This window comes from Lactuca saligna, chromosome 5 (genome assembly GCF_052625555.1).
Source record: "Lactuca saligna cultivar CGN05327 chromosome 5, ASM5262555v1, whole genome shotgun sequence".
Taxonomy (NCBI): domain Eukaryota; kingdom Viridiplantae; phylum Streptophyta; class Magnoliopsida; order Asterales; family Asteraceae; genus Lactuca; species Lactuca saligna.
The window spans coordinates 126,335,140-126,407,228 of record NC_136421.1 but is presented as its reverse complement, the minus strand read 5'-3'; the positions used below and the strand labels follow the sequence as shown (position 1 = coordinate 126,407,228).

Here is a 72,089-nt window from a genome sequence, read left to right as displayed (position 1 = left end):
ACTATAGTTGAACACGGGTTATATATATATATATATATATATATATATATATATATATATATATATATATATATATATATATATATATATATATATATATATATATATATATATATATATATATATATATATATATATATATAACCAAATCAACTCTATTTTTCTAAATGTTGACTTCTGTTTAATATTGATTTTATCAAACTTATTATGTTCACCTTTTTATTATTATTGTTTCACTTTAAAACTTCTAAATTCATTATTTATCTTTTATTTTATTTATTTTATTATTTTGCTTTATTTTTAATCAACTTTCCTTCACAAATAAATTTATTTAAAACCTAAAATTCTAGTCCTAAAAAACGGGTGTCATACATAATATATAATGGTGACGTTAAATTTTTCTTAATTTGGTAAATATAATTAATATAATGCCAGATGTTTGGAATGTCCAAACATAAAATTTGGTGCTTATATGTTTATATTAAAGTCGTTTATATATATATATATATATATATATATATATATATATATATATATATATATATATATATATATATATATATATATATATATATATATATATATATATATATATATATATATATATATATATATATATATATATATAGACATTTACATATTTGAAAGTAGGTTATAAATTCGTATACCACACGGTTGGCAAATCACAATAACTTATAAAATAGCAAAAGTATACTCATTAATTATCAATTTATATACACTACTTTATATATAACATTAGATATTCTTTTTGAAACTCTACTATCCTTACCTAAATCAATGTTTTTAACCATTTTATAATTTTAAATGTAGATAAGACGACACACAAGTTACCATGAGCGAAACATAAAGGAAACATGTATCAAGTCTGTGGAAAATTAAAAAGATCATAAGTGGCAGTTACAAATGTTTTTAGAAAATGTAAGCATAATTTATGCCAAAGTTAATCCTTTTGATTTAGAACGATGGAAGCAATATGAATTCATGACAGTAATAAACATAAACTCGCAGTTAAAATCATCGAAGCATTTTTCTTGAGTTCTGAACCGCTCTCGAATCCCATTCTAGTTGCTAATTCCATTAAAAAAAATATTATAACAAAAATAAATTAACTATTATAAAATAAAAGCTCTCCAAGAGTACATGACATCATTATGCTTAAAAAAATAATATATATTAGTAGAGTTAGGGGTCGTTTGATAGTTGTTAACCGGGTTAGAGCTGACTGAGTTAAAAGCTGACTGAGTTAGATGTTCTGACTGAGTTAACTTCTGAATGAAACTTGATGTTTGATTTTGCATCTGATTGACTGTGCAAAATGACTATATTACCCTCAAACAACATTTTTTTTTATAATAATTCCTTTATGATTAACCATTTAATTTATAACATTGTCGTGTAATTTACAAAGTGATGTAATTTATAACCATTCAAAACAAAATTGCATATAAAAATATAACACAATGACAAAATGATGCAATTTACAATTATTCTACAAAAATATAACACTAGGATCATAAACAAATGACGTTATTTCACCTCTTTACTACATCTTCTAGTCAATCTAATGCCAACTTTCTGTAATTATATGTTAATAATACCAGATCCTTATAAGGTACAGTGGCACTTCGTTTATGATGGAAAGGTCTTGGATTAACATCACTTATTTCTTGTTCTTGATCAATGCTTTTACTTATGCATTTTCAAACATGTGTGCTACATGAGTTAGGTAAAACATGAATCTTTTTCAAGAAAAAATAAACATAAAACTACAACTGTTTCAATTTGAAATTGCCTCTCCATAGAATCAACAATGTATTCCAATGAATCAATACGGGACACCAAAAATATGAGTTTTTTGTCATCACAAATCAAAATCTCTTGCAAAAAGAGTGAAACATAGGTCTTTACGTCAACTGTGAAATTAGAATAGCCAAGAATTAAAAAATCATTACCCTCTAAAAGTAGATTTAAAGAAAAAAACGAACCTATATGATTGTCCTTAATTTCATCAACAGAGCATTAATTTCCAATTAAACCTTATGGGATTCAATATCAATAATATGGTTATCTCAATGATACAAAATAGAAGAAATCGTTCGAATTGACACAAAAATGAAATCGAGGGTTGAAGAAGAAAGCCCTCATTCGAAAAAATTAAAGGAAACAATTAATTAGCATCAGAGGGATGTTAGGAGTTCATGGCTCTGTGATTGAAATCAAGGGTTGAAGAAGATAGTCCTCATACGAGGAAGACGACGACACAACGGAGGAAGACGACGGTGCGGCGGAGGAAGGCGTCGGCACCGACGAAGGAAGGAAACGACAAAGGAAGGAGGTTGTAGGCAAGGGTCGATGAAGGAATGAAGTGTATGTGATGTCGTTCAACGATGGGGCGTTAAAAGCTTCAGGGCAAAGTGGGGAAATTTTCTAGTCAGTCTCTTTTTTACACAGGACCGAATCAGACCATTTTACATGACCGAGTCAGTGCATTGGACCGGATCAGAAGCGTTTAGCCCTTTATCAAACGGGCTGACTGGACCGAATCAGCCAAAACAGCTGACCGGACCCAGTTAGCTAGATATCAAACAGGGCCTTAGTAGTGACATGAACATATACCATATAAAAAGTGTAAAAATTGTGAGATAAGGTTATTAATTAAATATGAAAAGAAAATATAAGTTTATCAATCGGAAATGATTTGCATATAACAATTTTTCTTTCAATGTAACAATTAAGTTTTATAAAATATTTTATATGAAAAAAAATACTACCTCGGAAATTACTTTGTTAGAAAAACTTGTTAAAAGATTTTTTTTAAGTGTGAAGATCTAAAAATCACAAGAACCTTTATGCTATGGGTACTTATAAGTTATAGATAGGCCAATGGGGTACCTAAAAGAACATTATGCAATAAGCCTATTTTTCTATCATAGTACCTTGACCTATCGTCAAGGTAGCTTTACCTGCTTACTTCGTATATTCCTTTTTGGCATCCTTAAAAGTTTAAATTTGACTCTTTTTACTATTGAATACGTCATCTTGTTAGATTATAATGAATTTTATCAAAGGATACCATCCAAAATTAACAAAATTTATCTATCAGTTATTGTATATAGCATACATGTATTTACCTACCATTAATTCGGAATGAGATATTCTGAAATTATTAGGTATATGTAACACCTGTGTTTTTGGGCTAAAAACATTAATAAAGTTGTAATAATCTAGGTCAACCTTTGTAACTCATTTTGAAGTAAGAAAAAGGAATTATGTGAATATTATGTGAATTATATGCTGATTTGCTTAATTATTGTGATTTAATTAATTAATAATAAAAATAATCATTTAAAATAAATATTATAAAAAGCCGATATCTTTTAAGAATGTTGTAGTGGCCGAAACAAGGATTCCGGAGATATAAAGAACATCGAAATCCGAGTTATAACGAAGAAGTTATTACCTGTCGAAGTTTCACGACAAAACCGGCACGACACCAGGAAGCATAAAAAGTGGATATTACGATAAAGTGTTTTTTTAGCCTTAACAATCTAAACTAAAGTCGTAGTATTCGTTAAACCGAGAAGTTCGATAAAAAGAACGCCCAAATCTGACTTCGTATGAGGAAGTTATGATTTTTCTAAGTTTTAGCTTAGCAGTAGACAGCTAAATACTCGAATTTAAGATCGAGCGAAATTTAGCCGACACAACCTAAACGAGAATCGAAGGTCTCGTCAATAGTAGTACAACGGTAAAAAGACTGACGAAAACGGACGTCGGATAAAGAAGTTATGAATTTTTAACGGATTTTCCTGTCCCGGTTTGTTAAAAATAACAATATTAAAATTAAATTCAAAATTAGCCGACAAAGTCTAAATGAAAGTTGTAGAGCATGATTTTAGCTATGTGTGCATATAAAGAACGTCAAAAACTGAGCTCGTATGCGAAAGTTATGGATTTTAGAAGTTCGGGGCTCAAAATTCGGAAATTTTCGCATGAACAGTAATCGGACACGTCATCGAGGCCGAAGCTACTGCGTCGCCGAGTCGTGGCCGAATCCGAGACCGACGCGTGCTAGCCTCTGATAGGTCGAAGCCGAGGTCCAGCCGGAATCAAACGCGTGTCGCCTCCGTGGAAGAATCCGAAGCAGCCACGTCTCGCCTTCGCATCCTCCGACGCGCCATTCGCATCCGAGCCTCGCTGGCCTTCGTTGCATCCGACGCGTGTTGCTTCCGGATTCGACCGGCCTCGCGACCTATCCTCTTCCGACGCGCCTCGCCTCCGTGCCTCGCTCCCTCGCAGCCACCTCCTCCCTTCGTGACCGAGCCTCGCAAGTAGCTACGTGGAGTTTCCCTAGCCAATCACCCCTCGGACTCGCACCCTATAAATAAGAGGGATGCGAGATTTGCCGACTAGAATTGCAAAGTTGTCATTTTACACCCCTAAACTTATATTTTGACTATTTTAACTTCCCCCGAAGCCCCGGTATCATTTTTAAAGCCCGGAATACGTCCCGAAGTGCCTGAAAACCCGGAAAATTTTATCTTTTCGGTTTTGAAGCTCCAACTCTCGCAGAGCCCGGTTTCTTAATAAAACTCCCGGCTTTATAAGAAACGATCATTTTAAGGAACGAATTGCTGCCCGATTATCATCAAATCAAGTGAGTGTATAGTCACTTTCATCTTACACATGGATATGAAGTATTTTCTATAAAATACGTGTTATGTGTAATTATATTGATTGTTTATTTAAGATGATTGTTGAATACAATGTTTTATACAAGTTATAAACTGTATATGTATTTTATCTACAAATATGTTGGGTAGAACATGGGTAGACAAAATAGTTGATTTGTGTTAAAATGATGAGAGGCCTCGATGTTGTTGTTGTTCCAGTCATCTAGCAGAGTATGGATGACGACCACGGACTCTTCTAGACAGTCCAGTGGAACACTAGCAGGCTCGCAACCTGTAGGTGTTGTGAACGATGTGTTCACCGGTGTACTCCATCCCCCTCATGGTTGCCTTTAGGACATTTATTGTTGAGGAACCCCCTTAGCAGTAGTGTCCATCCCGATGATTAAATCCTTAGACTAGGTCCCTTGTATAGGTGTTTAGGGACGTATAGTGAGGATAACGGGAATGGGTAATCAGGGTTATTGTTGGTTGATGAAATTAATAAATTTATTGTTGATCGATGAAATTAATAAATTTATTATTATTTGTGGGTTGAAAAACCTATATGCTCACCAGACTCCCAAGCCTGACCCATTCAGCTTTCTGTTTTATAGGTAGTGGACTCAGAGCATAATTATGATGATGATGAGGAACTTTTGAATTATAGGCCATTAGTTGTAAATAACTGTTTTAAGGCTTATAATGTACTGTTTATACTTATGTACTGTATCGAACATGACATCCCAAGTCTTTTAATGAAATACATTTCTAAGGAAATGCTTTTGATAAATCTTTATCATATTATTGTTTTGGGACAAATTCCGCAATATTTTTTTTATTAAAAGGTTACTCTGATTTTGAAACAAAGTATAAACAAAACCGGTCTTTTCTGGCTGTGAAATTGGGGATGTCATAGTATAAAAATCAGCTTTTTTTCCTTAAAATGGAAAACATTTACTTATGTTTGTCAATGTATATTTAACTTTTCACTTGGTTAATGTTCAATAAAATTCATTTCGAACTTGTTAATTAACGGGATTCAGATAATAAGAATAAATGTAAATTTTATAGCAAGTGATTCGTACAAAATAATTTTTATCTATACATAACAATTTATGTTTTTTGAAGTTGTATGATACAATACTTTAATGCACAAATTGTTGTGTATGGAAAAATTTATAGTATACAAATAAGTTTCATTTTTTATTAGGGTTTTGGGTACATATTTATAGGAATAGCACATCATATCTACGTGATTATCTGATTATATGAACCGGAGACCCATCAAAAATAAATGTATCCGCTCTCAGTATCCTTCACTACAAACCTAGACTCTAATAATTTGATTATATGCATAGAATCATTTACAATAATAAAATTCTAGATTGGGATGCATCAACCTTTATATCTATGTAAAGATCATAATAAGCCATTGAATTCATTTGTTTATAATTTCATTTTGGAATGAAGGACATTTCATACATACGACATTCAGTTCAGATTGTACGCAGAGTTAGTATGAAATAGAACCTCATGTGACATGTCAGGAAACATTTATGTCATGTCTCACAAATACTTCTGATAATCCAAAACGAAATTGAAAACTACATAAACTTTAGGTAAATCTCAATAATAAGCCTTTTATCAATGATCTTATATACATTATATAAGTCTGGAATAAATCATTAAAAATCAAAAGATGACTTTATTCATTTCATGTTAGATATGTTGTTCGGGATTGAAGAATATAATTACATAAACATTATTAGAAAAAAATAAAGTTTGTTTTTTCTAGTTTGGTTTTTATGAAGATTTAACCAAAACTCTATCTCATTTTAAAAAAAAAATGAGTTATCATATTAAATTTATTGTTATATATATTACCATTTTAAACAACTAAAATTACTTTCTATAATGCTTTACACAAATAAATTTTATTTATTTTATTTATATTTATGGAAATTTCATTAATTTTAAATAGACTAAACTGCAAACTCAATCCCTATGGTTAAAAATAAATATTGATAGAGTCCAAAAAATTTCCAACTTGCACCTATGAAGCAATCGATAGCACGATTCTTCATTTTGCTACAAATCGAACTTGTTATTTCAAGATTTGAGAGTTTGAGAGCATTGGAAACTTTGTCAACTCTCCAAGAAATTCATGTCGACGTCGCCATAGATTTGTCAAAAGTAGAGAGATGGGAACACTAAATCACAGATATGCCGTGCTCCATCCATTACTACCGGTCCCGGTTCAAGCTTTACATCCTATCAACATTCGGATCTAAGATTTCTTCTTGGTGTCTTGGGTGCACCGAAGGCGGCGGTGGCTCCAACAAACTGTGGTGGATTTCATCTCTGACTTTAACGATTTCTCTCCGAAGAGAAGGCGGAGGGTCAACGTTAACTTGCCGGTAGAAAACAAGAGAATGAAGAACAATTGAACAAGAGATTCAAATGAATTAAGGAGTGAGGGTGGTGTTGAGAAGGTTAGGTGGGATGCGTTTTGTTCAGTTTTTAAATAAAAATAATAATAATAACATGGATTTTAAAAAAATGAAACACAAATGAAATAGGAAAAAGAGTCGACTCAAATTGTTCATAGACCAGTGGTGCAAGTTTGAAATTTTTTTGAACTCTATCTACACTTTTTTTTGCTAACCTCGAGGACCAAAATTGCAGTTTGGTCTTTAAATTAAAAGTATATAACATTAAGTTAAAAAGCTAAGAAACATAACAATAAAGATAAAAATTAGTAATTAAATACAATCCGTTTTGGAATTTTTAACAACATTTCAAAACTCTAAATATTCAAAAGGTTTTCTCTTTTCTGGCTTGGAAAATTTGAAGAATTTGGTTTAATTAATTGCATCATTTTCACCATTATTTTAATCACATTGTCAATTGTGTTTCAAGTTATCAAACAAAGCATTAAACTCTCTTATCACTATGTCATGCTCCTCCACTTAGTGTAGGCATTATCTTTCTTTCAATAGTCATCTTGATGCATTTTGTTGAGGAAACATATAGTAACTTTACTCCAAAAAGTTGCCCCATTGTTGTCGATTGAAGAGTCATCCTATACATCAACTCATGTACGTACCAAAGTTGTATCTTCTATTGAGGCCCAAGTTACAATCAAGGACTTCCGTATGTTAGTAGAATCAGATTGAGAGTTTGAAGAAGATATTTTACAAACATAGAATTGAGAGAGGTAAGATGAGTGTTGAAGGTTTTGAGAGTGGTATTATTGATTTTAGTTGTTGGTAATTCTTATAGGGAAAAAGTTGGTAAAAATTTGAATTTTGTGGTTAGTAGATAGTCAAAAAAGTAATAAAGAGGAAAGATAAGTAGCAAATTTATGCCGATTTGGAGACCCAAACTCAACACGTCAAAGCTATCAGACAGTATTTATCGAGCCAACTCATGTCTGGTGAACTCTATATCAAGTCCATTCTCTCCCATCTTAATATTCTAGTTATATTAGCTTCGATTTTGATCATTAAAGTTATCATATTTGAATGAAAAGGATCATCATGCATGTAAATTGTAATCAAATTTAACCTTTAACATCTAAAATATGAGAGTTACATTCCATTTAGGAAATAGAACACATAGTCTTACAATTTAACATTATCTACACCAAAACCTTAGTGACAAATCTCCAATAATAAAAGAAGGTTTTTTTTGCCACATGTCATTTTCTCCTTCATTTGGATACATGGTATTTTCTAGATTTTTTAAATTTTCTATTTTCCACTTGTCATTTTATTGTATTTTTCATTTTATTAAATTAAAAAATTCCACATTTAATATGTAAGGTAATATATATATGTAAAGTATTTATTAGAAATAGTTTTTATATATATATATATATATATATATATATATATATATATATATATATATATATATATATATATATATATACTAGTTTATAACCCGTGATAACCACGGTTATAAAATTAATTAAATTTTCGTATTAAAAAATTACAATCATTAATAAATTATTTTAAATAAATTATTACTTAAAGAGATATTTTTTTGGTTATATAAAATTATAATCGTTGATTTAAATAAATATGTGGAATTATATCATTTTATAATTTATATTAATTTTATTTTAGTTTTTAATCTAATGTTATTAATCTCCCTATTCTAATAACATTAGATTAAAAACTAAAATAAAATTAATATAAATTATAAAATGATATAACTCTACATATTAATTTAATATAATTAAAAGGAGAAATTTTAAATTTTGAAATTTAAAATGAAGAATGAATTATTAATTTAATAAAATTAGAGTGAGGAATTTAAAATTTGAAATTTGAAATGAATAATTAATAGGTGGATAAGTGGCATGATAAATGATATATAACATTAATGAGGGGTTCTAATTGCATTACACTTGTCAATATGAAATTAAACTTATTCTTTTATTAGAATAGGAATATATATATATATATATATATATATATATATATATATATATATATATATATATATATATATATATATATATATACATAATGTATTCAATACATTAAAGCCTTATTAATTTTAATAATTTAAAATTTTTCTCATTTTTCTTACAAATTCAAACCTTTCAAATTGTTAAAATTTCATATTTAATTTTTTTTAAATAAACTCATGTAATATATAGATCTTACACCTAATAACTTTTATAAATAACTTCAAAACTTTAGTTGATTATCAACGAATGTGAATATTTTAACAACTATTTATGTCAACAATTCGCCACCATTAATGGGTAATCAACAGTTATAGTGAAGTTTGGAAGTGTGATTGATGTCTTTATAGCATGAAGAGGGCATTCACATTGCAAGACCTTGTTTATATAACAAAAAGAGAATGGACGACATGAGAATGCTTTCAAGTTAGACTCTGAGGGATTTCATTGGGGATGAAAATTTTGAATTATTCTAGGGATGTTAACAAGTTTTCAACTCCAAATTTACAAAAAAAATCATTCTTGCATTATATCTAACATCTTGCTAGGTTTTTAATCAAATTATGTTACAAAATAAATAAATAAATTTCTACAATGCTATAAATAAAGGATCTATATTGTCGTGCATATTGACATGACTTAATATAACATGTGATTTTTATTCGATTGGTCGTCTTATAAAATATACCCCTACAAGAAATTAAATGATGCTTGGAATGTGAGACACTAATAAATTTGTAGTTTAGTGCATTTTACATCATCTAATTTTGAGTTGATTGATTCGGCTTTATATCAAATAAGTAAAATTATGAAATTAATTAAAAAAGAAAAGAGTGAAAAATAGAGGTGGGCATCGAGTCAACCCAAAACCGCCTGAACAAAGCCCAATGGGTCCAACCGGGTTATCGGGTTTTGAAATTTGAAATAGTATGACAATTTGTTTTGTATAAATAGAAAAATTCAATTTTGTTTCTTTTTGTATTTAATAATCAAATAAATAAATATTTATTTGATTGGAGTAAACTAACTGTTATCGATCTTAGTAAATAAAAACAAAAATAGCGTGTAACTGCAATAATATAGTTTTCCTATGATTATATTTGACGAAAAATATAAAACAACTAAGAGACTTACTCAGAAAATAAAAAACCTTTATTTGTTGTTTTAGATGTAATGAAGTGTATAAATCGGTGTTTCATAAACATTTGAAATAGTTCGTTAGACAAATGTAGTATTATGAACTATTTTAACGCTATCATTTTAGCTTATCAAGATAAATATAAATAAATAATTTCTTTTTAAAATTTAACTTTTCAACTATTCTACCAAATACAACCTAAAATTCTCTAATCCCCATAAGAACACATCAAATTTGATGTTACACTCTTTATATTGAACCAAATCTCCAGTCTTGGTTTTATGCATGTTATCAAATAATTAACATAAAATTTAAGATTAGTTTACATAAATATCACTACAAAATTTTATCAGACCTTGATATTGAATCCGATATAGATTTTTATTTGTCACTTTTATAAATATTTATAAAACATTAAGTATTATTAGAAATAAAACGATCCTTAATTAAAACATAACAAGTGTTATGTGATAATAAAATAGTCTAATAGTAAAAAAAATTGTTTTATTATTAAAATATTAAACTTAGTAACTTACTTGTAGTGTTAGGTTGGAGATTTTAAAACATAAATCTTCTCATTTATTTATATAACATTAGATAATTATTTTAGTAATAATAATTAATCAAAGTAGAGAGATCCTTAATACACCTTTCCTCATTTCGCATTAATCCCTTGTTAATTCGAACTTTCATTTCCTTCTGTCAATTGTTTAATCATCTAATCATATATGGTTATAATCATAATATCATATGAACGAATTCTTCTGTTAATTTGAATAAAAAACTAGTATCAGTAAATAGCATATAAACCACAAATAGTTGAATTACCTTTTTACCCCTAGTTTCTCTTCCCAGTAAGTTTTTTCCTGAAAAACATAAAGGAGCTTCGTATATTACAGGCATATGAGAACAAGTTTGCAACAACAAAATAAAAAGGACTTTTAAGTCATTTTGCCAATAAAATGAGGAAGTATGTGTACAATGTCTAGTACTAGGTTACTCACCTAAGTATTTTTTAAGTTAATGCTATGTCTATGAGGAAGTTGATGCAGCTCCATAATGGCTCCTTAATGCTTCAATGGCTTTCTCCACAGATTGTGAAAGTCCAGGGATGCTTGTTTTGCATACTGAAATTTTAAGAATTGAAAAGAGTTTAATCAAGTTGGAATAAGCTTTGAGTGTTTAGAAGAAAACATGCTTCTTAGTTCAAGTTATAACAAAAAATGTAATAGAAACATACAACGAGTTGCTCGGGCTTGTGCTTCTGCTATGAGATCTGTATATGATGCCTGAAACAAACATCTTGTGAGAGATGTAAATGTGTAATGATAATGGAGAGCTTTGAGAAGTTATTGTGTTGGGAAATGAGTGGAAAACCAACCTCCATTGCATCATGAGTTTGAGTCATGTGGTCAATCATCTTCTTGAAATCCTTTTCAACTTCAGTCATTGTTTGTTCACATGCTTGATTTTGGACCTTATGAAATAACAACAGGGGAGAGAGGTTTCATGATGAATAGGTGGTAGATGATGGAAGCTACTTGAAATTTTTCGACAGATAGTGATAGAATTATGTAATTGTATAGCTGTACACAAGGTTTTGAATGTTATTCAGATGAAAAGACATGATCAAAGAAGCTATCAAACATTATCTGTGGTTGCATATGTATAAAATTACATAAAACATGACCCCAGGTTTCTTACGGATATAAAATTACATTGATGAGCTGAGGATTATATAGATGAACGCATTAAGAAATTTGAAATGAATTCAACGTATCTTATTCAAGGAAGAAGACATTGCGATCTCTAATTGCATATAAACATAGTATTCAAGTAATGATTATGGAAATAGGAGATGCGCATCACTAATCAGGAATGAAATTGCATACGTGAGAAAATCTACAAGCAAAATCTACATGTTCTACATCTAATTTCATCAACGTAATTTGTTCGATGTGAAAATATAAATCGATCATCAGAGATGAACCTTCCTAAAGCTGATGTACAATTGGTTAGCAGATAATTAACTTTTACACAGCTAAGATCGATATGAGAGAACGATCTACAATCAACAACTTCCATTCAGCCTGATAACTTCATACAAGCACTAAGAACGATAGATATTCACTGACCTTATATCGTTTCTGTAGACGAGAGTGAGAAACTTCCATATCCTTGAGTATATCGGAATAAGAGCGATCAATTTGACGCTTGATTGAATTAATGCGCGACGATGTCATTTTCTTCAGATCGGCGATATTGTTACCTGTTTTACTCAGTGAAGAGAGAGACTGCATCGGAGAAGTTGCGTTACGCGGTTCTGCAGCATGCATTTTTCGGTTGTTGTCGTTGCTTCTGCGATCCTCATTGAGAGATGAGGTTGAATTCGTAGGTGTAGTGAAGCAGCTTGAACTGGATTTGATAATCTCGGGAGATTCACTTGGTGATCGGTTTACAGGCGCCACCAACGGCGGCGGCGTCATGAGAAAATTCGCCGCCGGTGACTTTCTCGTTGACCTCCTTTTCATCTCCTCCTTACAACGGATGTTAATCTGCAGTGATTTGAATCACCAAATTTGGGTTCATATGTTGGCGGGAATTTTAATATTTGAACCAAAAACATTTAATATGATTCTTTTATTTAAATCAAATTCCAACAAACTAATCAAAGTAGAAACTTTGAATTTGAATATTGTAATTGAATGTATAAAATATAAAATTATTTGTATATGTTTTTACAACTTTTATATATAAAAAATTAATTTGTTGAACATGAAAACTTTTATAATAAATACAAGTATAAAATTGAAATATAAAATAAGTTGTAAAAATATATTTTATTATTTTCAAAAAGACAAACTTTTAAAAATATATAAAAACAAAGTTTGGAAAAAGATTTGTGGGGGGTGTAAAATAAGGTGTGAAAAATAATTTTATAAAGTAACTATATAAACAAAAAAAATTGTACAAAATTTTTTTTTTTAAGAAAATTAAGTTTTAAAGACTTATTAGTATTAAAAAATAATAATATATTAAAAAAACCTATAAAGTTGATAAAAGTAGGGATAATTGATTATTTATATTTATGCAACAATTGCAATTATTAGAGATGTTTAAAAAAAGTCCAATTTATACAAATTTATAACCTTGCTACCATTAAATTTTTAGTAATTGATATTATCTTTCAATTTTAGAGCCATGTAATCAATTATATGGACAATCTCCGTGTCACTCCTCTTCCAAACAATCAAAATCTATCATTCAAGATATTTGAATTGGGATTTAGTTTTGAGATTAATATGTTATAATCATCTTTTGAAGGATACTGTAACGCCCGTAGATTATGTATAGTCAATTTGGATATGATAAGCATCAAAAATGAATTTTTGATAAAAGATTATTTAGAATTAATAATCTTAACTAAGTTATAGTATATGTTATAAGGATTTCGTACATATAAAGAACGCCGAAATCCGAGTTATAACGAACAAGTTATGACATGTTGAAGTTTCGCAACAGAACCGACACGACGCTGAATGACGTAAAAAGTGAATTTACGTTAGAGGGATATTTAGCCTTAGCGGTCTAAGCGAAAGTCGTAGAGTTCGTTAAACCGTGAGCGTGCATAAAATGAACATCCAAATCTGACTTCGTATGAGTAGTTATGATTTTTCTAAGTTTCGACTTAGCGGTATGCAGCCCGAATACTCGATTTGAGATCGAGTGGTTTTTATCCGATACAATATAAACGAGAATCGAAGATCTTGTTGATAGTAGTGCAACGGTAAAAAGACAGACGAAAACGGACGTCGGATGAAGAAGTTATGAATTTATAACAGAGTTTTCTTGTCCCAGTCTACTAAAAACAAATAATAAAAATAAATTCAAAATTAGCTGACAGAGTCTAAACAAAAGTTGTAGAGTGTACTCTCACCTACGGGTGGATATAAAGAACGTCGAAAACGCAGTTTGTATGAGGAAGATATGAATTTTTGAAGTTTATTAAATAATTAAAATATTCAATTTAATTATAAATTTCGACATTATCCAAATGGGGGGGGGGGGTGTCAGCGACCTTATCCAGGTTACGCCTAGCGTAAATCGAGGATCCAGACTCCTATAAAAGGAAGTCAAGGCTGCTAAGTTTATTTGCTAGTTTTCTCTTCTCTCTCTCTCTCTCTCTCCCGTTTTACCTCGTTTTTCGTGCAATAAATATCCCGCAGCCCCGGTATCATTCCCGAGATCCGAAGCAAGTCCCGAAGCCAGAAGATCCCGAGAAAAATAGTTTTCGAGCTGAAGCTCTACCCGCGTGAAGCCCGGTTTTGGAGAAAACATCTCGGTTTCGTCGTAAAAGAATATTTAAAGAGACGAGGTGTTGTCGGATCATCGTCTAATCAAGTAAGTGTGTAGTTACTTTCTTCTAACACGTAAGTATTAAGTATTTGCGATGAAATACGTGTTATGTGTTAATAAGTTGTTTGTTTATCTGAGATGAGTGTTGAATACGAAGTATTAACTATAAAATATGTGATATGTGTTAATAAGTTGTTTGTTTATTTGAGATTGGTGTTGAATGCAATGTTTGATACAGGTTTTAAATAAGTTAAACTGTATATGTGTTTTATATCTACTATTATATTGGGGAAAACATGGGTAGATAAATGATGAGGTGCGAAAAATGATTAAGAATAATATTGGCAAATGCACCGATAGTGAATGTAATAATACTAGCAGATGCGCTTAGGAATAATTTTGGCAAATGTACCAAATGGAGAATGTCATAATACTAGCAGATGCACTTAAGGATAATATTGGCAGATGCGCCTAATAGTGAATGTCGTAATCTTGGCAAATGCGCTTAAAGGATAATGTCGACAAATGTACCTAAAATAGTATGTCATAATGTCGGCAGATACGTCTAATAGTGTATGTTGTAATCCGAGCAGAGGCGCTTAAAGGATAACCTTGGCAGATGTGCCTTATGTAGCGATGGATTTTGTGTCAATTCCTTAGGTCAATCCTTAGGAATAAATGATTGAAGAATAGTTGATTCTTAGGGTAAAACATTAACAATTAAAGAAGATAATTGGGATGGGTAATTGGGTTGATTGTTTGATGATTAAGTATAATAATTATATTATTGTGGGTTAAAAACGTTGTATGCTCACCAGGCTCCCAAGCCTGACCCTCTCAGTTTTCTTTGTATCATAGGTATCAATACAAAGACTTATTTTACTAAGAGATTAAAGGAGATGTAAATTATTAGTGTAATTATATGTAAGTTCTGTTTATGCTTATGTGTCTGTATCGGAACATGACATCCCGAGATTTTGTTATATAATGAAAATACATTTCTTTAAGAAATGCTTTTGATAAATTCTTATCATATTTTGTTTTGAGAACAAATTCCGCAATTTTTTTCTTTAAAAAGATTACTCTGATTTTAAAAACAAAGCATAAACAAATCGGTCTTTTCTGGCCGTGAAATTGGGGATGTCACAGTTGGTATCAGAGCATTAGTTTAAGCGAACTAGGAATTTGTAGGATTTCTAGACTTAAACTTAGAATGCTAAGTAAATATCGTGAGAGTGTGTCTAGAATATGTTAAGTAATACACCTGAATTGACACAAGCACTAGTTTATTGTAAGAATGATGCCTAAAATGCTTTTATGTGCTAAATGTTTTGTGTGATAGCTATATCGATGCTATTATTTGTTTGGATCCATGGTATGTTGCCGACCAGATCTGGAAACCTTATGTGTTTAGGATTCTAAGCGTACGACTACGGTATTGGAACTAGCATGTAAACATTTCAGAGTTATAAAGATGATTTAATTATCTATCGTGATTGAGGATCTGAATTCACCATATTCGGTGTGTAGATCAAAAATGGTAAGAACCAGAAGTGGAGTTGTAAACGTGAACGAAGAAAGGAATCAACCACCTGTGATTGAGCGAGTACCTATTGTAGCGGCAACACCTGAGCCAATAACAATGGCTGGTGTACAATTAATGATTCAGACGATGTTGGATCGTCAAATAGATGAAACTAGACGTCTGCTTCGGCAGAATCGTGAGGAACTTTCAATGCCGATTGAACAGCCCGAGTTGAATGAAGGGCATTCGGAATGAGGTGACTTCAGTAGGATTGTTGGTCAAGCCAACCCACCATTGGTCAGACAAAACAAACAAGAGGGAGGAATTGATGGACTTAGATGCAAGTACAAAGGCTTTTTGACTTGCAAACCATCGACCTTCACTGGAAAAGAGGATCCGATCAGAGTGATGGATTGGATCTCAGAAATGGATCTAGCCTTCATGACGTGTGGTTGTAGAGGCAAGTTTACAGACCATGTTCACAGTACGTCAGTTCATAGGTGGCGTTGTTCGTTGGTGGAATGCTCTGGGGAAGACCTTAAGCCCTAATGATCCACTACAACTGACTTGGGCAGAGTTTTTGGTGCAATTTAAGCGCAAGTACTGCTCGGACCAAAATCTGCTTGAGCTAGAGAACCAATTTCTGACATTGAAGAAGGGTAGTGTGTCCATCGATAAATACACCAATAACTTCACAGAAAAAATGGAGTTTGTTTTGCGTATTATCCAAGATGAGCTGAAGAAAATCGATAGGTACGCAAAGGGAATTCCATGGGAGTATGCGGTGCCAGTGCGTCAGGCACTTACTCTGGAGGCAGCTATCTAGGCTGCCAAGTCTGTTGAAGATATGATTACGGGAAGAGCCACCAGCAAGGTTGAAGTTGGCGAGAAGAGGAAGTTAGAAGGAACTTCATGGTATAATGAGAAAAGAAAATTCTCGAAGTCTGGAGGGGGAGGAAGAGATGAAGCAAGATGGTACGATAAGTGCAAGAAGAAGCACTCGGGAAAATGTGGCACGGAGGTGACATGTTTCAAAGGTGGAAAGAATGGGCACTACACTGATGAATGTATATTCAACAAAAAGGTATGTTACGAATGTAACGAAGAAGGGCACTTCAAGCAAGACTACCCAAAGAAAAATCAAGCAGCAAGGCTAGAGGCACCACCAAAGCCAAAGGCATTCCACATGATCCTCGACGAAGCAGAAAACAACGCGAGGAATCAAGAATGAAGACTTTGTATCAATATATAAAGTATGTATCAGGAAGCGTAGCCTGTTAGAGTCATAGTATAGGGTGAACTTGAATTTTGGTGTAATCGTTTCGAGAATTAATATAAACCCTGGTTTTCTTATCTGATGTGTTAAATGATTTTATGATTGTTGTATGGTGACTTGGTCGATTGCGGGACAATACTTAGGACGAGTATGAGTAGGTGTGAATAGTAGTAGAGATCTATACTATTGGAAGCACAGGACTCACGCTTGGATCAAGGAAAGTCACAAGGTTACCAAGAAGCTAGTGATTGGTCTCGTTTTATTCAAGTATGTTGTTACCATCGTTTCGGTAATGACTAGTGAGATGATTGTTATTCTGACCCTAGTGGTCATATCAAATTGAGTCCAACTACGATGAGTTTGTTACATGGTTCAGAGAACCAAGTTCAATGTAGCATCTGACTGAGGTCAGAAGATTGAAATCAATGCTACCGATAGCATCGCGCTCGTTGTTAAAGAAGTTAGTAGCTAGAAATGCTACATGCTAAAATGTGATTATATCACATTAGAATACGAATGAAGGTATATTCCATTCTGAAATTTGACTCTAAGAGACTTGAGTCTAAGTGTTGCATCATACGATGAGAGGTCATTAGAACATGACTCATCGTTATGTTACAATAGATAAGGGAAAGTACTTATCCTAAGAAGAAGAAGAAGGAGTCCTCACTAAGGACTTATTTGGTAACTCAAAGATTAAGATTGAAAGTACAACATGGTAAGAAAAGCAGATGCAAGATTGAGCATCGTCTGCAGTCAAGAAGTGCTAGAGTTAAATACTCTTTCGAGGAGACATAAAAGTTACGATTAATACTTAGGATGAAGAGATAACTTATGGAATCATTATACAAGCCCTATTTCGTTGATAATTCCGGGACGTAATCATCCTAAGGGGGAGATAATTGTAACGCCTGTAGATTAGGGCTAGTCAATTTAGAAACGATAATCATCAAACATGAATTTTTGATGAAAGATTATTTAGAATGAATAATCTTAACTAAGTTATATTATATGTTACAAGGGTTCTGTACATATAAAGAACGCCGAAATCCGAGTTATAACGAACAAGTTATGACCTGTCGAAGTTTCGCGACAGAACCGACACGACGCTGAATGACGTAAAAAGTGAATTTACGTTAGAGTGATATTTAGCCTTAGCAATCTAAACGAAAATTGTAGAGTTCGTTAAACCGTGAGTGTGCATAAAAAGAACATCCAAATCTGACTTCGTATGAGGAAGTTATGATCTTTCTAAGTTTCGACTTAGCCCTATGCAGCCCGAATACTCGATTTGAGATCGAGTGGTTTTTAGTAGAAACAATCTAAACGAGAATCAAAGATCTTATTGATAGTAGTGCAACGGTAAAAAGACAGACGAAAACGAACGTCGGATGAAGAAGTTATGAATTTATAACAGAGTTTTCTTGTCCCGGTCTACTAAAAACAAATAATAAAAATAAATTCAAAGTTAGCCGACGGAGTCTAAACGAAAGTTGTAGAACGTTGTCTCACCTACGAGTGGATATAAAGAACATCGAAAACGGAGTTTGTATGAGGAAGATATTAATTTTTGAAGTTTATTAAATAATTAAAATATTCAATTTAATTATAAATTTCGATATTATCCGAAGGGGGGGGGGGGGGGGGGGAGTCAGCGACCTTATCCAGGTTACGCCCAGCGTAAACTTTAATTACGCCCAGCGTAAATCAAGGATCCAGCCTCCTATAAAAGGAAGTCGAGGCTGCCGAGTTTCTTTGCTCATTTTCTCTTCTCTCTCTCTCTCTCCCGTTTTACCTCGTTTTTCTTGCAATAAATATCCCGAAGCCCCAATATCATTCCTGAGACCCGAAGCAAGTCCCGAAGTCCGAAGATCTCGAGAAAAATAGTTTTTGAGTCGAAGCTCTGCCCGCGTGAAGCCCGGTTTTGAAGAAAACATCCTGGTTTCGTCGTAAAAGAATATTTAAAGAGACGAGGAAACATCCTCGACACCTGAAGCAATTCCTGACGCACTGAAGACCTGAGAAAATAATCTTTTCAAGTTGAAACTTTGCCCGCATAAGGCCCGGTTTTCAACTAACATCCCTAGTTTCGTCATAGAAAGTCATTTTAGAGACGAAGTGCTGCCCAAATTATCATTTTATTTATCGAATATTTCACGGTGAGTTCAATATAGGGACAATTGTATGTTATGTGTTATATGTGTAATGTGCTTTCCCATGTTATTGTGATAATGAGCTATACCTTTGACCATGAAGTGAATGACTAAGCATCACTTTGGTATTGGTATGTAGCCTTTTTCCATGAAGTTAACGAGTAAGCATCACTTTGGCATTGGCCTATAAATACTAGCCAAATGATAATTCATAAATCGTTTAGTTTCTGTGCCACTTGGGCGGGAGTCTTATTGATGTATATTATGTTGAAATTTTTGTATCTCATTGATTGTAAATCTTTGAATCAGATCATTTGTTGATATGGAAAGCCTGTCATATGATACACATATGCCTTTGTTGTTCTTATCCCTCCTTACTTCTATCATATTGATATGTATATGGAATAACGTTATATTGTAACTGTTACTGAACTCACTAAGCATCACCCGCTTATCCCTCTCAATGTTTAAACTATTGCAGGTGATAAGCATCCAGCATAGTCATGTACTGGTAGAAGATGTAGAATATATAACATTATAGCTTTTGTATTAAGTGTATAATTTCCTGGGAAATTATGTAATATATAAAACATTGTAAAAATCTTAATAGTCGGTTTGTATCCAGTCTTTTATAATAGGACCATATATGTAAAATTATGTAATATATAAAACATTGTAAAAATCTTAATAGTCGGTTTGTATCCAGTCTTTTATAATAGGACCATATATGTAAAATATGTTTATGAATATGCATGTAGCATGCTTTGAGTAATAATAATGTTAAATATGAAAGGGGTCTTTCACAATATGAATCCAAAAGTCCAACTTTTAAATCCTTAATCCATTAAGCCTTGAACCCTAACTTTCTATGGGTCTTATAACTCCATTATAAACTGGAAAGTTGATGCTTTTGAGACATATATGTCAGATACATTTCTAGATCTCATTTTGGTCAAAAGTTAAAGAAAAAACATTCAACTTTCATGCAAGGTTCCAAAACTCAACCATTCACTAGATCTGAACTCCATATCACTCTTAAAACCCTAATAACTTATAATTTGCCAAATTTATGGTTTCCATTCATCAACTTGCACAACCAAGAGGAAAAACGGGACAAAGCCTAGATCTGTCCTAATAAAACAATAAAGGAAGAATTTTTTATACTCACAATGGTCCAAAAACAATGTAGGATGATGATGATGAAGATTCATTGCAAGCATCAACACAATAACACCTTCTTCTTTTTCTTCTTCTCTCCTTCTTCCAAACCAATAAAAGCTCCAAAATGACTAAAAATCAAGCAAGGATGAAGGCTAGGGTTTTTCTGAGGTAAAAGAGGTTTGGGGCTAATAAGAAACCCTAAAATGAGTTTAGAGATGCTTAAATACAAAATAAACCCTAAAATGATCATGGGCTTGGGCTACATCAACTCTCATGTCATGAGCTCCATGTCTCATGTCGTGAGACCAGTCCCAAGCAAATGTTTTCATGTAGCCCATTCTCACGTCGTAAGGCTCCTTTCTTCCAAAATCCAACCTTTTGACTCCCTGAAACCATAAATCGATTCATCCAGGAAAACAGGCATTACACAACCGTGGGATAGCTTATGAAGGGGTGTATTGATTATCGACAACATGCCACAATTATGGTAGAGAATGACACTTTGCGAAGGATTGTCGCCAATAAGCTTCGCCACTGAACACCAGGATTTGTTACCATTGTGATTAGGAGGTCCATGTGAAGACCCAATACCCTTTCTTGTAGCTAGACACGTGTAGGCACCTGCTACCTCTACTATGAGGATCACAGATAGACGTCAGGGTAAGGTGGATCCACCAAGGGCACGATATCATGCTTTTTAGGTCACAACGGAGGAGGCCAGGGCGGTGGCGAATGTCATTACTGGTATGTTTTCATTTATGATTCTATCAAGATGTTTTTTTGTATTCTTATGATTGTATTCCTATTAGGTACCTTCTTAGTGAACTCCTTTCCTGCTCTTGTGCGTTTTGACTTGTGTGCGAGTCGGTCCTTTGTGTCTCATTCATTCAATAGGAGTTTTGACATGTCTCTTGGAGAGTTGGATTCCTCATTGAGAGTTTCCATCGCTAAAGAACATTGGGTTTCTGTATCAATCTTTTTTTTGGGGTTGTACTTTGGAGATTTTTGGGGTGTCTTACCCTATCGATTTGATCCCTATCCCTATGGGGGATGTGTGCATGGAGTAGGGAAAGGGTAGTTAAGTAGGCTTGGGGAAATGATTGACTGTGAGGGTCAGCAGGTGGTAGTTCGAACCCTAAGTGGGGGGGAACTAATTATTTATGGAGAGGGTACTAGAGTTGGTTCAACTTTCTATTCAGCCGCCAGGGCACGACAATATCTTCAAAATGGGTGGTTGGGTTATCTAGCGTATGTGATTGACACTCCGGTGGAAAACGGGGTTTCAGTTTCAGATGTGCCTGTAGTCATAGAATTTCCAGATGTGTTCCTGGAGGAATTACTCCGTGTGCCTCTTACGAGGCAAGTGGAGTTTAGGATCGATCTGATCCCTTGTGTTGCACCAATTGCTAAGGCGTCATACCGTTTAGCACCACCAGAGTAAGTTTTCCTCTCAACTTCGGGATCTGTTGGGAAATTAGCTTATCTTACTTAGTAATTTATCTTGGGGATCACCGATTTTGTTTATGAAGAAGAAGGATGGTTCACACCGCATGTGTATTGATTATCAGGAGTTAAACAAGCTAACAGTGAATAACCGTTACCCACTTCCATAGATTGATGATCTATTTGATCATCTACAAGGTGCATCTTGGTTTTCCAAGATCAATGTGAGGTCAGGTTATCATCAGATGAGAGTTAGGGAGGAGTATATGGATAAGACAGTGTTCCGAACTCGTTATGGTCATTATGATTTCATGAAGATGCCTTTTGGTCTCACCAATGTGTTAGTGGTATTTATGGATTTAATGAATCAGGTGTGCAGAACAATGCTTGATCGTTCGGTTATAGTTTTTATCGATGATATCCTGGTCTATTCCAAAACTAGGGAGTATCTTGAGGAGCACCTTCGAGAGCTGTTAGGAGTATTGAGGAGGGAGAGGCTTTATGACAAGTTCTCGAAGTGTGAGTTTTGGTTGCGGGAGTTCTAGTTCTTAGGATACCTCGTCAACCAGAATGAGATCTTGGTCAACCCGTCCAAGATCGAAGCCGTTATGCAGTGGGAGGTCCTAGAGTCTCCTTCCGAGATCAAGAGTTTTTTAGGTCTAGTAGGGTATTATCGGAGGTTTATTCAGGAGTTCTCCAAATTTGTTGTACCTCTCACTCGTTTGACGAGGAAGAACGTGGATTTTTGTTAGGGGATTGAGCAGCCGGCTGCATTTGAGACACTGTGACAACCCGATATTTCAACTATATGTAAACGACCTAAAAAGTCAAGTATTGTAACCACGTTCGTTATAATAAAATTAATTTTGAAAATAAAATATCCAAGAATCACTAATTAAATTACCTATTATGTTAGATGTCATTAAACCGTGATCGTACGTAAAAAGAACGCCCAAATCCGACATTGTATAAGAAAGTTAGAAAATTTTCAAGTTCGGCTTAACGACAGACGGCTAAAAACTCGAATCGGAGATCGAGCGACTTTTGGCCGTAATGACCTAAACAAGAATCGAAGGTCTCGACAATGGTATTTCAGCGGTAAAAAGTTTGGCAAAAACTGACATCAGATAAAGAAGTTATGAATTTCTAAAGAAATTTTCTTATCGCGACCTTTTAAAAATAAAAAATAAAAATAATTTCAAAATTTGCCAACGGGATCTAAACGAAAGTTGTAGAGTATGGTCTCACCTACGCGTGGATATAAAGAACGTCGAAAACGGAGTTAGTATGAAGAAGATATGAATTTTGGAAGTTTATTAAATAATAAATATATTTTTTTTATTGAAATTTTCGGTATTATCCGAAGGCTGAGTCATGCGAGTACGCCCAGCGTACACGGTTACGCCCAACGTACTCGAGGCCTTGGCTTCGGATCGTCCACGTCGCGCCCTATGCGAGGCTATGCCCCGTCCCATCCGAGCTCCGAGGCAGTCGAGGATTCGGTCATGCGTACACGCGTACGCCCAGCGTACCGAGGCGGTTCCCAGCCCCTATAAAAGGGATGTGAGGGTTCCGAATAAAGGGCACCATTTCTCTCATTTCTCTTGCGTTCTTGCCTCGTTTTTCTTGCCCGTGCTACCCTGAAGCCCCGATCACTTTGCTCAAGTCCCGAAGGTCGTTTGTGCTCCCGAGATTCCCGAGAAAATCCGCTTTCTCGAGTCGAAATTCTGTCCGGTTTTCATCCCGCCTCCTCCGATCTTTCAAGTGAGTTCATACCCCTATAATACACACTTTTAAATGTTTTATGGGTACTTTTATATGCTTTTAAGGGGGGAATACAAGTAAAACACTCGATTATTATTGTGTGTTATATAAACTTTCACTATACACGTTTTATCAAAAATATCATATGTGATTTATAACTATTATAGGGAAACTTTCATATGCAAATTATACCACGACAACATTTTATCTTTTGAAATGAGAAATGATTTATGTATTTATATAAATCAGACACTCTGCTTATACTATATTTATGTGTGTCGGTTTTGGCACTACAAAAACTATATTTTTCATAACAAGTGAGCATTTTCACTAAGGGGTTATTATACAAACGAAACACACTTTTAGGAAACTATAATAGGTATAGTTTTACGAGAATACTACGAACTTTTACATACATGGAAATACTATTTAAAGAAGCTACTTTCATATACAATAACAAACGAACATTTTCACATGTAATCTGTTTTATACTAAGTTTTGTGAGACATTAAACTTCACGTACGTACGAGTACACATTTCAAGTCCCGTATTATATACCAGAATCCCTTGGAGGGGGAGCATGGTGTTTGTGTATAGATCTATACGGGCTTGACAACCCCGCGCCCTGACTGTTAGCTACAGTACACCATTTGGGGTGACAAACGTCAGAACATTCCAATGCCTGAAGAACGTTGTGTATAGGCATTCCTTGTCAATAGTATGGTTATAAAACTCACATAGAGTATTAAAAACACATTGATTTACGGGGGTTTTCAGATATAATGGAGGTTTTATACTTACATAAGTTCATTTATTTTATGCATGAAAAACCCAATTGTGATATAATTTTGGAACTTCTAACCACTACTCATAGATGGAAAAACATCAACTTTTTAACATATATTGGTCTTGATTTAAGGGTACATTTATACCAGTAGGAAATATGGGATTTTCTAGAGACTAACGAACAAAAACGAACCATTTCATTTTCATACAAATACTATCATTAAATGCTTATGAAACTCACCAGCTTAAATGCTGATCTACTCTTTCAAAACTACTTGTATGTCCCAGGGACTCAGTAATTACAGGTACTAAACAGCTTTTGAAGAAGGAACGCTGCGACACTAGTTCAATTTCATATTTTGACATCTTATTGTAATTGGTTTTAAACATGTACTCTTTTAAACAATGTAAACTTTCAATTATATATATGATGGTTGTATTGCTTTCTTTACTATGTATTCATTTGTTACGTTACCACATGAAGTCATCCGCCCCCGAACGTTTCCGTCGTTCCGGTTTGGGGGTGTGACAGACACTGAGATAGAAGTTATGTGAGACCCTGGTCTTAACCCTCCCAGAGGGTGTGGAGGATTTTGTCGTTTATTATGATGCTTCTATCACTAGCTTGGGGGCAGTACTCATGCAACGAGGGAGGGTTATTACGTATGCTTCTAGGTAGCTGAAGCCACATGAGGTTCGGTATCCGACACATGATATGGAGTTTGGGGTAGTGGTGTTTTGCCTCAAGATTTGGCGAAATTATCATTATAGGTTCTGATGTACTATCTACAAGGATCACAAGTGTTTGAGGTATCTCATGGATCAGCGAAATCTAAATATGTGGCAGCATAGATGGCTTGATGTGGTCAAGGATTATGACTGTGAGATTCTTTACCACCTGGGAAAATCGAATGTGGCCGTGATGCTTTGAGCCTCAAATCAGCTAGTTCTTTTGTTGGGAGCTTATATATGAAGGTATTTATTAACTCGCCGCTTTTGGATATGACCAGGAAGGCTCAGGCTTAGGGAGTCAAGAAGGAAAATTGGAAGCAGGACATAATTAGGGGTGAGATTGATAGGTTTTCTACCGATAGTAATGGATTGTTAACCCCGTGTCGTCGGGTTTGGGTACCATATTTTGGCGGGATCAGACAGATTGTGCTAGAGGATGCACATAAGAGTAGATTTTCGATACACTTCGAGCCACCAAGATGTATTGAAATTTGAGACTCAATTACTGGTGGCCGTGCATGAAGAAGGGGACAGCCTGGTACGTTGAGAGGTGCTTGACCTATCGAATGGTCAAGCTCGAGCATTAGAAACCGCACAATAAGCTTCAGACTTTGTAGGTTCCCACATAGAAATGGGAATAGATCACCATGGATTTCATAATTAAATTATCTTGGACGGCCAAGGGCTTTGATGCGATATGGGTTATAGTAGATAGTCTGACCAAGACTGACCACTTTCTAGCTATTTGGGAGAGCTCCTCGGCCAATAATTTGTCTGTTGTGTATGTGCGTGAGATCGTTGTTGGTCATGGTGTTCAAGTTTCCATTATATCTGATCGAGATGTTGGGCTCACTTCTCGATTTTGGTAGAGGTTCCACGAGGAATTGGCTACAAGATTGCACTTTAGCACTGCCTACCATCCGCAGATTGACAGTCAATGTAAGCGGACCATCCAGATGCTCTAGGATATTGATGTGTGTAAAACCAACTAGTTTTATCCCTACTTTTTATTAATAAATTGAGCACACAAAGGCAGTGAACCTGTCTTTAAGTGGTATAGATTGATAAGTAAGGTATCGAACTCAGGGAAAGGAAAATTAAACTAATAACTAATTTTAACTAAAACAAATAATAAAAGTAAAGGTTTTTTCTCTAGTTTTGCAAGACTAGAAACTTAGACAAACTAAATTAACTAATTAACTAAAGCAAAAACTATTCACCAAATTTGATAAAAATGTTTCCATTTAGGTTCAACCAATTCACTCCTATGGTTATTTAAGTTTAAGATAGATTAATTGCTATTGGTTACCAATTATAATAGTTAGGTTCATATTCATTACTCCTAACCCTTAGACAATTAACTAATTTAAGCGTTGATCAAGTGTTTAAACTAATTAATTCCATAGATTAATTATTTGGATTAAATAAGATTTGTAATTGTCAATTAAGTTATTAATTCAATTAACCTCTTGTTGATGGTTTCTCAAACAAGCTCACACATTAATCTTCCTATTTTCTTATTAATCTTAGTTTCATAATCATTACTTCTAAGCATATGCTTTAGCATTCACATAGACATATGAGGTTAACAATTAAATGATGTTCATGCAACCTAATTGCCTTCCAATTAACAGAAAATAGTAGTGATTAATACATAAGGTTCTTTAACAAACTTAATTTAATAAATCACCAAAAGACAATTAATCAATAATCAATAATCAAACCATAGGAGTTCTTTGGTATTCCCCAAACAGAAACAAAAACGAATTTAGCTCATAATTGTAGTAGAAACAAACATAAAAACAAAGTTTACTAAAGCAAACATGTTCAATTCCTAAGTCTAAGTGGTAGAATTAACCTAATTGCTTGAATTCTTCCAAATAGTGAAGCCTAGGGTTCCTTAGCGCCTTCTAAATCTCTTAGTCGCAGCTAAACCTTCAAAAATCGCCAGGGGGTCCTTCCTATGAGATAAGGATTCGTGTTTTATAGATATCCCAAAACAGGGTGTACTCGGCGAGTAGTAGAATCAACTCGCCGAGTAGATCCATACTTATCCATCTTGAATCAGCAGTCGTATTTATCTTCTGGAATATCCTCGTGTACTCGCCGAGTAGGGTCGATCTACTCACCGAGTATATCACCTTCTTTCACTCTTTGATCTTCAATTGCTTCCCTTTTCTCCTTTTTGCTTCCAAGCATATCTTTTGGACTGAAAACACAATTCATAACATTTTAAGTACCTTTTGTCCACATTATTCACATAATTAATCAAAAATAACTAAGAATATATGCTAAATAATTAACTAATTATGCACATATCAAAATACCCCACACTTGACTTTTGCTTGCCCCCAAGCAAAACTAGATTTTAAACATATTAGAATCACATATAATAACTCCAATCCAACCCAACCATTATGCCAGAATCGCAACGCATGCATTTGTGTCTAAAATTTCCTAAAAACCCCCCATACTTCAAATACTCACAATCCTCATAAACATTCGCCCACTCACCCTGAACTATGCTCATTTTATGCAACCCTCCGAATCCATCCTCAGAAAATCTCTTTACCCTCAAGGTATTTTTAATTGAGCAACCCAAGCACACATATTCTAGAATTACAATTTTTTTTTTCATGATACCACTATGGAGCTCTTTGAATTCTTCACTTTCTTGATATTTGATCTTTGATATCTTTGAATTCACCAACTTGTATTGACTTTTGGTATCTTCAACTTTTTAGATTTCTTGGAACTTTGATCTTTAGATCTTCACTTCATTTGCTCCAAAATTCCTATAACTTTTTCTAGTAATTCTTTTTTTTTTCATGTATTTCTCAATTTTTTTCACTCAAATCCCTACATGCTTAAGCAGGGGCGCCCAGTCTCAACCTTTATTGGCTAATGATAAAAACTTTCCTGAATACATTTCAGGTTTAGGCTGCTAAACATATTGCATCCCTCAGGCTGAGCAAGGTCGTGTTTTTGTCTCATGATTTCACTGAAATAAGGAAGCCACAAATGCACTCGAACGTATATAGGCTCAACTAAACATTTGAGTTTTCATGCAATTATTAACACAATTCTAATATGGAATCCTAATTGTTTTTTACCAAAGTTTTCTAATTTAAGACCTAAACATTTTCCGGTATGCAACAATTAGCCTAAATTAAGATTCTAAGTGTTCTAAGATGTGACTAACCCCCTACCCCACACTTATTTTATGCAATGCCCTCATTGCATATTATACCAACTAAAAATGCAAATAGAGAAAAAGTTGGAACAAACTCCCCTGGGGTAGCAGTCGCTAGGTTGACACTCTCTCTTCAACTCCTTCTTCTAGTAACTTTAACCATGGGAACAGCTCATCCATGGCACGGGCGTCATACGTCTCGTGTGGTTGATAGCTCGAAAAACTCCAAGGAAAAAGGATTGTTGAACAATCTTCAGTAGTAATTCATAAAGAGTATATGAATAGTGCAGAAAAAATTAGCCAGAGCAATTCAGAAACTTCTCATGCAGCAGGCTACTCGGCGAGTAGGCGTATAGACTCGGCGAGTAGAACTCGATGGCAAAACAGTTCGTGTAAAAGCAGATGTACTCGCCGAGTAGTGTTAGTGCACTCGGCGAGTAGGGCGTATATTTCCAGATTTCTTTGAACTGCTGTCTCTCTTGACCTTGGTGTTGAAATGGAAATATAAATGCACTCTCACGCGAATTTCCTAAGCAGCAACACTCCATAAGACTCTCGACTCGTACAGACTCAATCCTAGGAACAAGACTCCATAATCACTCATAAAGATTCCCATTCCTCTCTTGACCCTTCCTAATTAGCATGCTTCCTAGCTTCAATACCTGAAAAGAAAACTAACAGTAACACTAATATTTCAACCACATAACCATATCCAACATGTCCACAATTGTCTTAAAACAAACATCATAAATAAAACAAAACAAAACAAAACAAAATCTTCAATCTTCCTCTTCCATTCCGGCTCCTCCAGCTCCACTACCTCCTTCTCCACCCCTTCTTCGCATCCTCTCGTCCCAATCCATAATATACGGGTAGCCGGGTCCAGGCCTCGGGGCAATGTGCATTTGTTGGAAAAGATACTCGAAGGATTGATTGGTGTAATTAACCCCTCGCCCAATATCGTCCAAGTAGTGTCGGTACTCCACTTGGTTCCAACCCTCTTTATCCTCCACCGGAATAACCGGTGGGTCTTCCCGTACCCGCTCGCTCCTTGGCCTAACCCGCCTTCCCGGCTCCTCGGGGACCGCCGGCTCATCCTCATTCGGGATAGTAAAGGAATCACCAAAATTTTCAACTATCCGAGCCCTCCTATAAAGTGCAGTGTTGAACGGAGGAGGGTGGATAATCTTTAGCGCTTGATCTTGCGGCAAATCCAAGATCCCAAATGATTTCGCAAGCCGAGTAATGAACATGCCCCCATTTATCTTCGAGTTTATCTTCTCCTTGACCGCCCCCTCCGCAAGAAATTTTGCAATGCAGTACGGAAGGTTGCAGAAGACGTCGGGAGTGATGATACTCCACAAGTAAAAGATATCAAGGGTGGGAACTTTGTCCCCATCCTTCCGCATGTTGATCGTGCTTGCAACGAACCGGTGAATGAGTCGGTGGATCGGAGAACGGATATGACCTTCTTGAGCAGTAGAAGGTATGTAGACTCGGTTAGCAATTGTACTCCACCATGTCGATGCCACCACCTCCTCGGGAAGTTCTTTGTAGGTATTCTCCAAGAAGGCTTCAAAGTAATCCGTCATCGCCATGTCTTGATCGTAGATGCCCAACCGCCAAGATAACTCAACCATGCTGCATTGTCGCAGCTCCCCACCCAAAGAAAACGAGATCGTTTTAGGATTGTAAAACTCACTACCACCTCGGAATGAGATGGTAGCGAAGAATTCCCAGCACAACTCCGCGTATACCGGCTCTTGGATCTTGAACAATTGCAACCAACCATCACAAGTGATGTTGGCATAACCCAAGTTACACTCTTTCACCAAATATGGGGTGAGTTCCTCTTCCAAGCCAACATTACCCATCCATCCCCAATCCACTGCATTCGGTAGGTGGATTTCTTTCTGTCGAAGTGCTTCCAACCTGTTTAGGGCTCGAGTTTTGGATGATTTGGAGGTGATTTGTTGAAAGGCTAACCATGGCTTCCCCCACGTGAGGATTGACCTCTTCTTGCCATGCTATCTGCATACACATATCAAAAACACAGCAACAAACAACACCCAGTAATTAAAACAGGAAAATTTATGATCTGAGTGTGACCTACTCGCCGAGTACACGAACATACTCGCCGAGTAGTTTGAACTTCTTGACAGATCGAGATCGGATCTGTGTAATCTGTGCAATAGTCCAAATTGTTCATAGGGTTTTGTTGTAATTACTTATCTAACCATAGATCTTGAAGAAATTACTCCTAACAACGTCTAATTCATGAGTAAATCAAAACCCTAAAAATTGGGAAAAACTCCCCAAATCCGAAATCACATCAAATATGGGAAGATATGTGATAAAGATTGAACCTTTCATGAAATTAAAGGGTAAAGATGTTACCTTGTTGCTTGAATGAAGAGAAAAGAGTATAAATTTGGAGAGTTCTTGAAAAATGCTTAGGGAGGCGGCTGAGAGGAAGTGCTCGGCGAGTGTTGGGATGAATTGGTGAATAATAACAATTTTTTACAGGTTTTATTTTACTGGGTTTGAACCGGCTACTCGCCGAGTAGAATGGGTATACTCGCCGAGTAGACACGCGTGTTATCAACTTTTGGTTGCAATCGAGCATTTACTCGCCGAGTATAGTCGACATACTCGCCGAGTAGATGTCACAGGTTGAAAAAATTTGTAAATTTGCCAATTTTACTGTATGAATTCATTTGTTTAGCCCTTCTACCCCACACTCAAAGCATAGCTTGTCCTCAAGCACTTAGAGACATAGAATAAACGAAGAAGAATGAAAAAAAAAACAATATGAAAAATAAAGAAAAGGAAAGAAAATGCAAACTCGAAACTCGGGTTGCCTCCCGAGAAACGCTTCTTTTGATGGAGTCATTAGCTGGACTCCGCCCCGTCTACGTGTTTGCAATTCCGCACAGTAGCAGCTCCTCCAATCCTTCATTTCAGGGAACACCTTCTTCATATTTCTTCACTCTATGACCATTGACTTTGAATGGTGTGCCGTCCCTTGATATCAATTCTATAGCCCCGTGAGGAAACACCCTCTTGACCAAAAAGGGACCATCCCACCTTGATTTGAGTTTTCCTGAGAAAAGTTTTAATCGGGAATTGAAAAGCAATACTTTTTGGCCTGCATGAATGTCTTTGCTCTTGATTCTTTTATCATGCCATCTCTTGGTCTTTTCTTTATAGAGCCACGAACTAGAATAAGCATCATTTCGGAGTTCTTCAAGGGCATTCATTTGCATCAAACGGTTGGTCTTCAATTCTTCTATATCGAAGTTGCACCTCTTTAAAGCCCAATATGCCTTATGCTCGATCTCGACCGGTAAATGGCATTGCTTCCCATAAACTAACCTATATGGCGTAGTACCAATAGGTGTTTTGAAAGCGGTACGAAATGCCCATAGCGCGTCATCCAATTTGTCCGACCATTCCTTGCGGTTGCTTCCCACCGACTTCTCTAAAATACGCTTCAAGGCTTGATTGGTCACTTCAGTTTGTCCACTTGTTTGTGGATGGTATGACGTAGAGAACTTATGGGTCACCCCATACTTCTTGAGCACCTTTTCCAATTGATCATTGGCAAAGTGTGTGCCTCGGTCACTAATTAAGGCCTTCGGAACACCAAACCGGGAGAATAGTTTCTTTAAGAATCGTACCACTACCCGTCCGTCATTTGTAGGTAAAGCCTGCGCCTCCGCCCATTTTGAGACATAATCGACCGCCACTAGTATGTACTTATTTCCTTTGGATGTGGGAAAAGGTCCCATGAAGTCAATGCCCCATACGTCGAACACCTCGCACACTTGAATGCTATGCTGTGGCATTTCATTTCGTGATGAAATGTTTCCCATCCTTTGACAAGCATCACATTCCTTGACATATTGGGCTGCATCTTTGAAGATTGTAGGCCAATAGAACCCAATGTCAAAGATCTTCTTTGCGGTATGGTGTGCTCCATGATGTCCTCCTGTGGGCCCGCTATGGCAATGTTCTAGTATTCTTCGGCTTTCCTTCCCGAACACACATCTTCTTATAATTCCATCCGCACAGCTTCGGAAGAGGTATGGATCGTCCCAAAAGTAATATTTAATCTCCGCAAAGAATTTCTTCTTTTGTTGACTACTATAATCCTTTGGGACATAATTTGTAGCTAGATAGTTAGCTATGTCGGCGAACCATGGCTCCTCTCCCACGGACACCATAATGTATTCATCCGGAAAGTCGTCGCCATCCTTATCTTCTTGCAATTGCAGGTTCTCGAGCCTAGATAAATGATCGGCCGCTATATTCTCCATTCCTTTCTTGTCTCGTATCTCTATATCGAATTCTTGAAGAAGCAGCACCCATCGTATTAGTCTTGGCTTGGCATCCTGTTTGGAAAACAAATACTTGATAGCCGAGTGGTCAGTAAAAACAGTGGTTTTAGATAAAACCAAATAAGGGCGAAACTTGTCAAAAGCATAAACCACGGCTAACAATTCTTTTTCAGTAGTAGTATAATTCTCTTGGGCGGGGTTTAAGGTCTTGCTTGCATAATAGATGGGTTGAAAGTGCTTATCAACCCTTTGACCAAGGACCGCTCCTAGTGCATAGTCACTAGCATCACACATGATCTCAAAGGGTAAGTTCCATTTTGGTGCTATAATGATCGGGGCATTAGTTAATTTTTCCTTTAGAAATTCAAATGCCTCTAAACACTCTTTAGTAAAATTAAAGGGTGCATCTTTTAGTAATAATTGTGTTAGAGGTTTCGTGATTTTGGAAAAATCCTTTATAAAACGCCGGTAAAAACCTGCGTGTCCCAAAAAACTCCTAATGCCCTTTACATTAGTTGGTGGGGGTAATTTGGCAATGGTGTCTATCTTTGCCCGATCCACCTCAATTCCCTTTTCAGAGACTTTGTGTCCCAAAACTATACCCTCCTTGACCATGAAGTGACATTTTTCCCAATTTAGGACCAAGTCGGTTTTCTCACACCTAGCAAGCATTGAATCAAGATTTGTGAGACAGTCATGGAAAGAAGATCCGAATACAGAAAAGTCATCCATAAAGACCTCCATGAATTTTTCCACCATATCATGGAATATGGCGGTCATACACCTTTGAAATGTCGCAGGTGCATTGCATAGTCCAAAAGGCATGCGTCTATAGGTGAAAGTCCCACTTGGGCATGTGAAGGTGGTCTTTTCTTGGTCCATTGGGTCTATGGGTATTTGAAAATACCCTGAAAACCCATCTAGAAAGCAGTAATAGATATGGCCCGATAGTCTCTCTAACATTTGATCTATGAAAGGAAGGGGGAAATGGTCTTTGCGAGTGGCATCGTTTAGCTTTCGATAATCAATGCACACTCGCCAACCGGTTACCGTTCGCGTTGGAATTAACTCGTTCTTTTCATTGGTGATGACCGTCATTCCTCCTTTCTTGGGCACCATTTGGACCGGACTCACCCATGGACTATCAGAAATGGAGTAGATGATTCCTGCATCTAAGAGCTTGACCACCTCCTTCTTGACGACTTCTTGCATGTTCGGGTTCAATCGTCTTTGATGTTGCACCACCGGCCTTGCTCCTTCTTCTAAATTGATTTTGTGAGAGCAATAGGATGGGCTTATTCCCTTGATGTCGGAGATGCTCCATGCGATGGCTCTTTTCCTTTTCTTCAACACATGTACAAGTTCTTCCTTTTCCGTCTTGGATAGGTCCGAGGCTATGATCACAGGCTTCTGATTTCCTTCTTCCAGAAAGGCATACTCCATATGGTCAGGTAGTGTTTTAAGCTCCAATTGGTTGTGCTTAGTGACGGACTCGCCGAGTTCAGGTTTGGTACTCGGCGAGTTGGTAGCTGCATTCATGACTTCTGGCTTTTCTTCAGTTGTACTCGGCGAGTAGATCGGGTCTACTCGGCGAGTAGGGCTCTCAGATTGCTTCTTTATTTCTTCATACTCCGCTTCTTCCAACAGTCTTTCAATCTCTAGTAAGTCCTTTTCTGGGTCAAATGCTTCATCCAAAGCTGCAAACTTGCTGGAATCTTCAGGTATGTCTTCTTCCAATAGTTCGTCAAGCATGTCGATTGAGAAAGCAGTGTCGTCACTACACCTTGAGTACTTCATGGCTTGGTCTACCCCGAATGTCACAGAATCGTCCCCAACTCGCAATGTGAACTTAGAATCTCTCATGTCTACGATAGCGCTAGATGTGTTGAGGAAGGGCCTTCTAAGGATAATTGGCACTTGCGGATCCGCCTCCATGTCTAGAATGATGAAATCAGCCGGGAAGACAAATTTGTCCACTTTCACTAGCAAATCTTCACAAATGCCTCTTGGGAAGGTGACAGTTTTGTTTGCCAAATGAATTACCATTCGAATTGGCCTTGGCTCCGGGAGGTCTAGCTTCTTAAAGAACGAGTATGGCATAAGGTTCACACTTGCTCCAGGATCAGCTAAGACATGAATTGCAGCCAAGTTGCCAAATTGGCAAGGTAAAGTTAAGCTCCCCGGATCACCCTTCTTCTTTGGTAACTTGTTTAGCATTGCGGCGAAGCAGTTCTCATTAAGCACTACCTTCTGCACTTCCTCCATTTTTCTTCTGTTGGTGAGGAGTTCCTTAAGGAACTTAGCATACTTGGGCATTTGCATGACGGCTTCAATGAAAGGAATGTTGATTTGAAGAGTTTTAATGTGGTCTAGAAACTTCTGATATTCCTCTTCCTGCTTCTCTTTCTTGGCTCGGGCTGGGTATGGCATTGGAGGCTGGTATGGCTTCAAGGGAGGCTGTTCATTCGATTTTGCTGGGGTACTCGCCGAGTCCATCGGCCCTACTCGGCGAGTAGAACTCTCAGATTGTGAATCTTGGTTTTCTACTTGTTCTTCCGTTCCTTCCTTCTGCGAGTCTCTGGTTGCTTCAGTTCGAATGAGGGCTAGGGGAGTGATGATCTTCCCACTTCTCGTTGTGACAATGTTTACTTGTGCGCCTCGTGGGTTGTTCTCGGTTTTGCTAGGAAGCTCACCCGGTGACCTTTGGTTTAGTTTTTGAGCAAGTTGCCCAAGCTGTGTTTCTATGTTGTGGATGGATGCTTGCTGGTTCCTGAGCATGGTTCTTGTTTCTTGGATAGCAGCATCATGGTCACTATGTCTTTTCTCAGAAGCAGCCACAAATTTAGTAAGCATATCTTCCAAGCTTGGCTTCCTCTCTTGCACCGGCTCCTCCTTTTGATAAAAGCCTCTCCCTTTTTGTCTATACTTCTCCTCCTTGGCCTTCTTGTACTCTTCGTAAGGCAGCCACTCTTTCTTTTGTTTGCGCCAGTCCTCATCATACCTGTCACCGCTCGAATAGCATGCTTGTGCCTTCTTATTGCCATTCTCATCCAAATCGCAATATCTAGTGAGGTGAGGTCCATTGCAGTTTTCACAACCCACCCGAATAGCATGGATAGTTTGATCCATTTTGTCCATTCTTCTATCCATGGTTTTTAACATGACCATGACCGCGGATAAATCTTCAGTGGTAGCATACGCGGCTCCCCTCGTGGCATCATTCCTAGGGTTGTGGTATTCTCTAGAGTGTTTAGAGAATTCTTCAATCAATTCTTTAATCACCGGGGGTGGTTTCTTTGTAAGTGGGCCTTGCGAGTCTAGCAATTGCCGGGTTGTGATATTGACTCCATCATAGAAAATGGAAACTTCTTGCTGGCTGTTTAGATCATGGTGTGGGCAGTTTCTTAGCAGACCTTTGTACCTCTCCCATGCTTCATATAAGGACTCTCCAGCTTGTTGTTCAAAGTTTGCAATGGCCTTCTTCAGTTTGGCTATCTTGGATGGTGGGCAAAAGTGATCAATAAATTTTTCCTTCATTCTGGCCCAAGTAGTGACTGATCCGGGAGGAAGTGACTTGAGCCAGTCTTTAGCAGCACCCTTGAAGGTTACCGGAAGCATACGAAGTAGTTGAGTTTCGCGAGTTACATTTGGAATATTGAAGTAATCAACAACATCATTTACTTCATCCAAATGTTTGTAGGCATCTTCATGATCTTTCCCATAGAAAGGTATTTCCTTGAGTGAAGCTAGGATATGACCTTTTAGCTCGAAGGTAGCAATCGCGGGAATTGCGGGTTGCACAAGTCCCGGGCCATGGTCGTCGCGCATCCTCTTCTTCCATTCTCCCATGGGGATTTCATCAATGTTAGCCATAGTGAACGCTAACTCTTCCTCCGACTCGGTTTCTTGCTCGTACGTTGCCTCCTCTTCTTCCTCGGTCTCGTATCCAATATCTTCTTGAATTGGATCCTCAATTATCAAAGAAGCGCTAGAAGCTCCTGATTTACTGCTCTTCTTTTTCCCAAAAACAGTCTTCAAGTTGGACAATGGTGATTTCTTTGGTGTGCTTGAACTCTCCACGTCCTTCCCTTTGTTTCTTTTCAATGCGGATTCGGGGTCTTCAAACGGGGGTACTAGTGGTGTGTTTGCTCCTCTGGTCATGAAAGTCCTGAAATAAATAAAATAAAAAGCGTAAAAAGAACAAAAAGATTGTAAAAATAAAGAAAATCTACTGCTGAGTAAACTGCTACTCGCCGAGTAGGTGCGATTGCACTCGGCGAGTATCAGTGATATTTCAAAAAAATTTCTAAGTTTTAAATTAACTAAAACAGATACTAAAACCTAATTACTAATTACTAAATTGCAATAAATGAACTTTATGCAAGTAAACTCACACAAAAGATCGAAAAATTAGGAATTAACTTAATTATTTAGAACCGTTCCCCGACAACGGCACCAAAAACTTTATGTGTGTAAAACCAACTAGTTTTATCCCTACTTTTTATTAATAAATTGAGCACACAAAGGCAGTGAACTTGTCTTTAAGTGGTATAGATTGATAAGTAAGGTATCGAACTCAGGGAACGGAAAATTAAACTAATAACTAATTTTAACTAAAACAAATAATAAAAGTAAAGGTTTTTTCTCTAGTTTTGCAAGACTAGAAACTTAGACAAACTAAATTAACTAATTAACTAAAGCAACAACTATTCACCAAATTTGATAAAAATGTTTCCATTTAGGTTCAACCAATTCACTCCTATGGTTATTTAAGTTTAAGATAGATTAATTGCTATTGGTTACCAATTATAATAGTTAGGTTCATATTCATTACTCCTAACCCTTAGACAATTAACTAATTTAAGCGTTGATCAAGTGTTTAAACTAATTAATTCCATAGATTAATTATTTGGATTAAATAAGATTTGTAATTGTCAATTACGTTATTAATTCAATTAACCTCTTGTTGATGGTTTCTCAAACAAGCTCACACATTAATCTTCCTATTTTCTTATTAATCTTAGTTTCATAATCATTACTTCTAAGCATATGCTTTAGCATTCACATAGACATATGAGGTTAACAATTAAATGATGTTCATGCAACCTAATTGCCTTCCAATTAACAGAAAATAGTAGTGATTAATACATAAGGTTCTTTAACAAACTTAATTTAATAAACCACCAAAAGACAATTAATCAATAATCAATAATCAAACCATAGGAGTTCTTTGGTATTCCCCAAACAGAAACAAAAACGAATTTAGCTCATAATTGTAGTAGAAACAAACATAAAAACAAAGTTTACTAAAGCAAACATGTTCAATTCCTAAGTCTAAGTGGTAGAATTAACCTAATTGCTTGAATTCTTCCAAATAGTGAAGCCTAGGGTTCCTTAGCGCCTTCTAAATCTCTTAGTCGCAGCTAAACCTTCAAAAATCGCCAGGGGTTCCTTCCTATGAGATAAGGATTCGTGTTTTATAGATATCCCAAAACAGGGTGTACTCGGCGAGTAGTAGAATCAACTCGCCGAGTAGATCCATACTTATCCATCTTGAATCAGCAGTCGTATTTATCTTCTGGAATATCCTCGTGTACTCGCCGAGTAGGGTCGATCTACTCGCCGAGTATATCATCTTCTTTCACTCTTTGATCTTCAATTGCTTCCCTTTTCTCCTTTTTGCTTCCAAGCATATCTTTTGGACTGAAAACACAATTCATAACATTTTAAGTACCTTTTGTCCACATTATGCACATAATTAATCAAAAATAACTAAGAATATATGCTAAATAATTAACTAATTATGCACATATCAGATATGTTGAGAGCCTTTGTTATAGATTTCGGTGGGAGTTAGGACTCCTAACTTCCCCTGGCTGAGTTTTCTTACAACAACAATTATCACTCCAGTATCGGTGTGCCGCCTTTTGAGCTTTTGTATCGGAGGAAGTATCGTACCCCAGTCTGTTGGGGAGAGATCGGTCACCGGGTTATAAAAAAGACCAAGGTAGTCCTTTAGACGACATATCTTATTCAATAGATCAGTAAAGGTTACAGACAGCTCAGAGTTGACAGAAGAGTTATGCTAACAGGCGTCAATCCGAGTTGGAGTTCCAGGTTGTTGACATGGTTTTACTAAAGGTATCACCCTGGAAGAGTGTAATACGCTTCAGGAATAGGGGAATTTGGGGCCCCGATATATCAAGTCGTTTGAAGTGATCGCCAGGATAGGCATGGTGGCCTATCTATTAGATCTGCTTGAGGGGCTTCACAAGATCCACAATAACTTTCATGTTTCCCAGCTACGGAAGTGGCAGATGATGACTTTATAGTGGTTATTTTGGATGATATGTAGGTCAATGATCATCTGAACTATGTTGAGAGGCCGGTGGCAATTTTGGATAGGAAGACGAAGGCCTTGCACAATAAGGTGATCCCATCGGTCGAAGTTTAGTGGCAACATCAGAAGGGTTCCAAATGGACTTGGGAACCTGAGGAAGAGATGCGAGAGCACTACCCTGAGTTATTCATAACATCGAACTTCGAGGACGGAGTATAATTCAATTGGAGGAGAATTGTAACATCCAGTTCAGGTAAAAATTTCATTAAGTTGAATTTGGAAGTTTCACCCAACTTACAACGTGAAGAATGCTTGTCACATCGTGAAGGGAATGTTTGAAAACGCACATCATCTTTGGGCTCACGACGTGAACATATATGGCTCATGGTGTGAGGCCGATCTGAGAGTCAAATCCTAATTTTTTAGATTTGTTTCCATATTTAAAGGAAATGAGGGCTAGGGTTAGCTCACCCTCAGCCTCCATCACCTCACAACACTTCCCTTTGAACTTTATCACTCTATAGTTGATTTTAAGCTCATTTGTGGTGATTTCTAGCAAAGGGGAAGAAGAAGAAGAGCATTTATCCATCAACTCGACACTCAAGCCTCTCTATCATTCATTTTCACTCCTTTTAGATCATTGTGAGTTTTCATGATCATACCTTTATGGGTTTATAAGATTAGATCTAGGTTTTTATGCATTTTCTTTCATGGATTTAGTGGTATAGTGTTTGGAATCTATAAAGTTGCCAACTTTATGGATCTCTAATGTCCCTTTGATAAAATAGGTGCTAGATCTGAAGTGTGGTTGAGTTTTGAGACTCCTGTATGAGATTTGGTGTAATTTCTTTCTTTTGCGTCGTAGTTTGTATTTGGGACATGCATATCCAAAACGCCACGATTTTTATCATCTAGATACAACATTATGGAGGTTTTGGTTGTTTGTCCAAAAAGGTTAAGAGTTTTATTAAGCGTTTATGTCCAAAGCGTCCTCACGACGTGAGCACCTGGGTGTCACAACGTGAGGATGATGTTTCTTGACTAATCTGTCTTATTAGGTCACAACGTGACCACTAGAGGGTCACGATGTGATAAGTGGCGATAGGACTTTTGAGTGAGTATTTGGCTTTGAACTTTGACCATGGGTTTGACTAAGTATGGCATAGGGGTATTTTGGGTAATTTGAGTAGTAAACTGAGTTTGGGTCACTACTATTATATATGTGACCGGTAGAGCCAACAGTCAGAGCAACGATCTGTTCACCTACATTTTAGATTGTTAGGCGAGTTTCTCCTCACTGTACTTGTGGGTCTAAGACACCAATGTCAGCCCACTAGGTTATGTATCCTGGTATATAGGATGATGCTATGTTGATTGTATGTTAGATTGGTAGATTTGTATGCTTACATGTACTTGTTAGGTATATGTTTATCTGTTACATATGTCGACATAATGTAGGTAGGTTGAGGTTGTACTGTACTGTGTTGTTTGCCAACAAACCCGAGCAATCCAATGGGGAGATTGTGGGCTAGTGGCAATCCACTGGGGAGATTGTGGGCCAAAGTGGGAAATCCAATCGGGAGACTGTGGACCCAACATACATTATGTATATTTGTTTGGTTGTGTGTTGTACTTTGGGAGAACTCACTAAGTTTTGACTTATAATTTAAGTGTTATGTTTTAGGTACTTTAGATGATATGGGCGAGGCGAATGCTTGATCGTGCACATCCTTCGGATTTGATAAGATTTGATTTTGAGATACTCTGATTTGTGATTTTGACTCTTAGAAATTATGTTTTGTAGACATTTATGGTTTTTCGTTTGGTTATAAAAGAATAAATGTTTTATCTTGATTTTTTGGGATGTTACAATGTTCATCGCGATTTTCTATCATTCACCCAAGTCAAGAAATTGGAATGGTGGAAGATGGATGGGGACAGTGGATGGTGGTAGAGGTAGGAGATATGGGCTCTTGTTCTTGAATCTAAGTTCTTGTTCTTGAATCTCACCAGAGTTTTTGTCTTCTACCTAGGCAGCCAAAATATACAAATCTGACCACAACAATGATGACATGGATGACACATCGTGCTTCAAATGCAGAGTTTGCATAAGAAACCGATTTTCATAGGTAAAGGGAACCATTTAAACCGGTCAGCACCTACTTTGTCTCCTCATAAAGCAAAAAAAAAAAAAAAAAACTTTAGAGGCCGAATCAAATGACCCTAATTAAAAACGTTATAAAACATTTGTATCATTTTCTCATAATTATCTCTCCTAAAAAGCATTCTATGACCATATTGCCTTCAGAACTAAGAGATAGAATCTTATTAGTGCATGTTATAATAGGAGTTACAAGGCTCAAATAGACTCTGAATAAGTTTAGAAACTGTATAGTTGTAGACTCTCCGAATCATTTTGAATACCGACAACAATGAAAGAATATCTTTCATATCTAATCATCCAAAAAAAGGTGAATGAAACTAGGAAGAGAAATTAAATATCCTCCTACTTTTATTCCTACAAATACTCCTACCAAATTAAATGATGACATGTGTCATATTAGTTTACTAAAATATCATTTAAATTTATTAAATTAACATTAAATGTTACACATGTCAATATTTAATTGGGTAGGAGAATTTGTAGGAAGAAAAATTAGGATTATATTTAATTTCTCAACTAGGAAATAGTGGAGATAAGTTTCCATTGAGGTTTAGGATGGAGTGGTGGAGTGGGGTTACTGTGTGAGACTCGCTTAATTTAATAATAACATAAACATCACAATAAACATTTAAATATATGAAATAAAATTATAAAAATAAAATTATATAAAGAACAAAATAGTCATTTTACGAATATAATGAAAAACACAACAAAATCTCTCAAAATATCATTTTTGCAAAAAGTATTTATTTTTAATCGTAGACAAAAAAATACATAGGACCATTGTTTATATATTAATATATCTTTGTTTTTCATATAAAAAATTTGGACACATTTTATTTATCACGCCTATGACATATTTAATCCGCTTTTAAGTTGTCTATAAATTAAGTTTCTCAAAGTCTTAACGTGTTTGCATACATTATCATCTTCCATGTTTATTCAAGAAGTCCGGCGCACATAGATATTTATATTTCACGAGCATTAATCAGGTGTTAACATATCTGTAAAACGAAAAATCTATCTCATTCTCAAATACAACCCATATTTTTAATAAACAATATAACACTAAATAATAAAATACTCATGGGAGGCGTTGAGAGAGAACAAAATAGATAGATACAACATATCCAAATTTTCTGTTATATATATTCATTTAAAATAAAATTTATAATAATGATAAGAGTTTTTTTTTTTCTAGGTCCTCACCCTAGACCTTCCGACCCGTAAATTCTTTTCTAAACCTATTAAACTTCATGTTAATTTACAGAGAGCCAACTTGTTAATTTATTTAAACTTTGGAGTTATACTAATACTAAATATATCATTTAGAATGAACTCTTTAATTATTTTTTGGAATATTCCAGCCTCGCTTGCTATTATTTTTGTTTTGTTTGTTGTTATATAGCATAGTCCAAGTCATGCCTTATATATATATATATATATATATATATATATATATATATATATATATATATATATATATATATATATATATATATATATATATATATATATATATATATATGCTCCCTAATAAATGAAAATAATTTTGTTACATGTCACTCTCTCATTAACTTAGATACATATCATTTTTTAGTATTTTGATTAAATGCTTTTTCCATTTATCATTTTGTTATTATTATTATTTTTTTATTTTTTCTTAACTAACAATCATATTTACATATCAATTAATAATTGCCTTAACTAAAAATAACTAATAAATTACAATACTAGTATTAATATAATATTTAATATGTTTCCTTTTAAATTTTAAATTTCAAATCTAAAAATTCAAATTTAAATAAATTTTTGTTTAAACTTTCATATTTAATTTTTTGTTTTATCAAACTCATAAAACATAGAGTTCATTTTCACACCTCTCTCTCTCTCTCTTTCTCTCTCTCTCTCTCTCTCTCTCTCTATATATATATATATATATATATATATATATATATATATATATATATATATATATATATATATATATATATATATATATATATATATATATATATATATATATATATATATATATATATATATATATCAACATGCATAAGAAAAACCCACATGAAAGAACAAACCCATAGACCATATCACACGATGGGGTTGGAGAGCGGACAGAACAAGGCGGCCGATCCAGATGAGCAATCTCCGTCGTTGTCACAACCATCGGAATTCAGCTTCCTCCTCTTCCACCACCGTCAACTCTTCAAGCAAACTCCTAAGATGGTTATCATCTTTGCGACTGTGGCGATTTCATGCTTGCTTCTATATCATCACTCTCCCATCACCTTACCACTTTCTGGCAACTACAACCCCTTGGTTGACAGCGACCACATTGAAAATTCAGTAAGCATATGATCCACTCGATTCTTCTTCATTTTTTTTCTTCCCTTTCTTGAGTTTATATGAAGCTCAATTTAGATATACGATCCTTTTCTTTGACCCGGAATTTATTGCTGAAGAAGTATATATCGTAATCTGATATAACCTTATTTAGTATTTTAAGAATCTTATTTATATAATCAAATTGAAGATAAGTGGATGATGGAAGTCGAATTTAACCGAGTTGACCGATAAATAAAGCTATGATTTTTGAATTGGGAAATTGAGAAGGGTGGAAAACAATATTTTTACTACAAGTTAGTTTTATTTATTTTTTGAAATAGATGATGTTATATGGATATTTATTTATTCTTACACCGTATAGGACATTATCAAATAAGACGGCTATGATCGTTTTATTCGTTTATTAGTCATTATATATAGCAATTTCTTTCCTCTAAAATAAAAAAATGCTTAAAATGAATCGAAGACCAATGATTGAGTTCTTTCACAATGTTTGAAGGTGCCAACTGTCAAGAATCATTGTATTTGGTTTATGATTTTTCATGAAAAATTTCATATATATCCTTCTTAAACTTCAAAATATTATATTTGCTCAACTTAATTTCTCAATATCATATTTACCCTTCATAAACCTTTAAAATATCATATTTTCCCAAATCCTTATTTATAATGTTTTTAATATTTTATAATCACTCTTTATACCTTAAAATTATTATAATAATTAAAAATATTAACCATATTATCCTTACGTCCATGATAATGAAATGTGAACTTCTAAATTGTTGGAATGTCGCCCTCTTGACAAACAAAAAAAATTCATCTTCAACCCTCTATATAGAATATATATTTTGATTGCCTAGTTTTTGTTGTTGTTGATTATTATTATGTTGTAGATAGAGGTTATTTTAGATACTACCATTGATATTTTGATGTTTAAAATGTACATATACGATATTTTGATATTTAAGAAGGGTATATATATGATATTTTGATGTTTAAAAATGAGATATATGATATTTTGAAATTTTATGAAGGGTAAATATGATATTTAGAAATTTTATAAAGGGTAAATATGATATTTAGAAATTAAGTTGGGTAAATATGATATTTTGATGTTTAGAAATTAAATTGACAAAACTGCACGAATGGTCCCTGTGGTTAGTTGAAAATTGTCACTTTGGTCCAAAAAAGTTTGGACTAGCACCAGAGGTCCAAACTTTTCATTTTATTGCGAGTTTGATCCGATTTTGTTTAAACTTTTTTATAAAGATGATTTTTGCCCCTGACCATTTAATATTTTAATTTTCTATTATTACAAAAATTAAAAAGAATTAAAAATAAAAGAAAAAATAAAATATTCTCTCTCTCTCTCTCTCTCTCTCTCTCTCTCTCTCTCTTCCTTCAAAATCTTCAATATTTTTTCACCTTCCTTCAGTGTCGATCTGAAGCCACCATCCTGTTGGTAAGATGAAGAATGATGAATTGCAGGTAAGATGAAGAAGGTTCTTCAGGTAAATCGCATCACCACTCCACCTGTTCCCACCGCTACCTGCTATGATGCTAACCCTCACCCAAACCACCAATAAATCATAGCAGTCGCTATCCCTTCATTTGTGCCGAATCTTAAGTCTTTAACAACCTCCACCACTTGAATCCAGTTGACCAAATTAGAGGTACCTTGAACGAAATCGGGGATGAGAGGGCTAAATCGGAGACCAAATTTGCAAAGATTGGCACTCTACCTGTGTATGTCTAGGGTTTTTTTTATTGGGGGTGATAGAAGGTTAGCGAAGGAATATTCTGATGCCAAAATGACTTCATCATTGCTCGAAGCAATCCAACGATCTCGATTCTCAAATCGCCTCTCTTTACAACCTTCTAAATCTCAAAATCGACGATTAATCGTAAGCATTTCCCTTCTATATTCAAACCAATCGATTTCAAGGAACCAATAAATTCTCACATGAAATCGATTCATGAAAAATTCTGGTATAACTGATGGGTTTTGAGCATTCTAACACTTCCTAAGTGTACATGCAACCCTAATAACCTTGGATCTATGTTTGTCTAATTTGTCATGCAAAGTTGATTTCCAAGGTTATATTCCTATCTAGCATACATGGGGAACAATTTTAACATAAAGTATAGATAGAATAACTTACCTTGTTGTTGCTTGTGTTCCTTGAAACCTTGTGAGCCTAGCACCCCAAGTGTGATGCCTCAAATGCTTCACACAACACCAAATGCTCTTGGAAGAACTTATGAGAGAATACTCACTTCACAAAATCGGCCAAGCCCTCTATTTCTTTAGTGTAGCCGATTTGGGAGGAGATCATATTACTTATATAGTGTTGACACATCTAGGGTTAAACCCTAATGTGTCATGACTCTTCATTTCCATGACCCATGGGTTTGTAACTCCCATGGAGCATCCATGGAGCATCCTATGGGTGGAACCCAACTTGATGATCCATGGAGCCTTTTAGCCCACTATACAAGATATGGATGATTTACTTAATCAACCCATATATTTAATTAGTTATCTTTTGATCACTTAATTAATTCTTGATCAAACTAATCAAATAATATTATTAATATATTAGAACTTATAATATATTAATAATCTCCAAGCGTTATTTCTCTCATTTAGTCTATCCAATTGCATGGTGCCATGCAACCCAAATGGACCATGCCGGGTCGGGTCAAGTACATACCAGAAATAGTTATGGACTTAGACACCTTATCCAACAGTCTCCCACTTGGATAAGTCTAGTAACTATTACTGCAAGTATGACTTCAGGAACCGATCGGCAATCGTAGCTCTTTACAAGGTTTCTCGAAACTTGAGAAGATGATGGTACGCCATTTAAGATAAGTGATCATATAATCCTCTGTTCTAGATATCAGTCGGACAAATACATGGAACAATGTCTTACTTATTGTCCAACATTTGTTTCCCGATTTCCGATTTGTTTGACAAAGAACTTAATTGAACACATCAACTTAGTTCTGACCGGGCCCGGTACATAGGTCAAAACAAAATCATCGAGGGGCCCAGATATCAGCTTCTAATCCAAGAAGGAACAGATAAACTTCGACTCATATGTTTGTTCTACTACTCATTGAATTACACATAAGAGCACGATTTTATAACATCGAGTTACCAATGCGTTTTTCGTACAATCAATGCATAACCAACTCGTAAGTAACAAATCATATCTCTAGGTTTAAAGACTTATATGATATTACCGTCTCACGATCACTCGAGATAGAATTCCATGAAGTGATTCCAGTGAGCGTGGGTTGAGTCCAATGCTCAGAACTTATGAGCACTCATGATTGTTGTAGCCTTGTCCCAGACCTCTACAACCAAACATGACAGTCTTGATTCATACCTACTTCCGACATATGACCGACTGTGGAGGTTTGAATAATATGTTATACCAAACAAAATTATTCTGGAAGTCAAAACATGCAAAAGAAATATAGTAAACGATCGACAAGAGATAGCAACACTTTACTCATAAATAAAACACTTTTATTCATCATCAAATGTCAATTACACTTAACAAATTTCGAGATTATCTAACTACTAAATCTAATATCATCCTTCAGCCCTATGCTCCAAGCATGCTGGAGATGCTTAACCCGAGTCAGTCCCTTCGTGAGGGGATCTGCTGGGTTCTCATCCAATGATACCCTCTTTGCCACGAGGATTCCTTCTTCGATCCGATGTCTGATGAAATGGTATTTTCTGTCGATGTGTCTGGATCTCCCGTGATCCCTTGGTTCCTTGGCTAAGGCAACAGCACTTTCACTATCACAGAAAATTTCCATCGGCTCTTTAATAGCTGGTACAACTCCAAGGTCTCCAATGAAGTTCCTCAGCCATAACGCCTCCTTTGCCGCTTCGCTAGCTGCAATATACTCTGATTCACAAGTAGAATCTGCCACTGTCTCTTGCTTGGAACTCTTCCAAGAAATTGCTCCTCCATTTAGGGTAAAGACCCAGCCCGACTGAGAGCGGAAGTTATCCCTATCAGTCTGGAAGCTAGCATCACTATACCCTATAACTCTCAAGTCATCACTTCCACCGAGGGTAAGGACCCAGTCCTTAGTCCTTCGTAGGTACTTGAGAATATTCTTTACCGCAGTCCAGTGTGCCTTGCCAGGGTTCCCCTGAAACCTGCTAACCATGCTCAAGGCAAAGGCTATATCAGGTCGAGTACACGTCATAGCGTACATGATCGAACCTACAGCCGAAGCATAAGGTATTCGACTCATTTCTGCTATCTCAGCCTCAGTGCTAGGGCTTTGTGTCTTACTCAGTTTGGCGTTACTCTGGATGGGCAACTCTCCTTTCTTGGAGTCTTGCATTCTGAATCTCTTCAGAACCTTCTCCAAGTAGGTACTTTGACTAAGTCCAATTAGTCTTTTACTCCGATCTCTCAAGATCCTTATCCCCAAGCTATAGGCAGCTTCACCAAGGTCCTTCATAGCGAAACACTTTCCAAGCCAGGACTTTACTTCCTGCAGGGTTGGAATGTCGTTTCCTATGAGTAGTATGTCATCCACATACAATACCAAAAAGCTAACTATACTCCCACTAGCCTTGACATATACACAAGATTAATCTTCACTCCTAGAAAAGCCAAATTCCTTGACCTTTTCATCAAAGCAAAGATTCCATCTGCGAGGTGCTTGCTTTAATCCATAAATGGATTTCTCAAGCTTACACACTCTATTAGGGTACTCGTTACTGACAAAACCCTCTGGCTGACTCATGTAAACATCTTCAGCCAACTTCCCATTAAGGAAAGCGGTTTTGACATCCATTTGCCAAATTTCATAGTCATGAAATGCGGCTATGGCTAACAGAACCCGAATAGACTTAATCTTGGCTACCGGAGAAAAGGTCTCATCATAATCCACTCCAGGAATTTGAGAGAAGCCCTTTGCAACCAGTCTAGCCTTATAAGTGTGTACTTTACCATCCATGTCGGTCTTCTTCTTGAAGACCCATTTGCACCCTACAGTCTTTCGACCTGGTACATTCTCAACCAAGTTCCAAACTTGATGTCATACATGGATTGTATCTCGCTATCCATAGCCTCTTTCCATTTAGCAGACTCGGGGCCTGCCATGGCTTCCTCGTAGCTGTTAGGGTCATCTTGACTTACCAGTGTCTCATCACTAATAAGTGTCTCACCTTCTGCAGTAATATGGAATCCATAGTAATGCTCAGGTGCACTCCTAACTCTCGTGGAACGCCTCAGAGGTACAGATTCGTCAATTGGCTCAACAGGAGTTTCCTCCTCAAGTTAAGGGCTAGAGTTTAAAGTTCCTTCACCACTTGACTCTTGAATTTCTTCAAGATCAACTTGCCTCCCACTGTCTCCTTGGCTTATAAACTCTCTTTCTCGAAAGACTCCTCTTCTTGCTACAAAGACCACATTGTCACTGGGTCTGTAGAAGAGGTAACCAAAGGATTGTTGTAGGTAGCCGATGAAAATACACCTCTCGCTTCGGGGTTCGAGCTTATCATGAGTCTCGCGTCTCACGAAAGCCTCGCAGCCCCAAATCTTGATGTGGTCTAGTTTAGGTACTTTACCAGTCCACATCTCGTGAGGAGTTTTGACAACTTTCTTTGTAGGGACTAGATTGAGGATATGGGCGGCAGTCTCTAAGGCATACCCCCAGAATGAGATTGGTAGCGAAGCTCGACTCATCATGGAACGAACCATGTCCAACAAGGTTCGATTGCGCCTCTCAGCCACACCATTCAACTGCGGTGTCCTGGGAGGTGTCAATTGTGAGACAATCCCACATTCCTTTAGATAGTCGAGGAACTCTGAACTAAGATACTCACCACCTCGATCGGATCGAAGCATCTTAATGTTCCTGCCCAATTGATTCTCGATTTCCTGTTTAAATTCCTTAAACTTCTCGAAAGTCTCTGACTTATGCTTGATTAAGTAGACATATCCATATCTACTGTAATCATCGGTAAAAGTCAAATAATAACGATTAGCATCCCTTGTGGCATGTTTGAATGGTCCACACACATCCGTGTGTATAAGGTCCAACAAACCTTCACCCCTTTCACATGAGCCCGTGAAGGGGACTTTGTCATTTTTCCAAGTAAGCATGATTCGCAACTATCGTTTGACTTTAGGTCAAACGACTCCAAGACTCCATCCTTTTTGGAGTTGGCCTATGCGTTTCTTGCTTATATGTCCAAGACGACAATGCCATAATGATGCTTTATCCAAGTTATTATTATTAGTAGAATCAATACACAAAACATTATTTCCTAAGTTATCTACAATAGATACAGCTTCATACACACCATCACAAGGTAATGCTTTAAAATAAAGAACATTATTAAAGAAAGCATTAATCGAACCAACTTCATTATCAAACGAAAAGGTGAAACCTTGTTTGTACAATGCATGAAAGGAAATAATATTTCTTGCCATTTCTGGCGAATAACAACATTTATTCAAATCTAAATTTAACCCACTACTTAGCGATAAAGTATAAACTCCAATCTTGGTGACAGGTGTAACTTTCCTATTCCCCATGATTAAGTTTATTCTTCCTTACTCCACATTCTCACTTCTTCCTAGTCCCTGCAAGTCACAACAAATATGAATACCGCAACCTGTATCAAGGACCCAAGATTTCGAATGGGATGAGTTATTAGAAATGATAGTGTAAATACCTGCATGGTTGGGTTTGACTTTCCCATCCTTCACATCTTGCTGGTACTTTGGGCAGTTCCGCTTCCAATGAGCTTTTTCATGGCAATAGAAGCACTCAGCCTCTTTTGGGTCAGAAGAAGGAGTAATGAAACCTTTCTTGGTTCCACTTGAAGAAGAGCCATCAAGGGTCTGAGCCTTGGTACCCTTTGAAGATCTCTTTCTCTTCCTCCCTCAACTTTGCCCGATTGCCAAGACCGGAGTTGAGTCTGGAGTAGGAGTGATAGCAACCGACTTCCCCTTAAGACCTGTTTCTGCGGTCTTGAGAAGTCCCTGAAGTTTGCTGAGGGTGACCTCTTCCTTGTTCATGTGATATGTCATGCGGAATTGATCATAGCACGATGGTAAGGAGTGCAAAATGATATCTATTGCAAGCTCCTCAGGGAAGTTCACATTGAGCTTCAGCAACCGATCCACATACCTTTGCATTTTCTGCATGTGGCTCGTGACGGACTCTCCGTCCTTCATCATGGTTGTTATCATGGAGCAGATGACTTCGTACCTCTCTTGTCGTGCACTTTGATGGTATCTTTCCATCAAATCTTGGTGCATTTCATAAGGGTAGAAGTCTTCATAAGACTTTTGGAGTTCAGCTGTCATGGTGGCTAACATGATGCAAGCCACCTTGGTTGCATCTCTTTCATGAGTATGAAAGTCAGCGATCTCCTGGGGAGTTGCAGTGGACTCGTCAATTTCCTTAAGCTCCTTGTCAAGGACATATTCTTTGTCCTCGTAGCGGGTAATCATCCTGATGTTTCTGATCCACTTATTGAAGTTGGATCCATCAAAGGTGACTTTCCCACATAGACTCATAAGAGTAAAGGAGCCATTAGGATTCGAGCCAGAAGCATTAGTTGAAGACATCTGAAAAGGAAGAACAAGTTTAGTTTAGATTTAAGAGAGTCCTTAATAAAACACCCAAATGTAATATTAAGGCTAGGATCCAATCACAATATAATATAACTTAGAAGAGGTATGTCGTAATCTAAGCTATACCATATTTGAAAGGTAGGTGAATGACGATTCACCAATTTCCACCATGACAACCGAAATATTAAATATTTAGTTTTTATTGGTTTTAGAAATTCCTAGATTCTTTGAGATCCAATGAACTTTTCAAAGGCATGTTTCAATCTCGGGAGTGCCCTCCAGGTTTTGTGACTGGGATGCCGAGGATCACAAAACGAGGTGTGAAGTAACCATGCAAATCACTTGGTACCCTTAAAGTTTATCACTCAATCGATGTGCCGGTAAACCACACACGCTCCACCGATACTATAATAAACCTTAAGTCACCCTTTACCTACCTTGTTAAGTCCAAGTTAGTGTGCCGGTTAACCACACACGCTCCACCAACGACTCAGACAAAGTGTAAAGTGTAATTTCATGGATTAGCACCTTATTCACATTTTTCCTAAAGTAACTAAGATTGGGAATTTAATAAACATTTAGTTACTTTATATATTCATCATACTTTGAATGAGAATTTATAAGTCCTTGTCTTACCCGTTCGGCTAACGACCCTCCACCAGTCAAGCAAGCGGTGGGTGAGAATATACACCCATTAAGTCACCATTTTATAGGCAACAACCTTATACCCACCTTATAGACCGGCTTCGTGAATGAGGCGTACTAGCGGTAAGACGACTTTATTCTTATACATATATATATATATATAATTATTAAATTATCATAATATAAGTATAAGGGTTGAATTTTAACTTTTAAAATTCTAGGGGTTGGAACTAAAGTTTTAACTTAACTTTACTTGTTCCAAAACTTGAGGGCAAGTTTTGTAACTTTCAAAACTTTTCATTTCTTGTAACTTATGAGTTTAATAGAGTCATAAAATGAAGACTCTTCATTTTTATAACTCTTGTGTTTTCTTAATGGTTTTAACTCAAGTGTGACTCTTGGTTTTCCATAACTTAAGGATAAGTTATGGACTCCATTAAAACACATTATGATCAAGAATTAAACTACCAAATAGGTTACAAATAATTCCTATGATCATCTAAAACATCATAAGAACAAGAACATGAATATGAACACAATCAAAAAATTACATAAAACTTTGTAATTTTGATAGCTAGTTGTTGTAAATGAATTAGCAAGACATTACACCACCAAAAACAAGTTTACATTTACTAAAACAATTTAGGGTAATGTTTCTAATTCATTTTCCAGCAACTGAATCGAAATTCTGCACTCATTCGACCCTACTCGCCGAGTGCATGAACATGACTCGCCGAGTTGGTTGAAGATACACATGGACTCGACGAGTCCATTCGCAGACAGCAAATTTTCGATTCTGTTTTCAACTTTTAAGCACAAATAAGAACAAACAAGCCTAGGCTCTGATACCACTGATGGGTTTTGAGCATTCTAACACTTCCTAAGTGTACATGCAACCCTAATAACCTTGGATCTATGTTTGTCTAATTTGTCATGCAAAGTTGATTTCCAAGGTTATATTCCTATCTAGCATACATGGGGAACAATTTTAACATAAAGTATAGATAGAATAACTTACCTTGTTGTTGCTTGTGTTCCTTGAAACCTTGTGAGCCTAGCACCCCAAGTGTGATGCCTCAAATGCTTCACACAACACCAAATGCTCTTGGAAGAACTTATGAGAGAATACTCACTTCACAAAATCGGCCAAGCCCTCTATTTCTTTAGTGTAGCCGATTTGGGAGGAGATCATATTACTTATATAGTGTTGACACATCTAGGGTTAAACCCTAATGTGTCATGACTCTTCATTTCCATGACCCATGGGTTTGTAACTCCCATGGAGCATCCATGGAGCATCCTATGGGTGGAACCCAACTTGATGATCCATGGAGCCTTTTAGCCCACTATACAAGATATGGATGATTTACTTAATCAACCCATATATTTAATTAGTTATCTTTTGATCACTTAATTAATTCTTGATCAAACTAATCAAATAATATTATTAATATATTAGAACTTATAATATATTAATAATCTCCAAGCGTTATTTCTCTCATTTAGTCTATCCAATTGCATGGTGCCATGCAACCCAAATGGACCATGCCGGGTCGGGTCAAGTACATACCAGAAATAGTTATGGACTTAGACACCTTATCCAACAATAACGTGGTCATTGACCATGGAATAGGTGAGGGAACGGGATGGGTAGGGCAGTAGTGAGGGTCGATTTCCTGCGTAAGCTTTGTTTCCGGAGACCGATAGGGTCGAAGCAAAGGAAAAGGAAGGCAGTGAAGCTTCTCTCTTCCAGTTCTGGTAACAAGGTGTGATGCGGAAGGGAGAACTGGTTGAGCTAGGAGAGCGTCAACATCGGCACAGGTGGTGTGTTTGGTAGTGGAGCTCGACGGGAAGAAGGGTAGGTGCGATGGGGGGTGTTCGGCGTTGTTTGCTCGACAATCACATGTTTCCTTTCATCTCTCTGCTTTTTACGTTGACTGTAAATCCATGGGGTTTAGTCAATAGATTTAGGTTAAGATGAGTGTTTGTTGATTGATTCTTAACAGAAATGGATAAATGGAATGGATGAGTGAGGTTAATTTTTTACAGGAAATCGATGGGGTGTAAAGAACAAGAATGCTCTTGTGTTCTTGGCTAGGAACGAATGCAGAAGGATATGTGTTAATTGTATTGGTTTATTAGAGAGAGAGATATATAATATTTTATTTTTTCTTTTTTTTTTAGTTCTTTTTAATTTTTGTAATAAAAGAAAATTGAAATATTAAATAATCAGGGGCAAAATCATCTTTATAAAATTGTTCAAGCAAAAATGGACCAAACTCGCAACAAAATGAAAAGTTTGGACCTCTGGTGCTAGTCCAAACTTTTTTGGACCAAAATGGTAATTTTCAGCTAACCACAGGGACCATTCGTGCAGTTTTGTCTTTTTCATTACATTCAATAATAGAACGTATATCTAAATTATTTGAACACGTTTCATATACATCTTACTTTGTGTATTTGTTGTTGCAGTTGATTTTCTCAAATATGAGATTTACATAATTTTGACATTATCAACTTTGTCTATACTAGCTGAATAGCTAACTGGTAATTAATATCGACCCTAAACACATGTAGTGTGTGCAACTGCACAAGGCACCTGTCAGTAGGGGGTTTGGAATTTTAATTCATTGGTAATCTGTCATTATCTGTCGTTAATTCGTCACTAGTCGTCTTAGTGTGTCACTAATCTATCACTATTAGTCCCTATCCATTGTTAATCCGAAAATTTAACGGCCCATTTTAGTTTTCGCACAATGTCTTCAAAATCAATTGGTAGCTAAAAAGTTAGTCGTTAGCTAATAAGCGAGATGATGATTGAAAAGTTAGTTGTTAGTTGAAAGATTATCTAATAAAAATAATATTTAATAAAAACTAACTGAAAATACAAAATGACATAAATAGATATTTATAAGAATAATTCAGTATTGTATAAAAATTTGTAATATATTTTATTAAATTAAAATAAAATATCAAATAACTATAAGTTTGTAACCTTTATTGGTAACTAGGTGTGAGATCCATGTATTACATGGGTTTAATTAAAAAATTAAATATAAAATTTTAACAATTTGAAAAGTTTGAATTATAAGAAAAATATGGAAAATTTGAATTATTAAAATTAATGAGACTTTAATGTATTGAATACATTATATATATAACTTTTTCTAATAAATACTTTACATATATATTACATTACACATTAAATGTGGAATTTTAATTTAATAAATGAAAAATATAATAAAATGACAAGTGGAAAATAGAAAATTTAAAAATTCTAGAAAATGTCATGTGTCTAAATGAATGAGAAGAGGACATGTGCCAAAAAAACTTTAATTTATTATAGGAGATTGGATTTTCTATTTAATTATAAATTGTATCAGATTTTAAAATTACGTTAATCATATTTTTTTTTTCAATCGCATTTGAATACCATATGTTTTTGTATACGATGTGTAAACCAGACTTAAACTATAAAACTAATTAGATTCTACATACAAAAAAGTTCTTGGTCTTTTGTGACAGACATAATTTGTTTCTTTAAGAATGTATGAAAAAAAATAGAGATATCAAATTTTATATTTGTAATAATGTTGAAAAGTTTGACAAAAATAGAATGAATAATAAGTTTACTTTTAATAAACACCACTTGTTTTTTTCCAAATAAAAGTAGCAATAATAGATGAGAAAAGGTAATCTCTTTAATATTTATCAACGGACCCAAATTACTATAATTCAAATTTAAAATTTCAAAAACTAATCAAAAATATTAATTTTATAATAAAAATGATAGATGGTTTCATGCTATTTTTTTATGGACATTTATATATTGTTTTATGCTATACTATCACAATATAGTATATAATTATACTATTATCTAACTTAATTTAGATCTAAACATCCTTTGATCGTCTTAATTTAGAAATAATAATAATAATAATAATAATAATAATAATAATAATAATAATAATTTATTTTTTACATGTATAGATCAATATAGACATAGTTTTATATATAATATGAAAATGTTATTCTTAAAATTAAAGCATGGTATATACTCCAAGTAGAATACAAAATTAATACATAAGTTAGTTATAATATACACACAAAACTAACTTCTTAAACCTTGGATCGTTACGTCGACAGATAAGATAAGATTATACTTTTGTAAATTTATCGAACTATTATCCAATATCAAGCAAAACACTTACTATTATAGCATAATTGGGTTTTTGCATTTTCTTTTAAACGTGTGGCATATCTTCTAAATCCAGGCACAACTGAAACAATTTCAAATTGCACGTTTGATCAAATGCTAATTCAATAGCACTCGACTTTCATTAGCAATTTCACTATTGTTATCCAGTTTTTATGCTCATGTTCAATATATGTTTATCTCTAAACATTTGTTAATATACTTTAATATGTTTATTTATGGTCAATTTAAGAGAATTATTGATATGTAGAAACTTCATAACCGATTTTCATCAATCCAAATGTATTTAATTTTTTATATTTTCTTTTCAGTTTATTAGAATTTTTATTTACCATCATACATTTATTTGGTTCTATATTGAACCTATTATATATATATATATATATATATATATATATATATATATATATATATATATATATATATATATATATATATATATATATATATATATATATATATATATATATATATATATATATATATATGTGTGTGTGTGTGTGTGTATGAGAGAGAGAGAGAGATTCTCACTAAAATACAAAAATAGGGGGCCTAAAATTGAAGAATATAGAGAAATAAGATCCTAAGATGTGCCAAAAGCAATGCTACCATGGAAAATATAAATTATTTTCTCTGATAAACCATTTTTTAAATAATAACATGCATCGCATATTGACAGTATTTTAGGAACTATAATGAAACATGCATGATCTGCCGGACAATAATTGAGCCAAGGAAGCTTTTACATATTGACAGTAAAAATGTTTATTATTTAATTAATATATTTGTTTGATGATTATTTATATATATCATATTTCAACTCTTTTTCCCTATATTGCTCTTTTTTTTTTTTTGTATTTTTATAATTGTTGATTAAGTTAACCAATAATTAAACTCTTAGGTTAGCATGTGTGTGATGATTAACGAAAATATGAGGGCAGTATGAAAATTGTTCTTCATGAAGAAAAAAATTATTATGTACCAATCACTTTTCTATAAGAAAATATTTGGTTTATGTACATTCTTAATTAAAAAATTTAGGCTTCATTGTATTATAAAATTGGTCTATAATTTATCTAAGAGTTGTATAACATAGTCTTCTATTGCCTTTTCACTTGTCCAAATTGATTTTTAAAAAACATTAATTAATAATTATAATGTTAACCAATAAACCATACGTTACATGCAATGTCAAAAAAAAATTATATTGTTATTAGAAGAGGGGTTAAGTGTCAATCTTCAAATCCTGAAATGTTATTATACAATGAGGTTAATAGTCGATTTCCAAAATCCTCGTTTATACTAAATTTGAATACGATATCAAAATCTTTTGTTGATGTTTTTCATTTCTAACTCGATCTTGTCTTTAATTTCTACTTAATAGGGTATAAATCTTGATGAGTTGAAAAGCATATTAGAAAATGCAACTATGGGTACAAATACAGTGATAATTACGACTATGAATGATGCATGGGCTGAGCCAGACTCCATGTTTGATCTTTTTTTGGAAAGCTTTAGAATCGGGAATCAAACAAAAAGGTTTCTGAAACACATAGTCGTTGTAACTTTAGACCAAAAAGCATATTCCCGTTGCTTGAAGTTACACCCTCATTGTTACAATCTTAGCACCAAAGGCATGGACTTTTCAGGCGAGGCGTATTTCATGGCAGCTGATTATTTAAAGATGATGTGGAGACGAATCGATTTTCTGCGTTCAGTTCTTGATTTGGGATATAGCTTCTTGTTCACGGTATTCCTCTTAGTTCTTTCATATGCTTCAAATATCACTAGATTAACTTATTTAAGTCAAAACCCCAGTTTTTAAAAATAAAAGATGTAATTTTGTCTAAACTTGGTAAAGGATTAATTAAGTTTGACATTTTCTGTATCCAGGATGCAGACATAATGTGGTTTAGGGACCCGTTTCCACAGTTTCATGAAGATGCTGATTTCCAAATAGCTTGTGATTATTTCAATGGAAACCCTTACGACTTGAACAACCTACCAAATGGAGGTTTTAACTATGTGAAGTCAAACAAGAAAACAATACAATTTTACAAGTTTTGGTACAACTCAAGGGTGACTTACCCAAGCATGCATGATCAAGATGTGTTCAACAAGATCAAGTTTAATCCATTCATTAAAAACGTCGGATTACAAATTCGGTTCCTTGATACTGCCTACTTTGGTGGTTTTTGTCAGCCAAGTAAAGATCTAAACAAAGTGTGCACAATGCATGCAAATTGTTGCGTTGGTTTAGAAAACAAGGTTAACGACCTCGGGATCATGCTTGGTGATTGGCGAAATTATACAAGGTCGCTCAAGAATCAAACAACACATCATGAGTCTGTAGGTTTATGGACAGTTCCTCAACTTTGCAGGTATTATGCTATCCTTTCCACTCGTTTTAATTAACGCTGAAGAATAGTCGTGTTATGTTATAGCTTTGCTAGAGTTGATGTGGATTATAATTTCATCATTGTCATCAGGGGTTCATTTCAGCGTCCTCGTGCCCCACCCAAGAAATACGACAAAGGAAGGAAGAATTGATCGTCCATATAATATGTTTCAATTCCAAGAAGATTTGGGATGCAAACTTATGCAAGGGATTTTTTTTTTTTGACAAATTGTGCAGAATATGGTACAAGTGTAGAACCAAGAATCTAGCTGATAAAGTGAAGGTGGATTTTTTTAGTTTCTTTAGACTTCAAGTTAGTTTGTTGTAAATGTGTATGATTTCTTCTTTCCAATATTTTTGTTTCAAATGTTTTGGAGTTATTAATCACTAGCAAGATGGCAACAGGTGATAGGGCAATTAAAAAGTATCAAAACAATATCAAGTTGATAAGTTTTAATTCAAGAAGGTGGACTCTAACATTTATGTTTGACAAATCTCATTCTTAAGTTCTAACTTTAAGAATCACTAAACATTATGATGCTAACATCTCCTCGTTAGAGGTGACTATTATGATTGGCTATTATCAAATCCCTTCTTAAAGATCTATTAACCTTAAGAGTCACAAGACATTTTTATGATAATACCTCCTCCTTAGAGATGACTATTAGGATTGGCTATTACCAAATTTCTTCTTCAAGGTCGACTAACCTCAAGAATCACTAGTCATTATTATGTGAACATATCTCCGTTAGAGATGTGTAACACCTCATTTTTGCATTATAGTGCAACTAACCAGTCAAGTAAATAAACGTTTTTTTATAAAAGACTATTTAGTGTAAATAATCATGACAAAAGTTGTAATAGCCGTAAAAACGAGAGCATCTATATAAAGAACGTCTAAATCTGACTTTCTATGAGAAAGTTATGATTTTTAGAAATTTCAGCGCAGTAACGTATGACAAATAAACCGAAATAGAGATCGATCGATTGTTAGGAAAAACAATCCAAGCGAGAGTTGAAGGTCTCGTTATGATCTTGTCGATATAAAGACAACTGATAATGGAAATTATATGAGAGAATTATGATTTTTATACAGACTTTAATAATCTACGTTTGTTAAAAATATAATTTTTAACAAATGAATTGGTACATTGTGTTGACCGCCCCTATGCTTGGTAGTGATTGTCCACATTCGTTGTGTTGATTGTCCACTTGCGTTGTGCAGATTGTCCACAATCGCCTGTTGATTTCTCACACCTCTCCAGTCTTAGGGTTTTATGATCACCAAACGATTACACACACATGCAGAAAATATAGAATTTTCTGGGGGAAAACGATTTTATATAATACCGAAGGATGATAAACTAAACCACAAACGCAACTATACTTAATTTTGAAAACAAGACTCACTACTATTTTGTATATCATAAAATATAGGATTTTCTGAGGGAAAACGATCTTTATACGATCTCGAATACGATAAACTAACACACACACACACAAGCAACTATACTTGATTAAAAGCAAAACCTACAACTATTTTGAGAAGAAAATATTAAATTTTCTGGTTTTCCAACTATCACAGATTTTTATACACAATGTTTATGAACTCACCAACATATTTATGTTGACGTTTTTCAAACGACTTGTATTCTCAGGAAATCAGTAAGCAGGTATGGACCGCAGATGCTGAATTATTTTGATGTAGTTTGGAACTCACTCACCATTGCTTCTTTTGTGTAATTCAAAAACATGAATATGATGTGAAACAATGTAAGTTTGTTATATTGATGTATGATGTTTGGATTTTCTATGTTTCATTTATATTCAATTGTTATGATACTGCACAATGAAGTCACCCGCCTCCGGATGTTTCCGCCGCCTGGTCCGTGCGTGTGACATGTTGCGACGTTCTTCAGGCGTCGGAACTGTTACGACATTTGTCACCCCCGACCGGCCGGTCAGACTGTTGCAAGCAGCTTGGGTGTGGGTTGTCAATCCCAATATAGATCTATATACAAGAGACTCTGGTTATAACTTTCAGAAATTTTAATTTGTACTCTAAGAGTACAATGAAGTAGTATCTCACAATTTACGTTAACGAGTTTACGTGTAGAGTGAATGAAAAACCTTTTATGTAATGTAAATGAGCCCCTTTTAGTAGTGTATTTGTAGTGTAAGGAACCATAAACTATACCTATTATAGTTTATTATTCATGGTTGTAGTGAATGAAAACCCCGTTTGTAGTGTGATTTGAACACTTTTCATAGTGAATGGTAATATAGCAAATCATAAACTATACGTGGCATAGTTCATCTTGTATGTTTGTAATGACTAATAACCCATATAATTAGGCCTATCGACAAAACCCGAAACCCGTTCTACCCACCCGACCCGTTCCGAATTCGAGTAGAATGGGTCGGGTAGAACGGGTAACGGGTATGAACATTCGGGTAATAGGTTAACCCGATAATAATATAGGTCGGGTTTTAAGTATGAATATTTATTTTCGGGTATACCCGAATTCGTTTTTTAAATAATACCAAATATACAATGCAGTCACGTACGCACACTTCAAATAAAACAAAACCCTTCGCTTCCTTCTTATGATCGACAGTCGACCCAAACTTGCAAAGGGAATGAGACGCTGAAGCTGAAGTCCTGAACCGTCATCACAATTCTCAGTTTCTCACTACCGCACGGAATAGAATTAAAAAAGTACATAGCATATTATAATGATTTGTATTGTTATTATATATATACTTGTTAATTGTATGGAGTATTTTCCTACCCGATCTTTATTAAACAAACCAACATGTAAAAATAAAAATAAAAAATAAAGAAAAAAATTATCAATAAGTGTCATTAAATAAATTTTCAGGTATACCCGATAATTACCCAACCCGACCTCAAACCTGAATACCCGAAACCCGAAAACCCGAATTACAATATAGGTCGGGTATCGGGTATTATTTTCATAAGGAAATACCCGTTTTACCCGATCCGTTCTACCCGAAACCCGGAAATTTTACCTGTTATACACCCCTACATATAATGAATGGATATTTCTGTTATTTAGGTGTAACTTAACAGGAAAACATAAGTAAATATGTAGTCATCTTAGATAAACACTTCGCTCAACACATTACAAAGTGTGAATAACATGTAAACTGTTGGTTATAAATTTTTACGGTTTGGTCCATGTTTTTGTAAAAATCACAGAAAAATCATCGTGAGTCAAAATCTAAATATGTAAACTCTGGAAGTTCATAAAATATGTCTAGTATACTCACATTTTTTATTATAATTTTTAATGATTTCTAACTAGTGTCAAAATGACCATTTTCAATGACTGGTCTGAAATCTTTGCTACAGTGATAGGCAGTTTTGTAAAAATCACCATAAATTGTAGAAAAATAGTATGAACATGTGAAAGTATTCATTTTAAAGGTATGAACTTGAACTATTTTCATATTGAACATTTTTGAAAGTTATGAAGTTTAAGATGGTCAAATAGATCGTGATTGCGCCATAACTTTTCTGTTGAAAGCCGTCATTTGAGTTTAAGCATGTTTTTGATGTAGTGACTTGTATTCTCCCCCATAAAACTTGATAAAAACGTGAAAAGAAGGGGGTATAAACTCACCTTGAGTGATTCCCTGAGATGGATGTTGAAGAGAGGGGGTTTCCAAGTCAATAACACTTGGAGAATGCTTGAGGATTTGAAAATCTAAGAGCAAATATGATGATATTTGCATAAGAAATCCATGATTCGAGTGTAGGAGTGAAGAGTATTCAAGAGTGGAAATGAAGAACTCACCAACAATGGAGGAAGAGCTCGTGACTTTCTGCAGTTCTTGGTTCCAAGGAGGAAAATTGAAAAGGAAAGAGGGAGAGAGAGAGAGAGAGAGAGAGAGAGAGAGAGTATTTGTTGTAAAAAAATGTGGTGAATGATTCTTTTGGGGAGTAGGTAAGATATAGATCTTATTACGTGGATTTAGTGTAAGTAAGTCAAATAGAGTGTTGGAAGATGCATAAAAAGACTATGATTTGATATGGTAAGGAGTGAATAGTGACATAAAGTGGGTATTGTGTCATAACTTCTTGGAAAAGTCAACCAACCCTTAGATAATGTCTTGTACAAAAGATATTATCTATGATAAAGATTTCCCCAAAATATGATTAAAATATGAATCTACAGGGTCTTAGAAAAATGAGTTTGGGTGAAAATCTCCCGTCAAAATCATCAAAAATGGGCTTAAAACGTGAAAGTGGTTAAAAACTAGGAAGAAAGGAGCGAATCTACGAGACTTAGTAGTTCTGATGCGAGGCTCGGTCCAAGAAGCTTGAGAACCAAAGTTAGGTTCGGTCCGAGAAGCTCGCAGACGAAGGTGTCGAATGGGAACCGAAGATGAAATGAACTGAGAACCAAAGGTGGGATGGAATCGAGGACCGAAGGTTTGGTCTTCAGCAGTTCGGTCCTAGGCAGTTCGGTCCTTAAGGTAGTTTCGACTCTAAGAGGTTTGGTCCTTGTAACACCCATAAAATTCAAACCAATTTAAAACATTTTAACCAATTCAAAAACCATTAAGTTATCACAACTTGTTTTCAAAATAATTTAAACATCAGAGTATCCCTAGAACCAAATCATAAAATCATGAAATATGAGGAGCAGTATTATCACGCCTTTGCCTTGCCACAATCTCTTGATGTACCTGAAACAATAAACTGAAACTGTAAGCCCAAAAGCTTAGTGAGTTCCCCCAAAATACCCATACACACAAAACCATACACATAAAGAAATGAACAACATACTATGGGTCCAATCAACCGTCAGGTTGGTATACTCCAGGCTCTCAACCATCGGGTTGGAATACCAACGTACTATGAGTCCAATCATCCTCGAGATGGAATACTCTCGGACCACAACCATTGGGTTGGAATGCCCACACACATATACATACAATAACTACCATGGGAACAATCATCCCTCAGGATGGAATATCCCAGGCCCTCAACCATCAAGTTGGAATGCCCACCTATTATGAGTCCATCATCCTACCGGGATGGAATACTCTCGGCCCACAACCATCGGGTTAGAATGCCCACACACCTATACATACAATAACTACTATGGGTCTAATCATCCCTCAGGATGGAATACCCCAGGCCTTCAACCATCAGGTTGGAATACCCACCTACTATGAGTCCAATCATCCTACCGGGATGGAATACTCTCGGCCCACAACCATCGGGTTGGAATCCTACACACCTATACATATAATAACTACTATGGGTCGAATCATCCCTCAAGATGGAATACCCCAAGCCCTCAACCATCAGGTTGGAATGCTCACCTACTATGAGTCCAATCATCCTACCAGGATGGAATACTCTTGGCCCACAACCATCGGGTTGGAATGCCTACATACTAGCAAACATGTGCACCTATCAAATAATCATATAACAGTCTACAAGACAACATACTAGGCCCTATCAACCTACCCGGATGGAATACCCTCTACTACTGCTCAAACATGTGCACATATAACATGTAATATCCTACCAACATACAAAGAGTCAAACCAACTACATGCCACTAAGCATAGTCATCACCAATCTACCAGTATACCGATCTAACCAACAAAGTTAACACATAATCATCCTTTCTACCAGAATGCAAACTAACATATCACGGCAGCAACTATCTCGAATAAAAATTAAAGGGTCGGCCTTGGTGCCTTAGACCCTTGGGTATAGTGAGGATAACTCACCTTATAACGGCCGAACCGAACCACGAAAGCATAATCCTGAAGCACTGCCCCAAACTCCAACACCTATAGCCATCAATGATCCATTGACATAAATATCCAAATTACCATAATACCCTTAAAGGTCAAACTGGTCAAAGTCAGCCTTCCTGATTGACCTTACTCGTCGAGTCAACCCATTGACTCACCGAGTTCCTAAACTCAGAAAACTCTCCTATCACGACTCGACTTGCCGAGTCACCTCGTGACTCGTCAAGTTCAACAATTTCTGAGTCCTGTCATGTCCAACTCACTGAGTCACCACTTAACTCACTGATCTGAGTCTTAACCAGAAGAGGTTGGGGTTTTTGCGCTCTGACTCGCCGAGTCCACGACAATCTTCAACAGACTCGCCGAGTTGTTCATCCAACTCATCGAGTCCATGTCCATCATCATGTGACTCGCCGATTCAACCCATGAGACTCGCTAAGTCTCTTCAGTCCTTCATCCATACAATCACTTGTCACACCCCCGAACCAGACGGCAGAAACGTCTGAGGCCTCGAGTGACTTAAATTGAATATCATCACAATGAATATACATGAATTATAACATAAACATCACCATGCATCAATACATTACAACTGACATTTTTCACATCAAGTACATTGTTTAAACATTACATATCCATAACATAAATTGTTTGATAGTTTTCCAAAAGCATAATACCCTAGCATACTTGGTATTACTCCTCAGCTTACCTGTTACCTGAGAATACAAGTTATTTTGAAAAACGTTAACATATGAAATGTTGGTGAGTTCATAAGCATGGTTGTTATGAAAACACTTTGTGTAGTTTATAAAACCCAGAAAATCCGATATTTTCTGAAAAAGACAATTGTTTATACCAAAGTGTGAAGATCCATAAGTTTATGCATGAATGATTTCAAAGCGTGTATAAATGAAAAGTTTTGCATTATAGTTATTGAAAAGTACAAATGAATGGTGTTGATTTCCTCGAAAAACCCGATGTCTTCCGATCAGAAAATATAATTGTTTTAAATTGTTATACCATCACAACGAATGATTATGATTTTTCCTTGATCACTCGGATAGTATTAGATTTGTTTATGTGAGTCGTTATAACCATGCATGATAATGACTAGGTCGTCTATCTAGGCATTCTAACGAATGCTGGAATTGATCTCAAGATATTGTCACCCTAGACTGGCCAAGTCTAACTGTAGCGAACAGCTGAGGTGTGGGGGAGTCACCCCCGTATAGATCTATACACTATCTATCGCTCTCCCTCTAGGAGACTTTGATTATAACTATAGACTACAAACGACCCATAGAGGTGCCGCTCGTTATTACTCACTGAATCTAAGATGAATTTGATTACCATTGATTAACGATCTGTATATATTTACTGAATTGAAGGTAAGCCTAATAAACGAGGAGAAGAGGATTACAAAGTCCTACTAATCCCATGTATTATTTATGGCTATTGGGTATACGAAGGGCACGTTGGCCCATTTTGCATTTGATTTATTTGGACCTTACTAGCAATGCTAATGGTCCACTAAGCCCCAACAGCACTTGAAAGCTATTGAGGGTCCTTTAAATATGAAATTGGGTCACAGAAGGCCTAATAAACACTTATTATTATCATTTGGTCCCTAAAGTCATGTTAATGGGTCACAAAGGCCCAATAAGCATGATTAGGAGCTTTCAAGCCCAAAGATTTGAATATTTACTTGTGTTAGGCATTGTATAATTGTCGGAAAGATTGATTTTTAGATTCATAACGGCACGAGGCCAGTCGGTTGTTTATAACGATATTTAGATTTATATGTATATTCGTCTTTTTATTTTCGTAAGTTGTAATTTGGTGTTTTTGACTCAACATCTTAAAAATAAAATAATTGACTTAAAAATATTGGTTTGACCCTTTTCAGCCCTTCTTTAGTAAAAATGACAATTTTAGTCTTTTATATAAAAATAAGACATTTTAAGCCCTTAAACCATTTTCTTGACACTTTTGACCCATAGACTTTTTTAAGTGATGTTTTTAGTTCAAATTTACTCTTTGGAAGGGTCAGCCCCTCCAGTAAAGTGTTTTTCAGTTAAAGTCCCAACTATTTGCAACTTTTACAATTTTGGCCTAAAATCCAAAAAGTTTACATTTTTTATCCTTGTTTGGAAAAAAAAGTCATTTTAACCCATGAATTTGTTTTGTTTACCCTTTTTCCCCTTGTTTTGAGAATTTTACCAATTCAATCCTTTGAAAACCACCTTTTTCGCAATTTTTGGGCCTATGGGCTGAAAAGCCCAAAAATTAGCCCATTAAGCTACAATTTACATTTCTAGCCCTTTAAAGAGTATGTTATTCATAAAAACAATTATTTTTATAGTTTTGACTCTTTTGGTCCTTAAGAAAATCGTGAATGACAAATTTTCCCCAAACTTTTGCTTATTTGACAAAATAGCCCAATAATGAGTCTTATGTTGTAACTTGTTTATTTTAACCCTTATATGGTAGATTTTCTTAACTTGTTAGGTGTAATACATCCAAGATCACATGTTTTTCCTCTTTGAACTATAGATCTCGAAATCCCTTTCATTTTTGGCACATAAATGCCATATAAACACAAAAAATCACACATAGCACACAAACACACATAGATCTACACATTGTTACTTGTATTCTCCCCCATAAAACATGTGAAACCGAAAATAGAGGGGTATGAACTCACCTTTTCTTGTTGTTTTCGATTTGAAGAAGAAAGGGAAGAGTTTGATGCTGTTTTTCGGCCGTAGCAACACCTTGTTGTAGATTTTGAGCTTAAGGAGTCTTCTAGGAGTATGATCACCAAAAGCTTGTTTAGAAGAAGTGATCTTACAAGAGAGAAAAGGTATATAACTTAGACATGTAAAAACTTACCAATGATGATGATTATTGTGGAATATCCTTCTTAAAAAGCCCGAACTCTCGAAATTTTAAAGGAGAAATGAAGAAGTTGTTGTGAGCTCTTAAGATATGCTTAAGTAAATTGTGTGTGTGAGTTTTTCCTTTGGCCAAGAATTAAGAAGAATAAGGGAGAAGAGAGAGAGAGAGAGAGAGAGAGAGAGAGAGAGATGAAGAGATGGTGCATGGAAACATGTGTTGTTGCTTGGAAGTCTATGGTGTAATAAGGAGGTGGTTAACTGTCACACCCCGCTAAAGCGGAAACACGAGGCGTGGCAGTATAGAGGGTTTCATAGCAAAAGTTAAAAGACAACACCAACCATAGTATTAAAAATCATTACAATTTTACAATGGGTTTGAACAGCTTTTAAAAGAAATTACAATGTAAATTGAAATACAACACATGCGAATGCTCCTAAAGTGAAGTGTCCCTAAGTGCCACTTACTCGATGATTCCTGAAAAAGCATGTAAAACGAGCGTTAACTATAAAAATAGTTGGTGAGTACTCACAGATAAACAAAATAATATTGGTTCCATGAATTGAAGTCAAAGTTTTGATAAAAGTTTCCAATAATAAAAGTATATTGTTAAGATGAGTAAATAAGTTTGTAAAAACAAAGTTCTTTGTCATCATGAGAGATAAAGTATGTTGCCCGAACAAGATGCAACATTCATATTCTCATGGAGGATAAAGTTCGTTACTCAAACGAGTAAACAAGTTTCATTGCTAAGATGAGCAATCAATTTCGTTGCTACAATGAGCAAACAATTTCATTGCTAAAACATGTATATAAGTTTTCAGTAATAAAAGTTCGTTGTTGTAATGAGAAACAAAGTTCATTGCTATAATTAATAAACAAGTTTATTGATAGAATGAGTAACGAGTTTCGTTGCTAAAATAAGTATTCAAGTTTCATTGCTAAAATAATTATACAAGTGTCGTTGCTAACATGGTAATACAAGTTTCGTATGTGCATAAAGAATAATATGTGCATCAAGTTTCCATTCATGAGTTCACAACCCAAGCCTAATGACCGAATCGTGCCCTATTGACTACTATGTGTATCGCAAACATAGTGTATGAAATGGTAAAATGCACTCAAGTGAATCGTGCGAGTGAGGAGTTGTCTACCTCCTGATAGCGCTATCCATAATAACCATAGGCTCAAAAGAGTTAATGAGTTGTGTCTAGAGATTCCAGGGACTTAACCGCGATACAGTCCTCATGAATTAAAGTAACATACACATACATACGAAATATAGCAACCAAGTTTCATACAAGTCAAAATAAATACAACGAACATAAAATTAGTTTAGGACATTCTTTTCTACCCCAAAACATTTAAAAACTGAAAATAGGGGAGTGCGTGAATACTCACAATGTGCTAAATATAGCAACCAATTTTATATGAGTTAAATAAATACAACGGATATAAATAGTTTAGGACATGATTTTCCACCCCAAAACATTTAAAAATAGAAAACAGGGGATTGGTGAATACTCAAAATATGCATTGAGATGATGCAAATGATGCCTTGAGCTAAGTTCCACTTATACCACTATCGATTCCTACAATAATGGCATTTGATATTGAGTCTCTAATCGAAATCTAACACTAGTATACTTACTACTACAATAGAATTATGCCAATATTGTGTCAACATTTAATATTGATAAGTTACAAACATTTTTCTGTGAAAATATAATTTCAATGAATCAATTGTTATATAACAATTTAAGTGGAAATTTCCCATTATTGAAATGCTAATATTTATCATTTTAGAGGTGTTCCAATGATTAAATATTCAAAACTAAATCAATTTAGTTCTAAACTTTCCCAAACTTTTCATTTCAGTTTTAATTGAAGTCAAAGACTTTAAGATAAATTTTCTTGAACTTTTGATTTGTCTAACTATTTTTCACCATTTTAGTTTATTGAATAACCATAAAATCATGAAAAATACTAAACAGTTAATAAAAATTACCAAACTTCAGATTTTAGTTTTAAATGTATTAAAAGACTTCTAGATAAATTTTCATGGATTATGGATATGCATAACCATTTTTCATATATTTAATTCTCTAAATATATAAAAATTCATGAAAAATAGAAATTAGTTAAGAAAATTCCCCAAACTATTTATAGTAATGTCATTACACATACTTAAGCTGAGAAAAATATACAAATCGGTTTCTAAACTGTTTAACCTAATTTTATGATTGTTATGCATTTATTCTAATAAAAATGAGGATAAATAGAAAACAGTTTCCAAAATTACCCAAACTTTTTATAATATTGTTATTACACATCCTTAACTTGGGAAAAATATAAAAATGGATTTCCTAACTATTTAACCTAATTTTATGATTTTTGAGCATTTATTCTAATAAAAATTGAAATAAATAGAGAATAGTTTCCAAAATTGCCCAAAATTTTTGTAACACTGTTATTAGTCATTATTAAGCTAGGAAAAATATAAAAATTTCTAAACTGTTTATCCCAATTTTATGATTTTTGTGTATTTATTCTAATAAAAATTGGGTTTAAGTGTATTTAATCTTGGGAAAATAGAAGAAAAATAGTATACAGAAGAGAAAAATTATCAAAATTTTCATGTAGCATTCTAATATACTACAAGGTGTTCTGGTAAATTTTCATAATTTTTGGATGAGTAAAACTAGTTTTCCTGTTTTTAGTCCAGTATAAATACAAAAATAAGCGAAAAATAGGAATACATTATGAAAAATTCTGAAAATGTTTATCTAAGTCTACCACGGAGAGTATAAGATGCGAAAATTGTTAGGTTGCCCTTTCACCTTCTCTAAGGTGGTTTAATGATTTATTAAAGTTAAACAAAAAGAAAATTCAAAAACATGTTAAACAGTAACAAAAATCGATGAAATTTAATTTCAAGCCATTATCTAGCATAGGGGTCATCCACGAATTTACCTAGGATTTATAGACTTCCAAAAGTATTTTATATGATTTATTACCCTATTTTGTTGCAATAATTATAATAATTCGAGAAAAATGAATTATTTTCTGGAAATTTACAGAGCATCTTATTTTGTTGATGGGAATCTCGAAAAAAATTAGATTTGGTCATAAAAGGAGTTTTAGATATTTATTTGGAAATAAATCATTCATGAACATATTTGAAAGCTTTTAACAACATACTTTGATGATCTAGCATCTAAGCTTGAGGATCATCACATGCATGTTGGTTTAAACACCATTTATGAGTTTGAAATGTTCAAAAATCGTTTTTGAAAGAAAACTTAGAGTGCACGTGGTGATTTTCCACCAAAACTTGTAGAAAAGTGCATTTTCATGATCTTGATTTAGGTTTAGGTCCTTGGATTTCACCATTAACAACATGCATGTTGTTTTTTGGTGAAATCCTACCACCATCATCATCAAAACCATGAGTTTGTGTGTGTGTATGTTTATGTGCTCATGATCTTTCATTAGAATGGTGTAGAAGAACAAAGAAATGCAAGAAAATCCATGAAAACTTGAAAGGAAAATGAAAGGAAATCGTGTTCTACCTTAATGAACACCGCTAGATGATGAAGATTTTGAGTTTGAGGCGTGTTCTTGGACTTATTCTATGGAGAATTTCGTGGGTATAGAGAAATGAAGAGAGAAAATTGAGTGGTGAAGGTAGAGAGAGATGAGAGAAAATGAGAGAGAAAGTGGAGGAGATGGAGTGTGTGCGTAAAGAATGATTAATGTTTGTTGGGAAGAGATTTCTTGGAAGGTGGAGTCCGACTTTGGAATGGAGAGAGGGTCTCCCTCTCTTAAATTTTATAAAATTATAACTTTATTTTATAAAAATATCAAGTTTTTATAAAATATGCACCTTATCTTAATTTTCATTCACAAAACCTTGATTTTTTGCTTAGAAAATAAGGTTAAATACTAATGACTTAAATTTTATTTCTCCTTGGTTATATTTTACTAATTTGAGTTACTTTAAATTGATATTATAAAGTCCATACCAAATTTTATGGATTTTTAGGTGTTAAAGTTTATAAATTTAAGATTTTAGGGTTTTTTGGGTCTCGAGATTTTGTAAATCTTTGGATATCAAAATAAATAGAATATTTGAGACTTTAAATTATCTAATGGTATTATAACTCTTTTATAGTTATAAATAATGTTTGTAATTTATTTTTATCAGTTTATTGACATTCTATGTAGTGATTCCGAGATTCAAACGAAATTGAGGAATCAAGTATACTAGTCCTAGTCTTCAACTTTGACTTAAGTTTCTATGAGACTTTGACCTAATTTCTATTACTAGGTCAAGTGCATGATGTGTGTATATGATTCATGAAATGGTGTTCAAGTCAAAGAGTGACCCAAATATAGATAGTCACTAAAGTTAATTAGTAGTAGAATTCACATATCAATGTGAAATCTAACCACATTATCCATTGTTTCTAATTGTTTCCAAGTTTCTAATAGGTTATATCTTAACTTCTAGTTACTAAGTCTACTATGTGTCGTGCCTATACGTGCAACTAAGTTTATTCAAATCTAGAACCGACTCGAATTTTGACAGTTGTCACACTAACC

The 72,089-nt window shown here is 35.1% G+C and overlaps 2 protein-coding genes and 1 non-coding gene across 4 annotated transcripts; 2 read left to right on the top strand and 1 right to left on the bottom strand.

Moving 5' to 3' along the window:
* Window positions 1-10,965: 10,965 nt before the first annotated feature.
* LOC144998273 (uncharacterized) lies at window positions 10,966-12,864 on the bottom strand. Of its 2 annotated transcripts, XM_078958070.1 has the most exons (5): window positions 12,445-12,864; window positions 11,691-11,786; window positions 11,550-11,598; window positions 11,314-11,436; window positions 10,966-11,175 (listed from the first exon to the last, which is right to left on the bottom strand). In XM_078958070.1, exons 1-4 carry the CDS (start codon window positions 12,838-12,840, stop codon window positions 11,342-11,344), a joined length of 636 nt encoding a protein of 211 aa, XP_078814196.1. In that variant the 5' UTR covers window positions 12,841-12,864; the 3' UTR covers window positions 10,966-11,175; window positions 11,314-11,341. The 2 variants fall into 2 exon arrangements, with proteins under 2 accessions (XP_078814196.1, XP_078814197.1); XM_078958071.1 differs by lacking the exon at window positions 10,966-11,175 and having other exon boundaries at window positions 11,313-11,436.
* A 23,556-nt stretch (window positions 12,865-36,420) lies between these two features.
* LOC144998976 (small nucleolar RNA R71) lies at window positions 36,421-36,527 on the top strand. Its single transcript, XR_013660507.1, has one exon. It is a non-coding gene; the product is annotated as a small nucleolar RNA R71 (small nucleolar RNA).
* Window positions 36,528-43,609: 7,082 nt separating this feature from the next.
* LOC145045538 (uncharacterized protein At4g15970-like) lies at window positions 43,610-59,281 on the top strand. The gene is made up of 4 exons (XM_078993862.1): window positions 43,610-43,897; window positions 57,774-58,139; window positions 58,283-58,770; window positions 58,879-59,281. The coding sequence occupies exons 1-4, from the start codon at window positions 43,616-43,618 to the stop codon at window positions 58,937-58,939; spliced, it is 1,197 nt and encodes a 398-aa protein (XP_078849988.1). The 5' UTR covers window positions 43,610-43,615; the 3' UTR covers window positions 58,940-59,281.
* The last annotated feature ends 12,808 nt before the right edge of the window (window positions 59,282-72,089 follow it).

Bases quoted from the DNA above. Each gene is read 5' to 3' on its own strand.
- LOC144998273 (XM_078958070.1), bottom strand. From the start codon at position 12,840: ATGAAAAGGAGGTCAACGAGAAAGTCACCGGCGGCGAATTTTCTCATG. The intron at 11,787-12,444 runs GTCAGTGAATAT...TTATTTCATAAG, and splicing joins GTCTACAGAAACGATATAAG to GTCCAAAATCAAGCATGTGA. The intron at 11,599-11,690 runs GTTGGTTTTCCA...TGTTTGTTTCAG, and splicing joins AAACTCATGATGCAATGGAG to GCATCATATACAGATCTCAT.
- LOC145045538 (XM_078993862.1), top strand. From the start codon at position 43,616: ATGAAAGAACAAACCCATAGACCATATCACACGATGGGGTTGGAGAGC. The intron at 43,898-57,773 runs GTAAGCATATGA...TCTACTTAATAG, and splicing joins GCGACCACATTGAAAATTCA to GGTATAAATCTTGATGAGTT. The intron at 58,771-58,878 runs GTATTATGCTAT...CATTGTCATCAG, and splicing joins ACAGTTCCTCAACTTTGCAG to GGGTTCATTTCAGCGTCCTC.